Source organism: Natator depressus, chromosome 13, assembly GCF_965152275.1.
Source record: "Natator depressus isolate rNatDep1 chromosome 13, rNatDep2.hap1, whole genome shotgun sequence".
NCBI classification, from domain to species: Eukaryota; Metazoa; Chordata; order Testudines; family Cheloniidae; genus Natator; species Natator depressus.
Window position 1 is genome coordinate 1,140,304 of NC_134246.1, and position 67,852 is coordinate 1,208,155.

The 67,852-nt window shown below is 56.4% G+C and overlaps 2 protein-coding genes across 2 annotated transcripts; one reads left to right on the plus strand and one right to left on the minus strand.

Moving 5' to 3' along the window:
- The first annotated feature begins 23,756 nt into the window (after positions 1–23,756).
- LOC141997641 (uncharacterized) lies at positions 23,757–38,652 on the plus strand. Its single transcript, XM_074970068.1, has 5 exons — positions 23,757–23,979; positions 34,945–35,073; positions 35,401–35,577; positions 37,063–37,230; positions 37,462–38,652. The coding sequence occupies exons 1-5, from the start codon at positions 23,757–23,759 to the stop codon at positions 37,470–37,472; spliced, it is 708 nt and encodes a 235-aa protein (XP_074826169.1). The 3' UTR covers positions 37,473–38,652.
- A 2,096-nt stretch (positions 38,653–40,748) lies between these two features.
- Positions 40,749–55,451, minus strand: LOC141997642 (uncharacterized). Its single transcript, XM_074970069.1, has 16 exons — positions 55,298–55,451; positions 54,657–54,788; positions 52,566–52,703; positions 52,017–52,160; positions 50,765–50,908; positions 48,846–48,992; positions 48,220–48,351; positions 47,014–47,157; positions 46,533–46,679; positions 45,817–45,966; positions 45,379–45,525; positions 45,156–45,287; positions 43,328–43,456; positions 42,884–43,021; positions 41,671–41,811; positions 40,749–40,898 (listed from the first exon to the last, which is right to left on the minus strand). The coding sequence occupies exons 1-16, from the start codon at positions 55,449–55,451 to the stop codon at positions 40,888–40,890; spliced, it is 2,130 nt and encodes a 709-aa protein (XP_074826170.1). The 3' UTR covers positions 40,749–40,887.
- Between the last annotated feature and the right edge of the window lie 12,401 nt (positions 55,452–67,852).

Consider the following 67,852-nt stretch of genomic DNA (forward strand, 5'->3'; position numbering starts at 1 on the left):
GAAGAGAGGCTGAGGGAGCTGGGATTGTTTAGTCTGCAGAAGAGAAGAATGAGGGGGGATTTGATAGCTGCTTTCAACTACCTGAAAGGGGGTTCCAAAGAGGATGGCTCTAGACTGTTCTCAATGGTAGCAGATGACAGAACGAGGAGTAATGGTCTCAAGTTGCAATGGGGGAGGTTTAGATTGGATATTAGGAAAAACTTTTTCACTAAGAGGGTGGTGAAACACTGGAATGCGTTACCTAGGGAGGTGGTAGAATCTCCTTCCTTAGAGGTTTTTAAGGTCAGGCTTGACAAAGCCCTGGCTGGGATGATTTAACTGGGAATTGGTCCTGCTTCGAGCAGGGGGTTGGACTAGATGACCTTCCGGGGTCCCTTCCAACCCTGATATTCTATGATTCTATGATTCTATGAATCCACTGGCATAGCGGGATGTGGACAGAAGTCTCAATGGTTAGAGGGCCATGGAGTTTATTTCCTCTTGTCCTGAAGGGACTTTAAAAGCTAGAATTCAGTGAGTCAGGAACCATGGACAGTCCAGATTAAGGTGCTTGGGGAAGGGGCTGTGGGGAAGATGGGTTATGGTATTTTGGAAAGGATAGATTCCAAAAGGCATTGCCACCAGAGTGTCTCTCTTTGATGGAAATTTCTACATCCCTTCATGTAGGGGGCTGCAGCTGGCCCGCTGCCCACACAGCCCCAGCGATCCTGCTGTTTTCAGCACCCAAGCTCAGTCAGAGCGAGCGTGGGTACATCTACCCGAGTTGGAAATTACTCCTCCAGCTCCAGGGACCGGTGGCATTAACTGCATCTCAGCTCAGCACTGGCAGGGTCTCTCTGGTGAGCCACAGCCTGGTTGTTGTTTTATTCTAGTATATAAAGTCTCTCCATTTAGAAATGTAAGTGGCAAAATGAATGGCCATGAAACAACAGCTGCCCAGCCCACAAACACAACCACCCCCCACTCAATAACCCGACGCAGGTCGGCCTTCCTCCTGAAAAACGAGCTCGTCCCTCAGGCAGCCAGTATATCAGCCTGGCAACAGGCCTCCGTGACCTGTCTGAGTTCTGAGCAGCCTGGGAAGACACTGCTGGGACAGGTTATTCAGAGAAGCAGCGGGTGGCACTATGGATCCATCAAGGCCATCAAAACCTGGTGGTGTGGGGAGATTAAGTGCTGGACTTCCACCTGGCCTAACAAACCAGATGGGCATGGAGCCTTGGTTTGTATTAACAAACCCCGCCAAGAAGAGGGTACGTTGGAAGCAGGTCTGTGTTTCCTGGGCAATCAGGAGCACCCAGCAGCCCACGTTTGAGACGAGAAACAGAGTTCAGAGCAGAATCAGCCTTGGGGACCCATGTGAAGTACCATGGGTAGAGCCTCCCCTCTTCTCTCCCATCTATACCTGGGTTTCTCAACCTTAGACAACCCTGTTCCCCTCGCTGATGCTGTAGTGCAGAGTTTGGGCCCCTGCATATTCTTATATTGATAATAAAAGCCTCCAGTTAAAACAGTCCAGAGCCTGCCAGCCTGAGCCCTCGGATGCCTGGCCCTCAGTGCCTGTCATTCAGCATCTCGGGAACTCGCAGTGTCTGGCCAGACCGCTGGTCTGTAATTCTGTCTGCTGCTCCGAGGGAATCTCATCCCCTCACTCTGTCTTTGCTGGGGTCAGTCCCATCCCTGTGCCAGTGGCTCTGACAATGGAGACATGTTTCTATTGGTCCCTGCGTCAGGTCACGGATGAGACAAACCAACTAAAGTGTCAGGTATTTCTAAGCACCCACTGCCCTTGCCCCCTCCATGCCAGGTCTCCCCTCCATGCCCTGCTCCCTTCTCTGCCTGTACTCACTTTGTGTTGGTGCACCCTGTAGCGCTGTCCAGAGGGTGAAGAGCCCCAGGAGGAGAAAGAGGCCCCTTGACTTCATGGTACTGCCAAGAGCTGGGTCTGAGTGCCCAGAGCTGAGCCAGCCTGCAATTTAAAGTCGCACCCAGGTGGAGCTGGTTCAAGTGTGGGAGGAAGCAGCTCACAGGTGATCTATAAGGACAGCCCATATTTTAGCCTAATTCCACATTCTAAGGAGCCAGCTCCAGATATCTGTCCCTGCCCACACAGAATAAGGATATGAACAGGTCCTCGTCATGCTTAGAAATTGCATCGGAAGACAAAAGCAAAGAAACCTAAGGAGGAAAGCGGAGGGACTGAGATCCACCAATGCTCAGGGACATCAGCGACTGCAGAAAACTGGTGATGTCGGATATACCCAGGGCAGACAAGTAGAGAAAACCTCCCTACTCAATTAACTGGCCAACAGGAGGGTGGGTGAGAGAATGGGGGATGAAGCATGTCAGGAGGTCCTAATGATCAGCCTGCACAGGACACAAATGCACCAGGCACGAGGAGGAGATGAGATACCAAGCCCAGAAATGGCTGAAGTTTGAAAGCTGCAGCTTGGCCTGGCAATAGTTTTTATTCCCCCGAACCCCAAGGAACAAGGTATGCAGGAGGAATTGGTTGGAACTGGACATTATTTCTATACCTCTGAACCACTATGTGGCTCTTCATATGAAACCTAGAAAGACAAGAGTCCTCCCCACCTCAAAGTGCTTCCAGTCAGACTCAGCGAGAGGGAGCTATTCAGGGTGGCAGGCTGCTGAGGAAATCTGTGTGGGAAGGCTCCTTGCAAGAAGCAGGTTTTAAGTACAGGTTTACTCCACTCTTCCTGGCTCTGGCTCAATTCTGATGTCAGCACTGAGTGATCCACCACCTTCTATTGCATTTCCAGTATTCCACACCTTGCAGCTTCATGGCTTTCATCCCAGACGTCAGTTGTTTATCCTGCACTGTTGTTATTAATCGTTGTTAAACTGAAAACACCATTGAGTTAATTGCTCCATCTACGTGGCTGAGGCATGGTGTTAGATCTCAGAGCTAAGTATGACCAGGCCAGGTCAATGCTTAGATGAGAGACCTCCAAGAGAAACCCAGGTGCTGCAGGCAGTGGCCCTGGTGATACACTTCCTCCTGGGGCGGTTCAGAACCCACAATAACACCGTGTCTAATGGGACTTACTGAGCTGCAGGTGGATGCAATCTCCTGTGGTTTCCCAGCAATGCACAGTCTCTGCAATTACCTAAAGGAAGCTGGTGTGGTGCAGTGCCGCTGCCCAGGTGTACTTCACCTCTGGGCTTGTTACACTACCAAGTTTTGTTGACAAACCTTATGTCGACACCCAAAAGTCGACAAAACAAAAATCGCCAAAGGGTGTTCATGCTTGCTCCCTCTGTCGACAGATCAAGTCCACATTGGGGACACCATCATCGACAGGGTGAGCACTGCACCCTGGGTATGTATCCCACAGTGCAACGTTGTGGGAAGGAAGATCTGATCACTGCGTGAGTTCTCCCACAGCCCCCTCAGCGGCTGAGAGCAGCATCACGAGTAGCTCTGTGCGCGCTCCATGCTGAGGAATGGCAAAGCTGCCCCGCAGTCTGTCCCTCTCCGGCTGTGTCCCTACTGCTGGGCAGAACAGGAGCAGTCTAACGATTTGTTCCCCAAAGGGAGCAGCACACAGATACTTCCCAGAGCTTTGAAAGGGGAAGGGCGTGTGCCTGCAGGGCGGCAGAGATCTCAACACTGGGCAGAGCGATCAAGGCAGGCATTGTGGGATACTGGTGGAAGCCAGTTCTGTGGACAAACCATCAGCAGTGTCTACACTGGCTCTTTGTCGACAATAAAGGGAGGGGAAAAGACAAAAGTCTCTCGGAGGGGTGGAAGTTTTTTGTCGCCAAATCTGGGCATTTTTCACGACAAAAGTCCCATTGGAGTGCATACGCTCATGCTGTTTTGTCTTCAAAAGGCATTTTTTGGCCACGAAACTTGCCAGTGTAGACAAGCCCTTTATGTGGAACATCAGATGCTGGCGACTGCGGCAGGCAGGACACCCCGCCAGAGGAAGTCCAAGAGGACATGGCCATGCCTGTGCCATGCCTGCGGAGGGCGTATCATGTGAGTGGAACTGGAGTCAGAGGGCCCATGATCCCCAGAGGGTCTGTGATGGCAGGACACCAATGGAACGGGGAAGTTGGGCTGGAAGCGGCTCGCCCATGTGGACAGAACAGTGCGCGGGGTTTAACGAAGCTGCTCCTGGCCAACTCGACCTGCGCTCAGCCTCACACTTTGCGAGGGAACTGTGGCCACAGGGCTGAGCTGTGAATTCTCTGCAGGGCAGCGGCTGGCGGCGTGAGCCAGGGAACTCGGTCTAATCCCCCCGGAGCCCTGGAGGTTCCCCTTCATCTTGGTCTCTAGTGAAAACCCTGGGTCATGACACAATTTTGTTCTGCTCTGGGGAGTGATAGTTCCCCGGCTCCTCGGGCTGCTGGGCGGCTAGAGGCAGAGGGGAGCTGCAGCATGTGCAGCCCTCTACGCCCTGTTCCCCCGCAAGGTCTGGTCATGGTTTTGCAGTGGTGGATGCCTCTGGGGAACACACCCAGACAGGCTATGGAGCTGATCAGGCTGCAGGATGTAAAAACTGGGCCTATAAACTCACCCTATGAACACACACTCAGTTTGTGCAGGTGAGCTCACAGTGTCACAATAGCCTAACAACAAATGCTGATGGGAAACGGTGCAAAAGTGAGACAGGAGGATGGAATTAGTCCAGACAAAAAGGCCTCCTGCGAGAACTCAAGGGCTGTGTTAAGATTGTGCCTGGTAAACAAGAAAAGTGTGGAAGCGGAAATCAGTGAATGGCGTGTCAAAGACTAGGCCGAATTGGTGGGCACCGTAACGAAAGGATGGACCATTCCACACATCACTCCCCTTTTCGGTCCTCAAAGAGACTTTGGGTGGAGAAGCTGACTCCTGCGATGCTAGCTGACAGACCGACAAAAACGGGGAAGAAGCATGTGTCACCATTATGGTTACCACCTCCACCGTCTTCTGGGATCCTGTGTGATTCCATTGGACCTTCTTCATCCTAAACCTGAGCGTTGTCCTGACCAGACTGAGCCAAAGAGAGAAGGAGCCAGATGACACAGGCACCTCTGCTGGCTTCAGCTAAACCCCAAATACAATCTGGGGTGTGAAACTTTGTCACAGACATACCCCCCATGTCCTTTTCCTTCCCCACCTTATTACTTCTCTTTCCTAGCTCCCTTCTTTTTCTTTCTGTCTAATAACAGACTGGCTTAGCTGGGCAAGTCTGCATATTGCCGAAAGCCTGTGACCAGGCAGGCAGCTAAAACAATGCCCTAACCAGCCCAACACTGGTACAACTTTGCCAGTCTCTGAGTGGCTGATAAGACTGTGTGCTGGGCCTGGGTTTTTCCAGCAGCCGGGCTGCAAGTGAGATCCTACACCAGAGACAGAAGCTGCATTTTCCATCTTTGCTGTTCGTGGTTTCCACTTCTGTGGGGGTTTTTGTTTTGCCTTCTAGGAAAAGGGATTGGGGTTTAACAACTATAACAGCAGCAGTGCCAGCCCATCTCAACAAACTTCTCCTTTCCCCAAAGGACACTTATTGCGCATCATTGATACCAGCTAAGAGACTGTCAGACAAGGGGGTTTCCCTTCTAAAAACTCTCTCCTGCTACAGGGGAAGGGAACAAAGGATGTGGTGAAAATGGAAACCTTATTCAATACGTTGCATTTCAAAGGCTTTAACTGTTTTTCCTCCTTTTCTGTATCTTTAATTCAAGGTTAATAATGTGTTTTCCCTGGTACTAAGCAGGTTGGGGTCTCTGGATACCAAACCTTGTTTGAAACTGTTTAGTGTTGGACCGTGACTAGGTCACGTTAACACTGATAACGCTTTGGGCCCATATATTTTATCTAACTTAATCCAACCTGCAGCACCAGAATTGTGTAGCTGCAGTGCAAGAAGCAAAAGGAGGAGTCTCCTGAGAACAATGGAGACAATTGTAAAAGCGTTTGGGGAGGTTTCCAAAGGCAACAGGAGCCTTGAAGGAAAGCTGCAACTGGAAAGAGACCCCACCGGGGAACCTGTGTGCTTAGAATCATAGGGTTAGAAGGGACCACAAGGGTCAGCGAGTCTGACCCCGGCCAAGATGCAGGTTTGGTGTGTCTGACCGTCCAACACAGATGGCTCCAGTCTCCCTTGGGAAACCTCCCGTGAAGGAGCCTCCACGACCCCCCCGCGCATCGTTCCATTGTTCCCTGTTCTTGCAGCTGGGAAGTTTTTCCTGAGATTTAAACTCAGTCTGCCGTGTGTAGTTTGAGCCCATCGCCTCTTGGCCGGCCCTTTGTGGCCAGAGAGAACCGCTTTTCTCCAGCTTCTCTGTGGCAGCCTTTCAGGTATGTGAGGACCGCTATCGTGTCCCCCTTAATCTTCTTTTTTCCAAACTAAACATACCCAGTTCCTTCAGCCTTTGCTCCTATGGCTTGGATTCCATCCCTTTGATCATCTTTGTCGCTCACCTCTGGATCCTTTCCAGTTTCTCTACAGCCTTTCTATACACTGGTGACCAACATTGGACACAGGACTCCGGTTAAGGCCTGACCAGTGCCGAGTTGAGTGGTACCATCACCTCCTGTGAGTTGTATGCTTTCCTCTGTTCATGCAACTGAAAATTGCATTTGCTTTTTTTGCAACAGCCTCGCATTGCTGACTCATGTTGAGGTTGTGACCCACCACAACTCCCAGACCCTTCTCAGCCGTGCTGCTGCCAGGCCAATTATCCCCCATTCTGTGTTTGTGCACTTGGTTTTTCTTGCCTAAGTGGAGCACCTTACATTTCTCTTTGCTGAATTTCAGGTTGTGTCTACAGCCCAGTTCTCCAATTTATCAAGATCCCTCTGAATTTTAGCTTTATCCTCCAAAGTATTGGCAACCCCCCTAGCTTTGTGTCATCTGCAGATTTGATCAGGGTGTTCTTTATACCTGCATCCAGGTCATTAATAAAGATGTTAAACCACGCTGGAGCCAGAACAGATCCCTGTAGAACCCCGAGACCTCCCTCCAGTCTGACATCATTCCGCGAAAGAAGCCTCCCATGGCACTACGCTATCCAGTACACAAGGAGCTTGAAAGGCTGCAGCAGTACAGCCTGAGTAAGCAATGTATTGGAGGTAAAGAAGCCATCGGGACGTGACACATCTGCATACACCCAAGCCACTGAACCAGGCATTGACTAGATGCCACTATCCACTGCCCACAATTGACCTCTTGCCAGAACTCGCCCCAGCCAGAATCATTACGGTCTGTGATGTGAGGCATGGGGGTTTGGCATATAAGCCTGGTAAAGAGTCCAGCCTGCTGACAACACCATTTGGTCACTACCGATGGCTGCCCATGCAGATGGCATAAGCCCAGCACCAGAGCTGTTCCAGAGAAGACTCACCCAAGTGCCGGCAGGGCTGCCTGGGGTGAAAATCATTGCAGACAATGTCCTCATTGTAGGTGAAGGGAGCAAGGACACACGAGCTGAATGAGACCATGGTAGAAAACGACAAGCTTTTCTACAGCGAAGCAGGGCCAAGAACATAAAAGTCAACCCAGAAAAACGACACCGAGCGGTTGTCCCCGCCTCAGTACGTAGGGATCTCGTGCAAATAACACACGCCTCACGTCTGGACATTGACAGCTGGCTGGGATGGGCTGAGAGTGTGTTTACTGGCCAGGAATGAGTACACAGCTCTGCTCCTCCATCGAAGGCTGTGACATGGCTGGTCGTGTGAGACCCGCCAGCAGACGGAGATCGTGGTTTGCTGGACTCGGATGCAGGTGACAGGGAGACAGAGACAGGTCGCTCCCTTGTGGTCTCCTGTTGAGAATGAACGAGCTCAGACTGTGTAACCCGCTGAGTGTGTGAGTGTGTGGTAAAGGCAGGACTCCAGCTCGGCTCTGTGCTAGCAGCCTCTGGCCAAAGGGACACAGGGTTGGGGCTGGGCGTCAGGGCTTTGTTTTTAATGTGTGCGTTTGTAAAGGAGGGAAGCAGGATTATGATCAGTGAAGCTGGAGTCAGAGGGCCCATGTCCCCTGGAGGGGCTGTTGTCGATGGTTGTCGGCTGGCTAACCTAGTGAGGAGGGCTTTAAACTAGGTTCACCGGGGGAAGGAGACCAAAGCCCTGAGGTAAGTGGGAACTTGGGATACCGGGAGGAAGCACAAGCAGGAGAGTGGGAGAGGGGAGGGCTCCTGCCTCATACTGAGAAAGAGGGACAATCAGCGAGTTATCTTAAGTGGTATACACAAATGCAAGAAGCCTGGGAAACAAGCAGGGAGAACTGGAAGTCCTGGCACAGTCAAGGAATTAGGATGTGATTGGAATAACAGAGACTTGGTGGGGTAACTCACATGACTGGAGTACTGTCATGGATGGATATAAACTGTTCAGGAAGGACAGGCAGGGCAGAAAAGGTGGGGGAGTTGCACTGTATGTAAGGGAGCAGTAAGACTGTTCAGAGCTCCAGTATGAAACTGCAGAAAAACCTGAGAGTCTCTGGATTAAGTTTAGAAGTGTGAGCAACAAGGGTGATGTCGTGGTGCGAGTCTGCTGTAGACCACCGGACCAGGGGGATGAGGTGGACGAGGCTTTCTTCCGGCAACTCACGGAAGTTACTAGATCGCAGGCCCTGGTTCTCATGGGAGACTTCAATCACCCTGTCATAAATATAAAGGGAAGGGTAAACCCCTTTAAAATCCCTCTTGGCCAGAGGAAAAATCCTCTTACCTGTAAACGGTTAAGAATCTAAAGGTAACCTCGCTGGCACCTGACCAAAATGACCAATGAGGAGACAAGATACTTTCAAAAGCTGGGAGGAGGGAGAAAAACAAAGGGTCTGTGTCTGTCTGTATGCTGCTTTTGCCGGGGACAGAACAGGAATGGAGTCTTAGAACTTAGTAAGTAATCTAGCTAGGTATGTGTTAGATTATGATTTCTTTAAATGGCTGAGAAAAGAGCTGTGCTGAATAGAATGACTATTCCTGTCTGTGTGTCTTTTTTGTAACTTAAGGTTTTGCCTAGAGGGATTCTCTATGTTTTGAATCTAATTACCCTGTAAGGTATCTACCATCCTGATTTTACAGAGGTGATTCCCTTACTTCTATTAAAAGTCTTCTTGTAAGAAAACTGAATGCTTTTTCATTGTTCTAAGATCCAAGGGTTTGGGTCTGTGGTCACCTATGTAAATTGGTGAGGATTTTTACCAAACCTTCCCCAGGAAGTGGGGTGCAAGGGTTGGGAGGATTTTGGGGGGAAAGACGTGTCCAAACTACGTTTTCCCAGTAAATCCAGATAAAGTTTGGTGGTGGCAGTGGAAATCCAAGAGTAAAATAATTTTGTACCTTGGGGAAGTTTTAACCTAAGCTATAAAAGTAAGCTTAGGAGGTTTTCATGCAGGTCCCCACATCTGTACCCTAGAGTTCAGAGTGGGGAAGGAACCTTTCAAATGGATCAAGATCAGCCCCGCTGGGTCTCCTTGCGAGCTGCACTGCTGTCGGGGGCGCCCTCTGCCCTGCTCGCAGCATCGCTAACCTCACTGCAACCCTCTGCGAGCTCCGATCTCTCTGCACTGCCAGCCCAGGCCAGCCCAGCGCGGTGCCTTGTGGAGGGATACTCACGGCTGCACAGCACTGCACCGTGGCCCCAGGCCAAGGGCAGCATGACTGAGGTTGTTCTTCAGGCCTCGGTTGAGAGCCATGGCTACTCTCCCATGGTCTGGAGGGAGGGGAAGAAACCTGAGGGCATTGGCAGCAGAGCGGGACGGTTATCTACACCGCCTGCAGTTCCCCTACAACTCCACCAAGGTGAGCTTATCCAGAGCCCAGTGGCCATGGCAGGGGCATACCCAGGTGTGACGAAGTGGGACTGTTCTTAATGGTTCCTCCGAATATTGTGGGGGTGCCTCAATTTCCCTTATGCAGTTCTTAAGTATCTAGGTGGTGGGGTAAGGGTGTATGATCACTGCAGAGCCCTAGAGGGCAGGTGTGTGCAGGGGTCTGGACACAGAGAATGGCCGACACCCTGTTTCCTGGCAACTGATGGCCTGGACCCTTCCCCCCTGCAAGGTGAGAGCTAAAGGGTTGGAGAACAAAGGAATCAGGTGACCTCCTGGCCTGGGAAAGGAACAAAGCCCAGAGGAGGGGGGGCTGGAGGGAGTTTCAGTTTGGGGCTGGCTAGGACATGGAGTGAAGTGCAGACGTGGTTGTCTGGCTCACTGCCCTCCAAAATGGACCCAGCTGAGGGGTCCTGTTCTCTGCACCTGCAAGCTCTGTTTTAGACCATGTTCCTGTCGTCTAATAAACCTCTGTTTTACTGGCTGGCTGAGAGTCCCGTCTGACTGCGAAGTTGGGGTGCAGGACCCTCTGGCTTCCCCAGGAGCCCCGCCTGAGCGGTCTCGCTGTGGGAAGCACACGGAGGGGCAGAGGATGCTGAATGCTCCGAGGTCAGACCCAGGAAGGTGGAAGCCGTGTGAGCTGTTTGCCCTGCGGACAGGCTGCTCACCGGAAGGCGACTGCCCCAGAGTCCTGACTGGCTTCATGGGGAGCAGTTCCAGAGCATCGCCCGGGCACTCCGTGACAACTGGTGGCAGCGGTGGGATCTACTGCACCCCGTGGATGGCGCTTCCTGCAGTAAGTGACTGGGGAGCAGTAAAACAAAGGGGGATTGATGGGGACTAGGCGTGCTGAAGATTCAGAGAGAGACGGTTTCAGGGGGCGGTTAACCCCTAGGATGGTGTGACCAGAGAAAAGGACTTTTGCAGTAACAGGGTCCCCCGGGGGACTGCAGCGAGCGGTCCCAGGGGCGGAGGAGTCTGCAGCTCGACCCTGGCAAAGAGGTGGTGACCTCGAGAAGGGCTGGCACACTAGGGGTTCTCCCTGGAAACCGTGGGGAGCTGCGAGCACACAGGCCTGTGAGTCCACAACAACTTGGGAAGAGTGGAGTGATGGTCTGTCACCGTCTCCTTAAGAAGGACATTGTAACCCTGTGCAGAAAGAGAGGGTTGAGCATTGGAAAGTTCACCAAAGCACAGTTAATCGTGCAGCTGGAGGAGGATGACCGCTCTAAGGGACAGATTCCTGACCCCAAATGGGGCTATAGCAGGATCTGGGAGCAGCTGGAGTGGTAGCCAGGCATCGCCAAGACTCCTGTCCCTGACCAGACGAGGGTCTTCACGATCGGGTTCCCCATCCGGGGATCGGAGATGGACGGGATTGGAGCTGAGTCCGAGAGAGCAAGAGGACTGTGAGAGACAGCGAGAGCCCGAGAAAGAGCTGCAGAAGCAGCAGCAGCATGAACTGGCGGTGGGGGAGCGGAGAGGCCTAGGGGACCTCCCCGGGGTGAGTGGGGATAGACCCCGGGGGGCCAGTTCCGCAGGGAACCTCGAGACTAAATTGCTGCCCCTGGTTAAGGAGGGGGGGGATGTGGATGCCCACCTCACTGCCTTTGAGCAGGCTGGAGATTTGAACCAGGGGGACCCTGCGGAAAAGCCCCGGTGTCTAGCTCCCTTGCTGGGTCCCAAGGCCATAGACTCCGTCAGCCAGATGGGTGGGGAGGTGGACAGGCTCCCACTCCTGACCCCAACCTATATATCTGTGTGGAGTTTCCTGGGGCCAGGCCCCTCGGACCCCCAGTGGGAGCGGAAGGTGATGGTCAATGGGGAGACATTCCCGGGGTGGCGAGATCCTGGGACAGAGAGAACTGTTGTCAGGCCCTGGGTGGTGCAGCCTCAGAGGTTGAGGGGCTGTGTGAGCTGGGTGAGGGTCCCAGGGACGAAGCCCCTCGCCCTGCCTATGGCCCAGATCCCTGTGCAGACCCAGGAGGGGTGGGGCTGGCTGGTTTTTGGGGTGCTCCAGGACACCAGCTGCGAGACCCTGTTGTGGGGCAACTGTGTCTCTTTGGGACAGGATCCAGGCCCTGCTCCTGTAACGGCCAAGGGTTTGAATTTGAATCCAGGGAACCAATCAGTGGAGAGGGAAATGGTCAGTGAAAATGCAGATGACCTGGCTGGCAGCAGGGAGGAGCCGCTAGGCTCAGGCTACCTGCCTGCCTGTAAGCAGACCCCTGGGGCTGGGTGGGACAGAGAGATGCTCCCTGCGCCCTTGCACTCCGGAGAGGGGGCTCACGCTGGCTCTGATGCAGTGAGGAAAGCAGCGAGCTCGCTGCCTACCCCCACTGGCACAGCAAGGGCAGCGCTGAGCACAGGGGGAGCTGAGACCCCAGCTGAGTGGGGGGAGACACAGGCAGGGGAGGGGATCTGTGGGGAGTGGCAAGGTGCTTGGTAAGGAAAGTTTGGATGAGCCTAGGCAGCCTTGTGATCTGATGGCTTTGTCCAGTCAGCAGGGTGGGAAGGCGAGGAGAGTGGAAGATGAGTGTCCCTGGACCTTACCTGTTAGCTGGGTGGAGAATTGGGACAGTGAAGGAAACGTGCCTGTGCCTGTCAGAGGTATTGACTTGCCTGTGGAGGGAGCTACCCTGATCTCCAAGCAGGTGTCTGTGACCAGCCTTGTGTGCTGGGACAAGGGGAAAGAGATCCCAAGCTGTGTGTCTGGTAAAGGAGAAAGTGTGTCCGGCTCTTCTTGGTCTGTGGAGCAGACAGAAGGGGCCTTGCAGCCTGTGATGGTTGAGGGTACTGCAGTTGACTCAGAGTTGGTTCTGGATTCAGCTAAAGCCCAGGAAGGGAAGGGTCCTAAGTTTGTGTCTGCTCAGGAGAATGGCCCTGTAACTAGGTCGCATCCAGTTAGTGTCTATGTAAAATCCCAGAGACCAGACAATTCTGGTGCTTGTATTTTGCCTGTTGCTCGTGTGTGGTTGGGAAAGGGTGTCGCAACTCTGTCTAATCAGGGTGAGATCCTAGCCAGGGCACAAGGAGAGCGTGAAGGTGATGTGATTGTGTTACCTATGGAGGGTGTGGAAACCTGTAGCAAGAAGGAAAAGATTCCTGAACTTGTGTGTGGCAAAGGGAAGGAGAAGGCTTCTGACCATTTATCTAGGAAGTCTGTCAGTTTGCCTGAAAGGGGATTGTGTAGGAATCCACCGGACGGGCCATAGGTAATTCTGGATGTAAGGGAGACCCAGAAAGAGTCTGTTGTTGCTCAGGAATGTGTTCCTCTAGAGCAAGCCCTAGGTAAAGAGGGTAAGAGCAGAATTTCTGGGAGGGGTGAATTGTTGCATAGAAAAGCCCTAGGGAAAGGAATCCTCATGGAGTCTTTGCAAGCAGTTTACTGCAACTGAAGGGTGTGAAAGTGATTTAATCAAGAAAGTTTCAGTTCCTAACAGCCAGAAATTTTCTGTTGTGAATGGATCCACTGACTGTCCTGTTGAAAGACCCAGTGTGGATAGCTTTGAGAAGGTCTCAGATGGAGTGAAAGCTGTTAAGAAACTTAAACAGTCCTATAACCAAGTGGCTGTGTTTGGCCAGCTTGTTGGGGAGAAGACCCAATCCAAGTTTGACCCCCTGGGGTTTTGGGGTGGCCAAAGGGCGGGCCGCAGAAACCTTCCCACATGCGGCCTGCGAGTGCTATCGACCACCCCCGACCTAAGGGAGGGCGTGAAACTGGAAGGGCCTGGTGTAACTCCTACCAAGGAATGGCAGAGACGCTGGGGCATCCATGGGAACGTTGGTGGCTTCGAACTTCCCCAGGTCACCGCCTAAAGTGACCCCGCTCAGTTCGATCTCGAAGGGGGGAGAGATGTGACGAAGTGGGACTGTTCTTAATGGTTCCTCCGAATATTGTGGGGGTGCCTCAATTTCCCTTATGCAGTTCTTAAGTATCTAGGTGGTGGGGTAAGGGTGTATGATCACTGCAGAGCCCTAGAGGGCAGGTGTGTGCAGGGGTCTGGACACAGAGAATGGCCGACACCCTGTTTCCTGGCAACTGATGGCCTGGACCCTTCCCCCCTGCAAGGTGAGAGCTAAAGGGTTGGAGAACAAAGGAATCAGGTGACCTCCTGGCCTGGGAAAGGAACAAAGCCCAGAGGAGGGGGGGCTGGAGGGAGTTTCAGTTTGGGGCTGGCTAGGACATGGAGTGAAGGGCAGACGTGGTTGTCTGGCTCACTGCCCCCCAAAATGGACCCAGCTGAGGGGTCCTGTTCTCTGCACCTGCAAGCTCTGTTTTAGACCATGTTCCTGTCGTCTAATAAACCTCTGTTTTACTGGCTGGCTGAGAGTCCCGTCTGACTGCGAAGTTGGGGTGCAGGACCCTCTGGCTTCCCCAGGAGCCCCGCCTGAGCGGTCTCGCTGTGGGAAGCACACGGAGGGGCAGAGGATGCTGAATGCTCCGAGGTCAGACCCAGGAAGGTGGAAGCCGTGTGAGCTGTTTGCCCTGCGGACAGGCTGCTCACCGGAAGGCGACTGCCCCAGAGTCCTGACTGGCTTCATGGGGAGCAGTTCCAGAGCATCGCCCGGGCACTCCGTGACACCAGGCTGTCCAAAAGGGTGTGAACCCCAAGTCGTCCCTCCACGGCAGGGCAGCCGCACCGGGGCCTGGTCACAAGAGTCCCCTTGGACCATGGCAATGGAATAGGGACCCCAGGGCGTGGCAGGGAGAAAACCGGCCATGCAGGGAGCCGAGGCAGCTTGTGGAGAGGGCCGCACCCTGTGTGGTCAGATGGGAATGGTCTGACAGGTGGGGAGGCTGCTCCACTCTGTACCCGCCTCCCTCCCCCTCACCAGACACAAGCAGCAGCTTGGCCTGGCGCCCCAGGGGGAGGAAGATGCCCCAGACCCCCTGGTGCAGCCAGGAGCCGGGTCTGAGTGCCCGGAACTGAGCCGAGCCAGGTTTGAAACTCTGCCCTGTCTGGGGCTGGGGCTGCAGAGGGAAGAGCCCCCCTCCCCTGCAGCCTGGGGTTGCAATTGCTCCCAGCTCACAGACTGGAGCCACACACGCTGCCTCCTTCACAGCCCGCTTCAGTCCATGCCCCCGGGCTCAGCCGTGGCCGGTAACCCCCAGGCTGCCCCCACTGGGTGAAGGGCTAATTCCTGTTCTTTCTGGGAATGCCCTGCCCCTTCCCGGGATCTCTTGGCCCCTCCTTCTCATGGATGGGACTGGGTGGGGAGGCAGCACTGCCCTCCCTGAGCTTCCATCCACGCCCTGTGGCACGTCTCCTTTGCAGCTGAGGAGCACCAGGGCGTGTGATCTCCCTTCACCCTGCCTCAAAAATCAGGGACTTGGCAAGTGTCTCATAGAAAGCTGGGGGCCTCTCTTACTGCAGCATGGCTGGATTAGTCACATGTGACCTTGATTCTGAATGTCCTGGGGTTCTAATGCGGGGGTTGGGGAAAACTGCATCCCTGTGTGGTTCTTGCCTGGAAGAGATGGCCACCTGCTCTCAACCTTAACGCCACCCGCGGGTGGTTTTTGTCTGATGAGGAGGCTGAAATCATCAGTGTAGAAAAAAATCTGAACAAAGTTGGAAGCCGAGCTAAAGCCCTGTACTGCCCAGAGGCATAGCTCAGACACGGCAGGGGACAGACCCGAGAAACCAGCCCAGTGGAATTTTACCCCAAATTCCCCACCAAGCTGGGAACAGGCAGGAGACGTTTCAAGCCAGATGTGGATTTTCCCGAACAATTCTAAGTCCCTGAGAAGCTGGGCTGGACGTTTGGGAAGTGCCTCCTTAGTGCCAGGCTCCTAGACCCGTCTCCCCAGCAATAGCGCCACTAACCGGACACTGTCGCAGCCACAGGGCAAATCTGCAGAGGTTTCTCTCTCTGTTCACTTCCTGCTAGAGGTTCTCTTGGGAGCAGCCAGGCGTGGATCTGCCCAGGGCAAGCGCGCGCTGCACTCACACGTCAGCCGTGGGCTGGGGAGCAGCTCAAGCTCCCCAGAGCAGAGCAGTTGTTACACGTCACTCGTGATGGGGGCTTGTCTGAGCTCAGAGCAGTGGCCATGCTGAAATCCTGCCCGATGAAACTCGGTGCCCTAGTTACCGGCCTGGCTGTCTGACCTGGAGGACGAGTGTGCAATGTATGCAAATCCTGCCAGCGTGAGGTGTGGTTTCATTCTGAAATGGCTGAGTGGGTGGAATAATGCTGCCATATGCTGGGAACAGGTTGGCGTAGGGGGGAGCCTCATTCCTCACTCACCCTTCTGCTAGTGGGCAGGGGAGCACGGCCATGAAAACAAGGAAGCTGTAAGAAGAGGCGGCCAGTCAACAATGAGATGTTTAAACTTGGTTCCATCGGCTTCATCTACTGTCCCTCCTCAGGCGAGGCAGTTGTCCCTGTGATGCTGGCAGACCCGAGTGTGCAGTATATAAGCCCAATCCTGTGCTGCTGAGGAAAGCAGCACCAGTCCTTAAATAAATGAATCTGCCCCATTCCAGGACAGTGTGTGGATCCTCCCCCACACATGAGCACTAGGGCTGGGCCTCTGGGGAAGGTATCTGATTCTAGGCCCCAGGGGGTCAGGCAAGGCCCCTAGAGATGAGTGCACAGGGTCCGATGGGCTGAGGCAGCACTTGGGAGCCTGTGACACAGAGGTTCATGAGTGGTTCACAGTCCAGGGAACATGGGAAATGCAGAACTTCCCCTAGTCCAAGGAAAGGGGCAGACAGGAAGACATGTCTCCCAGGCGGGAATCCTACAGAAATAGTGTCGGGCTTTCCCCAGTCAGTTGAGTTTCCTAAATAATTTTACTCCTATGATAGAAGCCTACAGGATGGTTCAGAAGTATACAAAAGTCATCACAATTGTAAGGGTCTAAATGAAGGGAATGAATTCTCCCCAGACAGCTGGCTGGGAGGGGGAGAGACTTCTGGAGCAAACTGTATTTACAGGTTTCAGAGTAGCAGCCATGTTAGTCTGTATTCGCAAAAACAAAAGGAGAACTTTTGGCACCTTAGAGACTAACAAGTTTATCTGAGCATAAGCTTTCGTGAGCTACCGCTCACTTCACCTATTCTTCCTAGATATCCAGCAGCTAGAGCTGTGTTGCTCACAGTGATCCACTTTGGCTGGTGCAGAGTTACAAATCACTTTACTGAATGCAGGGGGAGTGAAATGATGTTACCAATGTTGTTGGCATTATTGTATGAATACAGGGAAGCAGGACTGGGCTTAACCTGTTCCAAATGAGGGGGTCACCCTCAGCTGAAAGGACCTTGTTAAGCCAGGGGTTCGAATGCCAGAGTCCTGGGAAAGTAAGAGGGGAGAGGACGGGCGTCCCAGCCAGGAGGTGGGGACCATCCTCAAAGTGTTCTCCCTGGACTGGTTTAACCTGTTTCCCCCCGCCCCGACCCCCATTCAAAGAAAGAACTAAATAGGCTCCATTAGAAGCCTTTGTTATTTTAAATGCTCAGTCAGAGCTGAGATCTGTTGTGGTAGGACTGGGTTTCTGCCCTGCTTGCTAAGAGCTAAAAATTACCGAGAGCTGAAATCACATGAGATGGGGCCGTGTTTCTGCCCAGCTGGAAAAGAGCTGAAAATTACCAAGAGACTGACATGCAGAGGTCAAAGCCGAAAGGCAGGTGACTGGCAGTCGGCTGGGGAACAAGAGGCCAGCAGGGTGGCTGGCAGAGAGGCGCAGTGAGCGGCCGGCAGGGCGGCTGGTGGATTGGCATGGTGAGCGAGTATCCGAGCAGCGGAGCGAATAAGGTGCCTCTTTACACCCCTGCCCCCCAGGGTGGGAACTCTGCAGATTCACCTCTGAACTCTGGGGCTGCACTGACCAAGGACAGCAACTGTGAGTGGGGTGCAGAGAAGGGTCGGGCACGTTAAAGGGACTTTTGGGTTGTTAAGAACCTGAGGGGAAAAGGACACTGCCCAACATACTTGGGTGTGGGTCTTTTGCTCATGGTTTATGTTTATGAGCCCTGTTTGCGGTCTTTCCCCAAATTAATGCCGAGTTACTTCCCTCCTTTTATTAAAAGTTTCTTTTCTACACTCAGACTCTGTGCTTGTGAGTGGGGAAGTATTGCCTCGCAGAGGTGCCCAGGGGATGGTGTGTAATTGTTCCAGATTACTGGGTGGGGGCTCCAGATGGTTCTGTGTTGCATCGATGGAAAGGAACCCCTAGATAGTGAACCCAGCCCTGGATGCTGCTGGCTGCACCTGGCAGACGGGTTACAGAATCACTGCTCCATTCTATATATTGTTTTAAAGCAAATTCTGTAGAATCTGTTGGCTTCATCCTGACTCAGGTCCTCAAGACCCAAACAGACAGAATCGGGGAGATGCCAGGGAAAGAACGGGCCCTGCAGCACCCAGTGACGAGGCCAGAGGGAGAGTTGAAGGTTGCTGGGAGCCCTTCCCCATGAAGACACCTGCAGTAGGGGATGTTTGTCGAGAGAAGCAGCCCAACTTCCACACCCCAAACGCTGGCAAGCCTGGAGAACTAAGAGAATTAACCCCAGGTTGCAGGTACCAATCTGCAGCATCTGCCCCCAGATCCCAGCTTGTTGATGTTTTGTCCATGGATGCAATTGAGTTTTGTATTGACTTGTGACTGCAGATTTAATGCCCCCGGGAGCCCAGCGAGAGAGCAGCTCTGGGATGGATTCCCCCAGCAGGGAGTGGGGATGGTGCACAGCACTGAGCTGGTTTCCCTTCAAGCACAGCACTGAGCTGGTTTCCTGTAAAACTAAAACAAATGTATTAACAAAGGACACAGGGGAAAGGATACTGTGGAGAAGGAATAAAGTTACAAAGAGACAGTAAAAATAAGCTGTCTAGTGGAGAAGCCTTAACTCAGCAAGCATCAGCCTTGGTTCAAGGTAGATTTCTTACCACCTTTTCCTTTCTAGCCATGGCTGACTCTCCATCAGGACCTTCCACCGCAGTGCAAGGGGCTGGTTTCTCTTGTCTTCCTAGGTGAAAGATCTTTGCCTAAGCAGGTTTCTCACCTATATAATCAGTTCCCAGAGACTTTAAACCCCCTTGGCTGAAGGACCCTGCTGCTTTGTATGTAAATTGCCTCCCATTTTGCTTACACCTTGCTTGGTTTCAGTGCAGACAGACTGCCTTCCCTGCTGGCTGGGAGAGAGCCTGTTTATCAACTCCCCAGACCCGCCTGGTTTAAACAACTTCTAATCATACCAGTGAGTAGCCATGATTCCTCATATGGTGCCAGTGCAGGCATTTCACAATGGTTTTAATTACCAGCCTGTCACGAGCTTTCATAACAGTCCTTCCTCGACACACTTTTCTACCACACTAACGTTGGGGGCGCTCAGTTGGTTTGACCGCTTGTCGTTTCAGGTTCAGGCACGCTGTCTTTGTAGCCCAGACAAAGTTTCTCTCTCCTACTGGTGTGTAGATGCTACACTGTCCTCTACCCCACCTGTTAGCTTGCTAGCATTGCTTACTTTCTAATTAGCCCTTCATTGTCTGTGCCTGCCTGGGGCCCAACTGTGTGCTGAAAAATATTCAAAATTTGCCACTCTGATCTGAAGGGGGGTGGGGCTGTCTGAGGGGGAGGCAGCGTCTGGCAGCCTGCCAGAGTGCTTCTGCTCGCTGGGGGCTGGTGAGTGCTGGGGGGGGGCAGGGTGAAGGAGAGTGGGTCCCTGGGCGGGTTTGTGGGGAGAGGGGGTGCTCTGGGCAGTGAGGGGCTGGGAGGCCCTGGGAACTAGGGATTTGTGGGGGGGCTGCAGCACTCCCAGGTTTCAGGCTCCGCTCCTGGCCACAGTCTGTAGAGGAGTCTCTGGGCAGGGGGTGCTGGGCATAGGGGACTGTGGGAGGTTTCGGGGGGGGGGCACTGTGGTTCTCAACCTGTGGCCCACAATGATAAATAGGTTGAGAACCACTGGTCTGGGCAGACTGGCTGTGTGCACTGCTTGCCAAAACCATTCGATTAGACCATAATTCATTGTGCCCAGCCCGCGCACCCCTCACACAAGAGTATTAACAAGCGGTGAGGTATTCGTTTTCCAGGGATGTCTCACACGCCACCTTTTAGCTACAGATCGTGACAACAGCGTGTTAGGTGTCGTGACTCTCGGTCGGACTGAAGCCACCAAGTGACCTCAGCCAAGACGGCCAGGGTGTCCCTACAGCCTTCGTGCCTGGCCGAAGGCCTGCCCCAGTAAAGACGGTCGCTGTCTCCCATGATAGCCAATCCACAACAACTGATTCCCCCAAACCACAAACCATTGGCTCTGCCCCCCCCCCGCCAGTGCCCCCATTGCTTTTGAGCCACGTGTGCTTCTGGGCCCTGGGCCTGGCCCCTCCCTGGTCTGGGCTCCCTGTCCCTGCTGTGCTCCTCCTCAGCCCCCCAGGCCACTTGGCCCCCTGCCCCAGGCCTGCGGGGGGCTGGCCAGCACCTGAGGCTCTTCACCGTGTCCCCCCTGCCCAGGCTGGGGGAGGAGGTAAGGAAGAGGTTGTGAAGGCCAGGACGGTCCTGCCTGGTATGTGCTGGGAGGGGGAGCTCAGCCTGCATGGGGCCCAGGCCCCCCAACCAGCAGCCTGGCATTTGCAGCCCCATGGAGGTGCCCCCCGCAGAGAGAGTACTGCCTGAATCTTCCTTGTCGGCCCCCAGGCAGAGGGGAGGGGACAAGAGCTCACGGTCTGGGGCACTGAGAGAGAGAGGCAGGGGTGGAGGATGCAGGGGGGCAGGAGGCCTAGGGTGGCCACCCTTATTCTGCCCCTGGCCCCTCCTCTTTGCCAGCGCTCCCATAGGGTGAGCAGGGGGTGTGGATTCAGAGGGGCCCCTGGCTTTTGTCTGAATCCTGGCAATGCAGCGGCTGGTGAAGGAATGGGGGATCCCTGAGCCTGCCCACAGCCCGGCTGGGTGCCTGAGTCCCCGTGGGGTGGGGCAGGGTAAGCGAGAAAGGGCGTCAATTTTTATGTCTTTGTGGAGGAGCCAGTTAGATTTTAAAGCTGAAATCTAACAGAAGAAGCCTGCTGGTAGGATTAGTGTGATAGGCAATATCTCTAGTAGGAGAACCCCTTTGACCGAGTCCAGGCAGTGTTAGCCCTCTACCGTCTGGCCAGCAGTTATCACAGACTAGGGGTGAGGCTCAGCAGTTACATAAAGGAACAATGCTAATTACCAAGATTTCTAATTACACTCACTTATGATCATCAACTCTCAGTTCTTTAGTACCAACCTGTGCTTGGCTACTTGGGATTCTTTTCAGCTAGCTTGGGAGAAGAAAGAGGTTTTATCCATATGAAAATTATGGGAGATTCATGCCTAGGTGATTGACAGGTCTCTTTTAGCCACTTTAGTTTATTCTTGAGGAGTAGAACTTCTGATCCTGGCTGATCTGTGGGTACTTAGTGTCTGACATGATACGAACTATTTTCTTATTGTCTTTACTCCCTAGGGGAATTCTATTTTGGGGTAAGCAGAGGTGGGAAGCTTTTCAAAGTCTCTCAGGGCCAGAGAAATCAGTAGCTGTTAATCATTCAAAATACACCTGTTCTCTGTAGCCCTGACACACATGTGATGGGGCAGGTGAAGCTGCAAGTGCCATGCCAGATGCCACACATTTGCCAGCCCATGTGCAACAGCTCTGATTGGCTGCCTTTCCTATTGGCCCACCTCCTGAAGGAGGACAGCCTGTCAGAAAAGGATTTACCCACAGTCCCACAGCAGGGTCTGAACACCTGAAGAGTCTAGGAAAAGCCTGCGGAGCTTGAGGGTGTGTTTGGATTCGATTAGTGGGGCTTGGGGGTAGGCAAATTAAACAGCTGGGAAGTAGGAATATTCATTTTCAGTGCTGCAGCAGGCCAATGCACTTGTCTACAGGGAGCTAAGGGTTAACGATGCCATAAGGAAGATGGTGATTTCTCTAGCAAACTTAAGGGCTGCATTTTTCATTCTCTACAAACTCCTGAGCGATGAGGGAAAAGCCCATGGGGCTGGGGCTGGTGCAGAGCTATGAGACAGAAGGGATGTGGACAAATTGGAGAGAGTCCAGCGGAGGACAATGAAAAGGATCAGGGGGCTGGGGCACATGACTTACGAGGAGAGGCTGAGGGAACTGGGGTTATTTAGTCTGCAGAAGAGAAGAGTGAGGGGGGATTTGATAGAAGCCTTCAACTACCTGAAGGGGGGTTCCAGAGAGGATGGAGCTCGGCTGTTCTCAGTGGTACCAGATGACAGAACAAGGAGTAATGGTCTCAAGTTGCAGTGGGGGAGATTTAGGTTGGATATTAGGAAACACTATTTCACTAGGAGGGTGGTGAAGCACTGGAATGTGTTCCCTAGGGAGGTGGTGGAATCTCCTTCTTTAGAGGTTTTTAAGGCCCAGCTTGACAAAGCCCTGGCTAGGATGATTTAGTTGGGGATTGGTCCTGCTTTGAGCAGGGGGTTGGACTGGATGACCTCCTGAGGTCCCTTCCAACCCTAATCTTCTATGATTCTATGACAGGTGAGCAATCTCACCTAGGCAATACCCTGGAAGCCTCAGTGACACCAGGCGGGACAGCCGGCGAGTACCCAATCCTACACCCAGGTCGCCCAAAGAGTCAAGTACTGAGCTGGGATTAGAACCACTGCTCCCTGGCTCAGGCCTCTGCTGCGCTGCCTGGAAGCGGCTCCCTGAGTGCTCTGCTCCGGGGACAATATTCCCCTGCCTGGCGACGCAGTTTCCCGCTGGTTTGCATGTGCTGATGCAGATTCAGTGCACACCATGCCCAGGTATATCTGGCTGGTGCTCTAGGTGCCTGTTTGACCATCGTTCCACATGGCCATACCCCGGAGCAACGAAAGCAGAAAACTTGAAGCAACACGGGAATAGCTGGCTTGTCAGAGCTGCCAAGAAATTCATGCAGGCCACCCAGAAACACACGGCCTCCCGCTGCAGGTGACTGGGCAGCAGCCGGCTAGAAATGGCCTAATCTGAAAAATGAGCATTTGACGGACGAACCAGCCCCCTCCCCCACCCCCCCCAGCTTTCCCCTGGGCTTTGGTAATTCCAGCAAGGGGCAGGGTACAGACCCCCCCAACGGCACAGGAAGGACAATGCCCCGCTGCCTAGCAGATGGCGTCCCGAAAGGTGCAGGCAGCTGATTTCCCAGAGGGGCATTTTCTCACCTGCACGTGCCCCCTTCCCCCCTTTTCTCTCTGGCCCGTCCACTGGGGCAGTAGATGAGCGTGCCCAGGGTGTTCACAACTGCAGCCAGCTGGGAGCGGAGGTGGCTCTCATGTCGGGCTCACAGGTGGGGTTAGGGCACGCTGTGCTGCGTGGTCCGAAGGGGGCACAGGACAGAGACTCACAAACCTGCTGAGGCCGCACGCCCCTTCCCTTTCCTGCCCTAGCCAGCAGCTCTGTGGCATGTCCTTTGCACCGGGTGCGGATAGCAGTGCCATTCCCAACCGCTCTCACCCATCAAAAAGAAAAGGAGTACTTGTGGCACCTTAGAGACTAACCCATTTATTTGAGCATTTATTTGAGCAAGTGAGCTGTAGCTCACGAACGCTTATGCTCAAATAAATGGGTTAGTTTCTAAGGTGCCACAAGTCCTCCTTTTCTTTTTGCGAATACAGACTAACACGGCTGCTTCTCTGAAACCTCCCACCCACCAGACACCCCTACTGGGGAGCGAGCTGGAAGCTCCTGGGGTGCAGACCGTTGGGTGTCTCCAGACACGAGGAGCAAACGGGCCCTTTCAGGCAAGACGTTGAGAACAGCAAGACAAGGAAGGGAAAAGGGATATGGGCCGGGAGCGACTGTAACGCCGACAGACCCCGGGCATCGAACCTGGGACCTCAAAGCCACATGGGTCTTAGCCAAGGCTGCAGCACTCATCAATCTCTAGAGACCGCTCAAGGGGGACAGCACGCCACACCCAGCAGGCGCGGGTCACACGAGCGCACAGCGTGTGTGCATCTGCACGGGGCTCTGGAACAAAATGGACGCCAGGCGGGTGCTTAGCAACGTGCCGTATACGGAGCAGGAGGCCGCCCAGCTGACGGCAGAGCCGGCGCAGGAGAAAGCTCCTGTTGCGAGGGCTCTGGGCTCCAGGAGGAATTGCTGGAGAACCGCCCTGCAGTGCCCAGCAAGAAGGTCCATGCCTTGCTCCCGGTGCTGGAGAATGGCACTGGGGCTCCATGCCCAGCCTGTGCGCGGTCCGGGTATGGGATCTCTGCTCTGCTCTTGGCGGTAATTAGGCTGGGCGCCTGCAGGAGCTCCCTGCCCAACGCCTGAGCGTGCCAACGCCGTGCAGATCCAAACAGACCCCCGATCTCCCTGGCCTGGGCAGGCCCCAGGGCAAGCTCCAGCAGGGACAGTGCTAGGCCCCGGAGCCCTGCTGGGGACCCTGAGCTCTGGGCCGAGGAGCCAGATTCCCTCGGCGAGTTTGCAAGGGAAGCTGTGACTTGCCTGCTCCCTGGAGCTGCTAGTGGCAGCCTGTTGGGGCCAGGTCAGGAGTTCTCCTATGACAGCCCCGCTCAGCTGCCGGGGAGCAGGAGTCCCTGGGGAGGGGAGACCCCACCCCACCTGTCACATCAGTGGGGCACTAACCCAGCCTGTCCCTGCATCCGGGGAGGGGCATCTCCAGCGATCAGCGAGGCAGAGACACAGCCCCGAACCCTCACTGACAGGGCCCACATCGTGAATGGCTTCCACTCCCCTGCTGGGGGGTTGGGCCTGTGCTCTGGGGTGTGGGGCCCAGGCTCTCTGGGGCGACAAACAGCCTCCCCCAGGCCGGGTGGGGACAGTTCAGCTGAGGGTTCAGGCTGGTTCGGGCTCCTCTGGAGAAGGGTCCTGCCTTCCCGCTGGCGCTGCAGCCCCTCCCTCCCCATCTTGTTGCTTTCCCAGGGGATTCGTGACACTCCCAGCTCCTGCCATTTCCACCTGTGGCGGGTCCCTGGTGCCACGGGAGGAGGTGGCATGGCTCGCCCTCACCCAGCTCCTGCTTGGCTGCCAGGAGCCCAGCCCACCATCTCCGCATGCGTCCCCCCGCAGGCAAGAGTGTAAATCCAGGCTCCTAGCAGCCCCATGGAGTCAGGCTGATCCCCGTAGAGCTGGAGGTTGGTCAGGAGAGGATGTGAAAGTGGGAATCGCCTCCCGGCCCCTGCACCGGCAGCAGCCTCCCGGCCCCTGCGCTGGCACCATTCTTTCCCTTTGCTCCCTCTGTGACGAAATGGGACTGTTCTTAACGTTTCCTCTGAATATTGTGGGGGTGCCTCAGTTTCCCCTGTGCAGTTCTTAAGTATCTAGGTGGTGGGATAAGGGTGCGTGATTGTTGCAGAGCCCTAGAGGGCAGGTGTGTGCAGGGATCTGGACACAGAGAATGGCCGACACCCTGTTTCCTGGCAACAGGTGGCCTGGGCCCTTCCCCCCTGCAAGGTGAGAGCTAACGGGTTGGAGAACAAAGGAATCAGGTGCCCTCCTGGCCCAGGAAAGGGACAAAGCCCAGAGGAGTGGGGGCTGGAGAGAGTTTCAGTTTGGGGCTGGCTGGGGACAAGGAGTGAACTGCAGATGGGGTTTTCTGGCTCACTGCCCCCCAAAATGGACCCGGCTGAGGGGTCCTGTTCTCTGCACCTACAAGCTCTGTTTTAGACCATGTTCCTGTCGTCTAATAAACCTTCTGTTTTACTGGCTGGCTGAGAGTCCCGTCTGACTGCGGAGTTGGGGTGCAGGATCCTCTGGCTTCCCCAGGACCCCGCCTGGGCGGACTCGCTGTGGGAAGTGCACGGAGGGGCAGAGGATGCTGAATGCTCCAAGGTCAGACCCAGGAAGGTGGAAGCTGTGTGAGTTGTGTGTCCTGCAGACAGTCTGCTCACAGAAAGGAGACTTCCCCAGAGTCCTGCCTGGCTTCATAGGGAGCAGTTCCAGAGCATCACCCGGGGACTCTGTGACAAGTGGTGGCAGAGGTGGGATGTACTGCACCCCGTGGATGGCGCTTCCTGCAGTAAGTGTCTGGGGAGCAGTAAAACGAAGAGGGATTGACGAGGACCAGGTGTGCTGAAGGCTCAGAGAGGAGAGGTTTCGGGGGACGGTTAACCCCTGGGAGTGTGTGACCAGTGAGAAGGACTGTGCAGTAATGGGTTCCCCCTGAGGACTGTGGTAAGCAGTCTCGGGGGCAGAGGAGCCTGCAGCTTGGCCCTGGGAGACAGAAGGATTTTGGCAGTAACAGGGTCCCCTGGGGATTGCAGTGAGCGGTCCCAGGGCGGAGGAGTCTGCAGCTCGACCCTGGCAAAGAGGTGGTGACCTCGAGAAGGACTGGTGCACTAGGGGTTCTCCCTGGAAACCGTGGGGAGCTGAGAGCACACAGGCCTGTGAGTCCACAACAACTTGGGAAGAGCGGAGTGATGGCCTATCACCGTCTCCTTAAGAAGGACATTGTAACCCTGTGCAGAAAGGGAGGGTGGGTTGAGCATTGGAAAGTTCACCAAAGCACAGTTAATCGTGCAGCTGGAGGAGGATGACCGCTCCAAGGAACAGATTCCTGACCCAAATGGGGCTATAGCAGGATCTGGGAGCAGCTGGAGTGGGAGCCAGGCATCCCCAAGACTCCTGTCCCCAACCAGACGAGGGTCTTCACGATCGGGTTCCCCATCCGGGGATCGGAGATGGACGGGATTGGAGCTGAGTCTGAGAGAGCAAGAGGACTGTGAGAGACAGCGGGAGCCCGAGAAAGAGCTGCAGAAGCAGCAGCAGCATGAACTGGCGGTGGGGGAGCGGAGAGGCCTAGGGGACCCCCCAGGGGTGAGTGGGGATAGACCCCGGGGTGCCAGTTCCACAGGGAACCTCGTTACTAAATTGCTGCCCCTGGTTAACGAGGGGGGGGGATGTGGATGCCCACCTCACTGCCTTTGAGCAGGCTGGAGATTTGAACCAGGGGGACCCTGCGGAAAAGCCCCGGTGTCTCGCTCCCTTGCTGGGTCCCAAGACCATAGACACCATCAGCCAGATGGGTGGGGAGGTGGACAGGCTCCCACTCCTGATCCCAACCTGTATGTCTGTGTGGAGTTTCCTGGCGTCAGGCCCCTCAGACCCCCAGTGGGAGCGGAAGGTGATGGTCAATGGGGAGACATTCCTGGGGTGACGAGATCCTGGGACAGAGAGAATTGTTGTCAGGCCCTGGCTGGTGCAGCCTCAGAGGCTGAGGGGCTGTGTGAGCTGGGTGAGGGTCCCAGGGGTGAAGCCCCTCACTCTGCTTGTGGCCCAGATCCCTGTGTAGACACCGGAGGGGTGGGGCTGGCTGGTTGTTGGGGTGCTCCAGGATATCAGCTGTGAGACCCTGTTGGGAGGTGACTGTGTCTCTTTGGGACAGGATCCAGGCCCTGCTCCTGTAATGGCCAAGGATTTGAATTTGAATCTAGGGAACCAATCGGTGGAGAGGGAAATGGTCAGTGAAAATGCAGATGACCTGGCTGGCAGGGGGGGAGGAGCTGCTAGGCTCAGGCTACCTGCCTGCCTGTAAGCAGACCCCTGGAGCTGGGTGGGACAGAGAGATGTTCCCTGACCCCCTGCACACCGGAGAGGGGGCTCCCGCTGGCTCTGATGCTGTAAGGAGAGCGGAGAGCTTGCTGCCTAGCCCCACTGGGACAGTAAGGGCAGCGCTGAGCATGGGGGGAGCTGAGACCCCAGCTAAGTGGGGGACCCACAGGCAGGGCAGGTCGGCTGCCAACCAGGTTTGCCTTGCTCAGAGGCGCTGCTGGGAAGTGATCCCACGGCAGGGAGGGAGCGACAAGGGACAGGGCTCAGCGGGGCTGTGACCCCAGGCCCAGCCAGCGAGAGGGAAGACTGGGGAGCTGAGTCTGCAGAGCAGAACAGCTGGGTAGTTAATCTCTCGAGAATGCAGGGGATGGCAGGTCTACTCTCATCTCTAGACACTTTGGATAGGACTTGTCGTCTCTCAGTGAATTTAACATCTAGTTCCTTGTGGAAGCAGAGGTTGGTAAGGGAAGGAAAACAGAGCTTTGAGAGCACAGCTTGTAAAAGGGAACCTGAGAAGGGTAACCGTGATTTGCTGGAAGTAGCTCAGGGTAGTGAGAAGAGCAGCAGTTTATCTGTTGGGAGTGGAAGGTGCTTGGTAAGGGAAGTCTGGATGCGCCTAGGCAGCCTTGTGAGTTGATGCCTGTGTCTAGTCAGCAGGGTGGGAAGGCGAGGAGAGTGGAAGATGAGTGTCCCTGGACCTTACCTGTTAGCTGGGTGGAGAATTGGGACAGTGAAGGAAACGTGCCTGTGCCTGTCAGAGGTATTGACTTGCCTGTGGAGGGAGCTACCCTGATCTCCAAGCAGGTGTCTGTGAACAGCCCTGTGTGCTGGGACAAGGGGAAAGAGATCCCAAGCTGTGTGTCTGGGAAAGGAGAAAGTGTGTCCGGCTCTTCTTTGTCTGTGCAGCAGACAGAAGGGGCCTTTCAGCCTGTGATGGTTGAGGATAGTGCAGTTGTCTCAGAGTTGGTCCTGGATTCACCTAAAGCCCAGGAAGGGAAGGGTCCTAAGTTTGGGTCTGCTTGGGAGAATGGCCCTGTAACTAGGTCACACCCAGATAGTGTCTATGTAAAATCCCAGAGACCAGACAATTCTGGTGCTTGTATTTTGCCTGTTGCTAGTGTGTTGTTGGGAAAGGGTGTCGCAACTCTGTCTAATCAGGGTGAGATCCTAGCCAGGGCACAAGGAGAGCAGGAAGGTGATGTGATTGTGTTATCTACTGAGGGTGTGGAAATCTGTGGCAAGAAGGAAAAGATTCCTGAACTTGTGTGTGGCAAAGGGAAGGAGAATGCTTCTGATGTTTTCTCTAGGAAGTCTGTGAGTTTGCCTGAAAGGGGATTGTGTAGGAATCTGCCGGATGGGCCAGAGGTGATTCTGGATGTAAGGGAGACCCAAAAAGTGTCTGTTGTTGCTCAGGAAAGTGTTCCTCTAGAGCAAGCCCTAGGTGAAGAGGGTAAGAGCAGAATTTCTGTGAGGGGTGAATTGTTGCATAGAAAAGCCCCTCGGGAAAGGAATCCTCATGGAGTCTTTGCAAGCAGTTTACTGGAACTGAAGGGTGTGAAAGTGATTTAATCAAGAAAAAGTTTCAGTTCCTAACAGCCGGAAATTTTCTGTTGTGACTGAAGCCACTGACTGTCCTGTTGAAGGATCCAGTGTGGATAGCTTTGACAAGGTCTCAGATGGAGTGAAAGCTGTTCAGAAAGTTAAACAGTCCGATAACCAAGTGGCTGTGTTTGGCCAGCTTGTTGGGGAGACAAGGTTGTTGAGAAAGGAATGTCTCCATGCTGATTCTGTAAGTTAACAGTCTGTATCCCAGGTGAAGAGGGTGCTGGGCTGCCTCAAGGAGGCAGGACTGATGGTAAAAGCTGGAAAGTATAAGGTGGAGATAATCAGAGAGTGGCCTGTTCTCCAGACCAAGAAACAGGTCCAGGGCTCTTTTGGGATGGCGGGGTACTACTGGAGGTTTGTACCCCACCTGAGCTCCCTAGCTGCCCCCATCACTGAGCTATGTAAGAAGGAGAAGCCGGACGAGCTGGTCTGGACCGAGCAGTGCCAGAGGGCTCTCTGTGCGTTGAAGGAGGCTGTAATCCAGGGAGTGGTAAATCTGGTAAACTCGGACAGTGCCAAGCCCTTTTCAGTGTCACCGACGCCTCAGACACAGGGCTGGGTGCGGGGCTGATGCCGAGCTGCTGGTGACAGAGACAGAGGGTGGCCCAGGTTAAGATGGGGGCTCTTTACCCAGAGAGCCCGAATCACAGCCCTCCAGACTGGAGCACTGGGAGAAGACACGATCCCAGTTTGAACCCCAGGGGTGTTGGGGTGGCCAAAGGGCACGGGCCGCATAAACCTTCCCACATGCGGCATGCGAGTGCCATCGACCACCCCCGACCTAAGGGAGGGCGAGAAACTGGAAGGGTCTGGTGTAACTCCCACCAAGGAATGGGAGAGATGCTGGGGCATTCATGGGAACGTTGGTGGGTTCGAACTTCCCAAGATCACCGGCTAAATTTACCCCGCTCAGTTCGGTCTCGAAGCGGGGAGAGATGTGACGAAGCGGGACTGTTCTTAATGTTTCCTCTGAATAGTGTGGGGGTGCCTCAGTTTCCCCTACGCAGTTCTTAATTATCTAGGTGGTGGGATAAGGGTGTATGATCGTTGCAGAGCCCTAGAGGGCAGGTGTGTGGAGGGGTCTGGACACAAGAGAATGGCCGACACCCTATTTCCTGGCAACTGATGGCCTGGCCCTTCCCCCCTGCAAGGTGAGAGCTAAAGGGTTGGAGAACAAAGGAATCTGGTGACCTCCTGGCCCGGGAAAGGGACAAAGCCCAGAGGAGGAGGGGCTGGAGAAAGTTTCAGTATTGGGGCTGGCTGGGGAGGAGGAGTGAAGTGCAGATGTGGTTGTCTGGCTCACTGACCCCCGAAACGGACCCAGCTGAGGGGTCCTGTTCTCTGCACCTACAAGCTCTGTTTTAGACCATGTTCCTGTCATCTAATAAACCTCTGTTTTACTGGCTGGCTGAGAGTCACATCTGACTGCGAAGTTGGGGGCAGGACCCTCTGGCTTCCCCAGGACCCCGCCTGGGCGGACTCGCTGTGGGAAGCGCATGGAGGGGCAGAGGAGGCTGAATGCTCCGAGGTCAGACCCAGGAAGGTGGAAACCGTGTGAGCTCCTTGCCCTGCAGACAGGCTGCTCTCAGAGAGGAGACCCCACCAGAGTCCTGCCTGGCTTCACAGGGAGCAGGTCCAGAGCATCGCCCGGGGTCCCTGTGACACCCTCTCTCCTCTGGGCTGTGCCTGCTCCAGGGGGCAGGGGCGCTTGCGTTCCTGCAGAGCTGCTGCCGGTGGCGGCTCCAGGCGAACCCAGGCTGTTGGGAGCCCTCTCCGCCTCGCAGGAGCAGGAATCCAGCTGAGCCAGGAGCTCTGTTTACTAGTTCAGGAGGGCGCCCCATGGCCAGGCTGAGTGGGCTCATGCCTTCCCGAGACAACCCCCACTGTTATCACTGCCCGGCTGGGCCCGGGTCACCACTGGGTACGACACAATAAAGTGAACAGCATCAGGGAGGGAGGGCGGCTTCCCCAGCCCTGTGGCCCAGCATGCCTGTGGCTTGGCACGCGGGAGAGGCCATGGAGGCTTTGCCACAGGTCTGGGGTGATGCATGACTTACAAGGCACCCACCACAAGTGAGCTCTGCAGATCTTTCCAACAGGTGGCACTTGTCCAGCCCAGTCCAGATCGAATCTTCGGCTCTCACCAGCGGGCAGCCATTTCCCCCTTTGAAATGTAGGAATTCTGGAGACGAGCCCCACTGGGATGGGCCTAGCTTAGTGACACGGCAGGTCTTTTTCTCTCCCTTGCTAGGTATTTACACCACGCCCCTCAGTGCCGTGTCTGAGCACTGCCTCACGGTAGTTTATAGGGGAGTTAGGACTACAGAAACTGCCAGGTGGACCTGTAACCCTCTGGAGTTACTTGTTCGGCTGTGTGTGTGTTCTCTCTGTGTGTCGTCCCAGCGCTGTGCAGGTTTCTGGCACAGCAGACCTCGATTTAACCGCCCAACGACCCCAAGATCCATTAAGGTACGAAGGCACCTGGCCAGGTTTATTGTTGATGAAGCACGGTCCTAGCTCCCCAGATCAGTGTCTCCTTACACTAGCCCATGGATACCCGTGACAATGGACACAGCTCAGTGAACGGGGGCGCTTTCCATTCCCGCCTAGGCTGGACAGAGACACTCCCTTTGAGACTCCATTTTATACACCAATACAAACAAGTTACGTGGTGCACCTCTGACAGCGGTAGTTACTGCCCGGACGTGGGTTGTTACCACCCATTACCTTGTACATGTTGGTTCGATCAAAACATATTTATCGATTATACTGTCCTCCTGACCTTCCCTTTAGGAGGGGTGTCAGGGTTCCTTCCCCACTCTGAACTCTAGGGTACAGATGTGGGGACCCGCATGAAAGACCCCCTACACTTATTCTTACCCGCTTAGGTTAAAAACTTTCCTAAGGTACAAACTTTGCCTTGGCCTTGAACCGTATGCTGCCACCACCAAGTGTTTTAAACAAAGAACAGGGAAAGAGCCCACTTGGAGACGTCTTCCCCCAAAATATCCCCCCAAGCCCTACACCCCCTTTCCTGGGGAAGGGTTGATAATAATCCTCACCAATTTGTACAGGTGAACACAGACTCAAACCCGTGGATCTTAAGAACAATGAAAAATCAATCAGGTTCCTAAAAGAAGAATTTTAATTAAAGAAAAGGTAAAAGAATCACCTCTGTAAAATCAGGATGGAAAATACCTTACAGGGTATTCAGATTCAAAACACAGAGAATCCCCCTCTGGGCAAAACCTTACAGTTACAGAAAACAGGAATAAACCTCCCTCTTAACACAGGGAAAATTCACATAAAACAAAAGATAAACTGATCCGCCTTGCCTGGCTTACTTATACTGGTTGCAATATTGGAGACTTGGATCAGGATGGGTTGGAGAAGATGGATTTCTGTCTGGCCTCTCTCAGTCCCAAGAGAGAACAACCCCGTAAACAACGAGCACAAACAAAAGCCTTTCCCCCCCCAAGATTTGAAAGTGTCTTGTTCCCTTATTGGTCCTTTGGGTCAGGTGCCAGCCAGGTTAGTTGAGCTTCTTAACCCTTCACAGGTAACAGGAGGTTGCCTCTGGCCAGGAGGGATTTTCTAGCCCTGTATACAGAAAGGTGGTTACCCTTCCCTTTATATTTATGACAAGGGGTCAGGGTGTTCTCACTGCCTTCTGGATGTGTTTGTACCACGCTTGGGCTCGGGGTGTTCTGGTACCACCCTTCTGGAATGTGTTGGCGCGAGTGCTCTGTGCCCAGCACCTTGTAGGAACGTGTGTTTCTGCAATATCAGCCCTGTGCTTGCCAGGTTCTGTGAGCCGGGCCTGCCTCTCGTTCACAGCTTGACTTTGCTTTATATCAGCAAAACTTTGACCACGTCTTTAGCCCAGGCCTCAGGCCTCACATCGGGCCTCTGCAACAAGGGCTTATGTCTCAGGCTCTCTTTCTACTCCACCTGCTAGCCCCATATGTCAGAGTGGCTGGACCCAGCTGATCAGAGGCAGGTGGTGGAAACCCTGCAGTGGGCTGTTATGCAGCAACAAGCCAGGCAATGTTCTTCCTAGCCCCTGGCAGCCAGTGGCTGGCTTACAGCGTGAAATGAGGGTTTGTACCTAACCCTAGTGAATGTAACCCTGGATATTTTCATTAACCACAGACATACTTCAACCCTTCTGTGAATCCTACTAAGCTCTTGGCCTCAGTGCTATCTTGTGGCAGTGAGTTCCACAGGTTAGGTACGCGGAGTGCAACTAACCATTTTCTTGTATCGGTTATAATTATTATTGCACCAATGTGTGACATCCCCTGGCCCATCTGCACCTGACTCAGTGCCTCCCACAGGCGTTGGGCACGGGTGACCCTTGGAGCCTGTGTTTGCGATCAGTTTCGGTGTGCAGTTGTGAGCGCAAATAGGAAGATTGCACCAGCAACCTATGGGCACAGACACCGGAGGCATGTACGCTCTTTCTCTCTCCCGGGGACTGTCCAGGGAAATGTTTGAATGCTTTGTTCATGCATCACCTGTGCTGCTGGTTGGGCAATTCTCAGGGCCCGCACCTTTAAACAAACACAGTTAAAACTATCCTCAGTCAGTACCAGGTTCTGCCTCGCCCATGTTAGTTGTGAGCTATTTATTTCTGGGGGTGTGTGGGAGGCTGAATGACTGGCTGGGACCCCTCCCCACAGTGTCAGTGACACAGCTGCTCTCTGGGAGGAACCATGCATAGCTGGGCAAGCCCTGGCGGGGAAGGAGATGGACACAGGGAACCCTCCCTCTGCTTGCTCCAGGTCCAGAGAGACTGGAGGCGAGGGAGAGGCTGGTGGCCATGCCACCTCCCTGAAGCAGAGGTCTACCCTGGGCTCAGGTGAAAAGAAAATACGGGGGGTGAGGATGGGACCGAGCCCCTGGGAATATTTGAGTCCCAGGCTCCAGAGGGGAGGAGGCTGCCGGCCTGGATCTTGTCCTTCACCTGTTTTGCTCTCCCTCCCTGCAGCCAGGAAGCTGAAATGCACAAAGCACATTAAAGCCTCCCACGCAGGCATGTGAGCGTGTGGGTGGGAATGAAGGGTGGCGCCAGGGCTGCTCCTTGTACGTGGGAGATCCCAGGAGCCCGGCTGAGCTGCGGCGCCGGGCTCTGTACATGGGGCTGGGATACTGCTGAGGAGAGCCGGCTTGTGGTTTCGGGTGGGTTGATGGAGCTGGTCCCCGTGTTCTGTCCGGGACTCTTGCCCGACGGAGTGCTGTAGAATAAACTCGTTGAGTGTTACTCCCTTTCAATTGAGCTAGGTGTCTGCTAGTAAAGCGGTGGACTGCCTGCCCCCAGCCCTCCCTCCCCAGGGGTCTGAACACCTGAAGATCAGCCCTGCACCAAATCAGCTTCTTTACATAGATTTTCTTGGAGCCGAAGTAGAATCCCAGGCTCCAGTCTCCTGCGGTCTCCCAGCGTGTCCCTTTGCTGCTTGGTCAATATCAACCCCTGCACTTTTCAGGGAGTGCTGGGGGCCCCGTCCCCTCCTGCCCTGGCAGCCTGTTCTCCTCTCTGCCCAGCCGGGGGGAGGAAGGGGGGGGCATCACCATTTTGTTAGTGAGGCAGAGTCTTGGGCCCAAACCATTGCTGATGGTTGCCAGTTTGGCTGCTGGCCCCCCTGACCTGGGGTTGGACCATCTGCTGGGCCCGTCCCCTGGGGCGTGGTGCACAGGGTCTCAGGAGATAGCCGGGGTGCTCTGCCGCTGGCCAGGGCATGTTCCTGCCCTCCCCAGTGGCCCTGGTGACATACGGCCCAGCCATGCGGCTCAGCACAGTGACGAGCCAGTTCGCAGGAAGAGCCTTGTCTTACCTATGCCACCAGCTGGCTCCTCCCCTTGCCTGCTCTCCCCAGGTGACCGCGCCAGGCTTGGCTGGGCAGGGCGGGTACCTGGGACCACTTACAGTGGAATGGAATAAGCTGGAGTCAGATTCCGACAGGTCCGGACAGGCCACCTGGGAGCCGGCCCCTCCCTCTGCGGCACCAGCCCCGCTTGCCAGACAGCTTAAATCTGCCCTGCCTCAGCCCTGAGGATCGAGACCCAGCATCTCAGCACCATGAAGTTGGCTGGCATTGTGCTCCTTGCGGCCCTGCTCTCGCTGTGGGCCGAGCTGCCCGCTGCGTCCCGGGGAGACAGGTCGACTGCAGCACCTGGTGAGTGCTGAGAGCGGGCACCTGCCGGGCCAGCACACAGGTGCGGCACCTTGGGGCGTCCAGCCCTGGGACGAACTCCCCCGCCCCCAAGGATGGGAGCGGCGATGGGGGCTGGATTCTCGTGGGACCTGCCCGCCCATGGGCTGTGCAGGACGAGGGGCAGACAGTGGATGTGCCTGGGGAGGGGGGGCAGTGCCTAGCCAAACCCGACCTGAGACCCATCTGGGGATCCCCCCCATGTGCCCAGCCCCCCCACTCCCGTGCAGGGTGGAGTTGTGGATCTCTGCAGCCCCCGGTCAGTGCGCGCTGACCCGTCTCTCTTTGCAGTTAAGGCTGGTTACTGCTACAAGGTGGCCCCGGTGGGGGGGGTGTTTGATGGGAAGAACTGCAGTGCCTGCCTGGAGAACAACACCTGCTCCACCTGCTGCACCGACGGCGACTGCCCCCGGAGCGACAAGTGCTGCCCGGACGAGTGCGGCTACACCTGCCAGATGGCAGTGACAGGTACGGGGGTCCTGGCCCCTGCGCCTCACTAGCTGGGAATGAGCCTGCCCCTCAGGAACAGCCAGGGCCTGGGCCGGTCCCCCAGAGCAGAGTGCCCAGCCCGACGGGCAGAGACGGCGCTGGGCACTAGGCCCACGAGGGCAGTAGGGGGGCTGCTGCTGGGCGGGGTGAGACACAGCTTCCTCCTCCTCCAAGCACAGGGCTGAGACTGTGCCACCCCGACCCGGGGGAGCCCTGATTCCACCATCCGCGTCCCCTGGCAGAGCCAGCGGGGCTGCTCTAGCCGGCTACATGCCGCCGCTCAGAGGTGCACTGCTGCGGGCACAGCACAGTGCGGGATCCTCTGGAGTGGCTCAGAGCATGGCCGGATGGCAGGTGCAGGGCAGGGATGGGGTCTCTGGCCTCTGTTTGCCAGGAGCTGGGAATGGGCGACAGGGGATGGATCACTTGGTGATTCCCTGCTCTGTTCCTTCCCTCTGGGGCACCTGGCCCTGGCCGCGGTCGGCAGACAGGACACGGGGCTAGATGGGCCTTTGCGCTGACCCAGTCTGGCCGTTCTGATGGACTTATGTACCTGAGCCCTGCCTGCACCCCAGTCTGCACCGTTGCTCCCCTCAGTGGGTCGCCTGTGTAGACGTGCTGGAGGCACTGGCTGCTTGCTGTGCAGAGGGTGCCTGGAGCTGGGCTTGCCCCATGATTTGGAGCCGGCGAGCAGCCCAGCCTGAGCGGTTTGGGGTGGGGGGTGAATCTCAAAGATGTTTCCCTGCAGCCGTAGGTCCGTGGCCGCTGGGCCATTCTGAGGCGTGACGCTCTCTGGCTCTAGGGGCCTCATGCGGCCTCCCCATAGCCAAGGCTGCGTCTGATCCACCCTCGCTCCCAGGGGTGGGGGTGGAGGGTCCCATGGTTCCCTATGGCCTGTGGGGTGACGCTTATGCCTGGGAAGTGGCTTCTCTGAGAAGCCCTGGTCCCTCCCCGGCTGGGACGAGCCTGTCCGACGGGTCCTGCTACCAATTCATTAACTCGCTCCAGCCTCCAGCTCCCGCTGCCCTCTGCCTGGGGTCCCTGGTGAACGGGCCGGGGCATTAGCAACGTGCCCATTGCCACTCCGCCTGTAACGCTCACCCCAGCAGTGGGCACGGCCCCTGGCTTCCCAGCACATCACACCTTTGCGCTAACGGGCAGAGACGTGCATTGCAGCCAGCCCGCGCCTGGGCTCGGAGTTCCCTGGTGGGGCTGGCCCTGACCTTTGGCAGGAGGCCTGGGGTAGCCGAACTGGGCAGTGGGGCAGTGGGGGGCAGGATGGGTCTGATGCCAGGTGACGGGACGAGGGGCGTATGCAAGAGAACGGCTCTGCTGCCCTCCACCCCCGCCCCACTTTGCAGGCCCCTCTGAGAGCAGCGCCCCGGTGCCTGGGGCCTTAGGGGGCAGAGGCAGTTAGAGCCTCCCCCTTTGCCTCTCACAGCCCCCCAACCCTTTGCTCTGCAGATCTCTGCCACCTGCCCTCGGTGTGCGGCTATTGCAAGGCCAGGTTCCCTCGCTTCTTCTACAACTGGTCCAGCCAGGCCTGCGAGGAGTTTGTGTACGGCGGCTGCGGCGGCAACAGGAACAACTTTGAGACAAAGGAGGAATGTCTGCAGGCTTGCAGGCCGCCCGGTAAATGGAGCGGGCGGCCCAGCGCCACGGGGCGGAGCCCAGGGCTGGCTTGGGACCTGGGCCTCTCAGGGCAGGACTCTGCGCCCAGGATGGCGGCAGGCCCCCAAGTCTGGGAGAGAGGGGGGACCGCCCCCAAGCAGTGATGGGGGAAAGGCCATCTGTGGAGGGAGCTGGGAAGGAGAGGTGCCGTGGGCACGCCCTGGGCCTGACCGCATTGCCTTTCTGTCGCAGGCACTGCCTAGCCCTGGCCGGCATGGGGGAGCCGAAGAGGAAGCTGCTGTTCCTGGCTGGTGCCTGTCTTCCCGGGCACAATTCCTGTCCCTTTCTGAGGGAAACGACTCCCTGCCTGGGAAGCCCGGACCTTTGCTCCCCCGGACCCTCTGCAGCAGGGTTTGGCTGGAGGCGGTTGCATTGTCTCCCAGGTGCAGAGCCAGCTCCCGCGGCCCCCGAGCTGGCCCAGCCCCGCTGCCGTTCTGTAGCCATGGACGTGTGTGTTGCGTGTTAACGCTCAGCACGGAGCGCGGCGCTGGGAGGCAGGGGCTGCTATCAGCCAAACGCCCCTTTCCCTGGGACCTCGTGAGGGTCCGAGGGGTTAAATACAAGGACTGACCCTTTTCAAACAGAAGTAGGTCTTGTCACTCCTGCCCTTGGGAGAGGAGGGAGCTGTGCACACAACTCTGGCTGGAGTGCAGACTCTGCCCCTGCTTCCCTATTGGAGGGGGTGGGGGGGCATTTGGGACTCCAGGGCACATTGGGTAGTGGGAGTGCACAGCCCTGGCATATGGGCAGCAGGGTCCCCTGCCAAGGCCCCAGTGTGTGACAGGCCAAGCATGATCCCCTTCCTCCCAGCCTGCTGCTCTGTGCCCTTCGCTACCCTAACTCTCGTGCCAGCATGTGTTCTCCTTGAAGCCCCAGCTCCTGGAGTCAGGGGAGCACGAGAATCTCAGCTTCATTTAAAACAACAGCTGTGCAGAAAAGCCTGAAAACATAGCCCCATGAGCAACAGCCCCAGCCGACAAAGAACGAGACCCAGCACTTCCTACTTTGGACAGTCTCATGAGTTTTTAGTTCTTTTAACTGGCGATGCTACTACTCTTCCGTCTCAACCTTCGTGTCAGAACCACCCATTTCGATCTGCTGGGCCTGCCCTGTTCAGACACCCACCCAGCTACAGGAAGAGGCAACGTGGGTAGGATAAGGCACTGGGCTGGCAGCCAGGAGACTTGGGTTCTAACCTCTGCACTGCAACTCTGGGTAGGTCTCTGCTTCTATTTCCCTGCCACCCCTGTCTTGCCTGGGTGGCGCGTGAGCTCCCTGTGTCAGGGGCTGTCTCTTATGCGTTTGCACAGCACCCAGCACAAGGGCCCTGATCCCGGGGGAGCCTTCGCCTACCACTAGAATAAAAATAAACTGTCATCACCCCGTCCCCTCCGGATGGGGTCTGGTGCTTCTTCACTGAAATAGCGCTAGCAAGTATTTCTCGAGGTGCAGGGGCATTATCACCCCAGAACACTCAGGTCCAGCAGAAAAACTCTCCCTGAAACAGGGTACATAGGGAATCTTATAGCACCAAACAGACACTGCCAAATTCACAGCTCGCGTAGACTAGACTAGACTAGACTGTCCCTGCCCCACCAAACTGGTATTTGGGCTCAGGAGATGAATTTAAAGGCTCTGGCTCCACCCCCCGGAGAGTCCACTCAGACAGGTTGGTGGAACCGGCTTGCCAGGCAATGGAAATGGGAAAACCAAATCAACCCCCTCAGGTTGCAGGTCTGTTCTGCTTCGACCCACAAAGAATCCAGTCCGTTCTGGGCCTGGCCTCTCTCATTAGCAGGGCAGACAGCTATGCACACAAAGACAGAGCTCACCTTCTGGACCCAAATGGACTCTTCTGCCCTGTGATTGGTGAGGCCAGGGAAACAAACCCTATAAATACTGGTGGGTCCTCCCCTTCCCCTTACTGCTGGGGCTTGTTGCTGTCTGGGAGGAGCTGCTTTCCAGGCCTGGCTCCCTTGACTGATGCTAGGATGTGCTTGGGGCTTCCAAGACTGGGTTTGGCAGCTCTGGGGGATTTGCTTGCAGGGACTGAGGCCTCAGCCAAGGGCTCAGTAGAACTAGGTGGTTCAAACATATGGGCCAAAGTGAGGTCTCTGCTGAGAGCTTTAGAAGGGGCTTGGGAACACATGGAAATTACTCATGCCTGCAGTTTGGGTTCTGCACAGGACATCCACATCAGCTGTGCCATTCTGTGCCTGGCCTGAAATGTGTCCCCAGCTCTGTCCCTTTGCTGATCTCCCTGCCTGTCGCCCCTTTCAGGGCTTGCTCCAAGGCTGGAGCTGAGCTCACCTGCTAGGCTAGGGGCAGCTGATTGTCAAACTGCAGGGGTTAGGTTATGTGATGCTCAGTGGCTGGGGTTTCACAACTGTGAGCTGGGATCCTATCCCAAATGGCAAGTGAAACCACAACAGCCTCCTAAAGCACTGGGAGGCGGAACTAATCACAGCCTAGAGAACTGGGGAGATGGCCGGCCAATGGGCTGGGGGGGTATAGGGGGAGTGCAGACCCCTAGTACTGGCACTAAGTGTGGGAGAACAGGGGCAGCTTTTCAGAAGATTTCTGGTGTGGGGCATGGAGAGCATCGCCTGCCCCACAGAGCAGCATGAGAAGAACGAGGCAATTATTGCCTTCCTAACAATTGTCTCCCTAGTCGGGTGGGGCAGCAAAGAGATAATGGATCATACAGCCCTATTTAAGTCTGGAGGGGATAACTGCCCCCCTTGCCCATAACAACTGATGTCCCTGGAGGACACCCCCTTTGTCCCGGGAGCCTTCGACTGGTGCTGTGTTGTTTTAGGGTGGCTGAGTGCAGCTGCCTGGCCTGACACTTCCAGGGGAGCTCAGGACCCAGGGGGCCCTGTGGGCAGCCCCCAGCACAGGGCCTTTGCCTTCGGCTCGGTTGGTTTTATAACAGTGATGGCTCAGCTCTGACACCTCCTGGCGCCGAGGGGACAAGGACCAGGAGCGGGAAGCTGAGCTGGAGCAGAGCTACAGTGCCCGCCTGGGTTCTGGGGGGAGAGCGCTCCGCTCACACCCGGCTACGGTGGCTCTCTAGAGCCCCAAGAGAGCGGGACAGGATGCGCTTGGGGGGTGGGACTTGGGGGGCAAAGCCAGCGGGTGGCTTGAGTTCAATCTGAATAATGGCTCCTGGGGCAGGACTCATCCCGGGTCCGCTCCCCTGTGCCCCGTTTTCCCTCGGCTCAGCAGGGCTGGGCTGGCCCCACAGCAGAACACTGGGTCTCGGGAGCTCTGCTGAGGTGGAGGCAGGCAGGAAGCTGCGTCTCTGCCCCAGGGGCTGGCGTCGGGCCTGCAGGTGGCTCCGCTCTGTGGTTCCAGCAAGGTGGATTTGAGGAAATCTGGCACTTTCTCAGCTGTGCCCCGAAAGGGAAGCGACGGGCAGGCTGGTGGCTAGAACGCCCAGCTGGGCAGGGAACACAGGACTCGGGCCTGGCGCTGGCACTCAGTTTATTGCTGCAGGGTCTGTAGGGGTCTGGAAGTTGCGTTGGCAGGGGCGGCCAGTGAAAGGGGTCTAATGATGGGCTGTCCCGTGATAAAGGGGCGGCTTCCTTTCAGCTCCTGTGGCGCTGGGCCCGCTCGTTATACAGCATCTGAAACGCAAACAAGCTGAGCGGTCACGGGCAGGCTAGGGGACACCTTTCTCGAAGCTTTGGGCACAGACTGGACTCAGACTTACCCCTTTCCCTGCCCCATGTTCTGCTGAAAACCCCATTTCCCATATGCTCCGGGGACCCTGTGCCGGCCCCATTCCAGCTCTGTGCGGGGAACCCGGAGTTGGGGGAGTTTCAGGCTCAGCACCAGCCCGTGCCCAGTTTCCCTGTCCCGTAGGAAAGCTGGGAAGCAGCCAGGTACCCGGGTCCTTCCCTGGTGAAGCAGGGCACGGTGCCCTGGATACGCGTGAGGCCGGTGCAGTGGTCTGTGCTGGCCGTCAGGGCGTGGCACACCCCTCCCGACGGGCTTGGTGCAGCCAGGTACCCGGGTCCTTCCCTGGTGCCCCTGGATATGCGTGAGGCCGGTGCAACGGTCTGTGCTGGCCGTCAGGGTGTGGCACAACCCTCCCGACGGGCCTGGTGCAGCCAGGTACCCGGGTCCTTCCCTGGTGCCCCTGGATATGCGTGAGGCCGGTGCAGAGGTCTGTGCTGGCCGTCAGGGCGTGGCACACCCCTCCTGACGGGCCTGGTGCAGCCAGGTACCCGGGTCCTTTCCTGGTGCCCCTGGATACGCATGAGGCCTGTGCAGTGATCTGTGCTGGCCGTCAGGGCATGGCACACCCCTCCCGATGGGCTCGGTGCAGCCGGAGCCGGGAGCACTCGCTCGGCCCTGCACCCCCCCGTGCGCAGGGATTAGCTGCATAACTGGTACCTTCCTCTGGGTGTACGCAGCGCATCGCACACGTCCTAAAGCAGCACTTCTTCCTCCCAGGGCACGCGCGGTCACTGTCACACTCTGGGGGGGCTGCGTGTCGACACTTTGCTGGGTCCGGTGGGCAGGTGCCAGGCTTTTCTGCAGCAGGAGGAGATCAGGCGGCCTTGTATGGGGGGGCGTTAGGGGGCCGGTGGACTCAGGCGCGTGGTAGCACCCATGGATCCCAGCACCCAGGGGTGGCTGGGGACACTGACTGCCCAGATCCATGTTCTGATTGGCTGGCTGGACCTTGCTGAGGATGTCGCACCCCGGTGCTGGCTCCCAGCGGAGCTAGGACGGGCCCTCAGCATCCTGGGTGCATTGTGGTAGAGGAGATGACAGGGAGCAAGGGGCTGCCAGGCTGGGGTGGGGAGAAGCAGCCGGAGGAGGGAGTCCAGTGACCCCTGCAAACTGCCCCTCCTGCCCCCAGGTGCCAAGCGCCCTCTCTGCAGCAGACCAGGACCCTCCAGCTACTCTCTAGGGCACAGTAACTCCAGCCGCAGGGGACGCAGGAGGAAGGGAAGGGGTTGGTTGGCCACAGGCTGATGCCGGACGGGGGCTGGTGGGAGAAGGTCCCAGCCGGCAGGAGACTTTCACCCTAAGAGGGAGGGGGTTAAGCTGTGAGAACTCTGCCAGTCGGGGAAGGCCATTGGTCACGCTGTGCATGGGAGCACTCAGCTGTGGCTCACCGCTGGGCTCCCTCGGCTGCTTCCTGACGGGGGTTAAGACAACACATAGGAGACACCCCCTCAAAGGGCCCTCTGCTGCCACTGGAGAAGCCACCCATCTGTGTGGCTCCTGGACCCCTCCAGACGGGGTGAGCTGGCTCCCCCCTCATGAGTGGAGCTCCCACTCTGAGCTGCATGGGTGTCTGTGTCCATAAAACCCCCGACAGGTCCCCCACAGCTCCCCCAAATCCTGCTGACTTCCCACCACAGATCTCCCAAGGATCTGCCTCCCAGCTCTTGCTCTCCTGACAGAAAAGCTCTCGGTGCATGCGGCAGGGGAGGCAAGGAGGAATCATTTCACAATGTCTGATGGTGGCACGGAGAGGCCAGGGCCCTGTGGGGCTGGACGCTGGCCACACACAGGCCCTGCCCCGAGAGCTCAGAGTCTGCGTGTGGGGCAGGGCTCAGCTCTGGAGACGCTATCACTGAGGGACTAAATTTACCTGCAGAGATTGGGGACATGCACACGTGACCACACCCATTACTGCAGCACTTCTGCCCCCTGGGACACTCCTCATCCTCCCCACATTGCTCCACACAAAGGCCTGCCCCTTGGGGCTCTGGACAAAGGCCGGGTCTCCCTGGAACACAGAACAGCCCCATGACACGGGCTCAGCCTAGGAGTGAAGAGACTCCGGCCCTCGGCATCTTGAGCTGGGAGCTCCCCATGGGAAGAGGGCCCAGGAAAGAGAGAAGCAGTTTGAGTAGAAACTCAGAGCCCCTGGGGCCTGGGGGGCAGCGGGATCATCCAGGGCTGGTTAATGGGGCTGTGGTCCTGCCCCTTCCCTGAGCGACCCCGACCCCGACCCCGACCCCTCCTCCCCTCCGGGCCCTGCATGGAGGGGAATGTCTGCATCTGGGGCAGGGCTGACCTGTCCTGAGCTCACCTCCGGTGATTGCTGTCATGCAGACGTGGCCACACCCATTGCTGCAGCACTTCTGTCCCCGGGGACACTCCTCATCAGCAAAGCACAACTCCACGCACGACCCAAAGCCCTGGGGCCTTGGGCAGACGCCTGCAACACAGAGTGGCCATGTGCCCATGAGACACCGGGCCCGCTGGAGCCTAACGACTCCAGATGGGAACGGGGGACCTACGGCAATGGGCCCCTTCCAGTTCAAGGTCCCAGGCCTTATCGTCAAAGAGCTCAGGGCCTGGGCCCTGCATATCTAACCAAGCCTAGACTGCTGGGATGGAGCTGCCCCATGAGGGTAAAGCTCGTAGGGGCAGGAGACAGAGCTGCCTTGGGGCTGGCCCCAGACTGTAACAAGCTCCCCCAGAAGTGAGGGGCCACCCCAAACCTCCCCCCGTCCCCTGCTGCCCAGGCCAGGCGCACTGCTCTGACCAACTTCCTCCAGTATAAACACACAGCAGCACAGGCACAGAAACCCCTGTGACGAAAAGAACAGGAGGACTTGTGGCACCTTAGAGACTAACCAATTTATTTGAGCATAAGCTTTCGTGAGCTACAGCTCACTTCATCGGATGCGGGACTGTTCTTAATGTTTTCTCTGAATAGTGTGCGGGTGCCTCAGTTTCCCCATGCAGTTCTTAAGTGTCTAGGTGGTGAGGTAAGGGTGTATGATCCTTGCAGAGCCCGAGAGGGCAGGTGTGTGCAGGGGTCTGGACACAGAGAATGGCCGACACCCTGTTTCCTGGCAATGGATGGCCTGGGCCCTTCCCCCCTGCAAGGTGAGAGCTAAAGGGTTGGAGAACAAAGGAATCCGGTGACCTCCTGGCCCGGGAAAGGGACAAAGCCCAGAGGAGGAGGGGCTGGAGGGGGAGTCAGTTTGGGGCTGGCTGCAGACGAGGAGTGAAGGGCAGACATGGTTGTCTGGCTCACTGCCCCCCAAAATGGACCCAGCTGAGGGGTCCTGTTCTCCGTACGTACAAGCTCTGTTTTAGACCGTGTTCCTGTTGTCTAATAAACCTTCTGTGTTCCCAGCTGGCTGAGAGTCCCGTCTGACTGCGGAGTTGGGGGGCAGGACCCTCTGGCTTCCCCAGGACCCCGCCTGGGCGGACTGGCTGTGGGAAGTGCACGGAGGGGCAGAGGAGGCTGAATGCTCCGAGGTCAGACCCAGGAAGGTGGAAGCTGTATGAGCTGTGTGTCCTGCAGACAAGCTGCTCCCAGAGAGGAGACTTCCCCAGAGTCCTGACTGGCTTCGTAGGGTGCAGTTCCAGAGCATCGCCCGGGGACCCCGTGACAACCCCAAATGATCAAAATAAATGAGCAACAACTTGGCTAGCACAGACTGTCCCCTGCCTGGGGAGCGAGCCAGCCATGGGAGAGATGTCAGGCATGTCGCCTCCCGCACTCCAGGCACCAGGGCAGGACGGAACCTGGCTGGGACAGAGCTCGACCCAAGCGGGTAAAAGGGTCCTGGCCAGGAGAGAAACACCCCTGCCAGCTTCGGCAGAGACACTGACGTCTGGGACCTGGGAGAGGCGGGATCGGTCAGACCTGGCCAGTGCTGGCATGCAGGGCAGGGCTCCCCGGAGAGGGCCTGACGCTGAGGGCTAGACCTTCATATCAGCCCTGCACGGCCTGTGAGCAGTGACTGCAGCTGGAACCCTCCCTTGCCCATGCACAGTGATACCAAGGCTCCTTTCCCTGGCATGTGGGCCCGACCAAGCAGTGCCCCTTTGCACGCCAGTCCATGGCCTGTGCAGGCCCACACTCCATGCTGCCCCCCAGGCTCTAGGTCTAGCCTCACCTCGAGGGACTTTCTGGCAGACACGGCCACAGCCATTGCTTCTGCACCTTTGTCCTCTGGGACACTCCTCGTCAGCTCTGCATTCGTCCACGCACGAGTCAGTGGGGCCATCCCCAGACTTGTCCCCTCTCTCTGTAACACAGCAGGGGGCCCAGATGCCCGATCACCAGGGGTGCGCAGAGCCCAGGGAGCCCCAGGGCAGGGGAAGGGAGCATGCACGTACCTGTGCGCACGGCCACACACTCCCGGCGGCACCCCGTGTCGCAGCACTTCTCGTGTCTCTCGCACACATGGTCGTCCAGGCACTGGTGTGAACGGGGCTGCCTCGGGTCGCTGCAGGCCTCTGCCCTGGGACAGGCACCGGGATGCTCTGGGGACGGGACAAGAGAGGGACAATGAACCCCTCCGTGGCAGGCGGGGGACCCTCCATATCAACCTGTAATGAGAACTGCCCACGGGGAGGGTCCCAGCTAGACTCTCGGGCCCCTCCAGCCCAAGCCCTCTGCAGACACATGCTCACTCCTGGCCCCTGCACCCCCATCCACCCTCTCTCTGCCGCACTGCCCTGGCATAGGGTCCTTTCTCTCCCTGGACTGCCAGTCTGGCCTGGGGATGAATGGGGCTGGTCCCGGGGGGGTGTCTCTGCAGCCTAGCTGGGTACCTTTGTAGTGGGGGACACAGCGCATGGCACAGCCGCTGAAGCAGCATTTCTCCTGCCTGGGGCAATCCCGGTCATGAGCGCAGGCGTCCTGCTCGCTGCACGGCACCAGTGTTTGCCAGGGCTTCTGCTTGGGGCACGCGCCGGGTTTCTCTGACAAGAGAGGGTGGGAAGGGCAGGTTTGGAGGCTGCTGGATAGAGGGTGTCACAGTGGGGACCCACCACACCCACCCCAGGGGGAGGGCACAGCCAGCCCATCCTGCTGCACCCACCGGCCCCTCGGAACTGCACTGGGGGATTCTTAGGGCTGGCTCTCCGGCCTGGCCCTGGAGTCCAGAGGCCTGACACAGCGGGCTGCAGCTCCCCACCACCCAGCCTCGCTCAGCAGCTGCAGATCCTGACCCAGAGGTGCACAAAGCCTGTGGAACGGCTGCTTAGCGGCAGGCTCCACACCTTGCGCCCGGCACCCCCATGCTTGAGGCGGGGCTCCTGGCCCCTCGGTGCGCTGCAACCCCGGTGCTCTCTGCTCACACCTGGAGCGCAGGTAGCACCTGGCGCAGGGGTGGGGAGGTCTCCAGCTGCCCCTTGCCCACAGCCGCTGGCGTGAACCCTTTCCTGCGGGGGATTCACCAGCGGGGCAAGGTAGCTCCAGTGGATGCTAACGGGGGTGACAGCCCCATGCTGGAGTGAGGGGAGCCCAGCTCCTGCCGCTCTGTTACCTCTCTCTGGGGCTTGGCATGTCCGGCCACACCCACTCTCACAGCACTTCTGGTTCCCCGCACACTCCTTGTCCCCTGCGCATGAGGACCTGCACAAGGGGGACTCGGACACGATCCCGTCTGTCAGGGGGCAGATGCCGGGCTTCTCTGGAAAGCAGAAGGCAGAGGAGTGAGGGGGCTCACTGGGGTCTCGTGATGGGACGAGCACCCTCCCCACCACTGGTCGTTCTGTCGTGATGTCACAGTCACGGGGCTCCTTGTTTTCGCAGGCTGAGCCCTGGGCCCTGTCTGTCTCCACAGACATGGTGGCTCCGTGGCCCTATGCCTGGGAGCTTGTCTGAGCGCCTTGGGCACATGCCAGGCTGGCCTATCCCAGCCACCCCGACAAACCCGTAGGGACTGGTTCTGCCCGGTCTCTCCCCAGCGTCTCACTTGCCCAGGTGAGGGGCTGCCTGCAGGGCAATCTGAACCTGCCTCCTACCTTCCGAAGGGGCCAAGCACTCGTGGTCACAGCCCTGCAGGCAGCACTTCTGGGCCCTGGGGCACTCGCCGTCCCCTCGGCATCTGGCTTTGCACTCATAGCTGATGTAGAGCCCGTTGCGCACGGGGCAGAATCCAGGCTTCCCTGGGCAGAAAGAGGTCAAGGGCAGTCACAGAGCTGGCCAGAGGGAGGCCAGGGGGGCGAGGGAGGGGTCTGAGCCCACCGGGGAAGGGAGCGTCCCTGGCCCAAGCTGCCTGTGATCAGGTGGAAGGGCTGGGTGCTAGGAGCTGGGTGCTGCTGACGTGGGGAGCGTGGGATGCTGGCGCACTGGCAGCGCCAGGGGGTCATTGGGACCCTGTGTGCCCTTCTCTCTGCACCGGGGGCCAGTTGCCTGTGGGGAGGGGGATTCCCTGGGCCCGGTGGTGCTGGCGAGTCACCTCAGAGGCAGAGAGCCCAGGCGGGTGGGACCCCGGGCCAAGGCACAAGGCTGCCGCGCAGGGCCTGAAGACGGCCCGGGAGTGTGCCTGAGCCTGCCACGCTGCCCCCACCTACTGTGGCTCCAAACGCGGGGCGTGTATGTGACGAAGCGGGACTGTTCTTAATGTTTCCTCTGAATATTGTGGGGGTGCCTCAGTTTCCCCTAGGCAGTTCTTAAGTATCTAGGTGGTGGGAGAAGGGTGTATGATCGTTGCAGAGCCCTAGAGGGCAGGTGTGTGCAGGGGTCTGGCTCTGCAACGATCATACACCCTTATCCCACCACCTAGATACTTAAGAACTGCCTAGGGGAAACTGAGGCACCCCCACACTATTCAGAGGAAACATTAAGAACAGTCCCGTTTCGTCACAGTGGGACTGTCTCTCCCCGGGTGAGGGCGCTGCAGGCGTGGCCCCAGCCACTCCTGCGGTATTTCTGGTTCTCCGCCGGCCCCACGGCTCCTTGTTCAGTGGCCGGGCAGGCTGCCGGCTGGAACACGGGGTGGCCCAAGGCAGTCGGACCCTGATGAGCCCCTACTGCCTGCATGTGGGGAGGGAGAGGCGACCTCAGGGAAATGGACCCACTGGGACAGGCAGAGACCAGAGGCCCCTTTGTAGGCCCAGCCTCTAGCCCCTGTTCCTGTCCACCGCTCGTGCGGTCCTGTCAGTGCGTTCCCAATGCTGCCATAGGGCTGTCACTGCCATTCCTCCAGCACGGGCACGGACACTCACCGCTGCCCTGTGCTGGGCATGTCTGGCGGCACCGATGGCTGCAGCATCTCTCTGCTCTCGGGCAGTCCTGGTCACTGCGACATCTCTGCCCACCGTGCCCCTCGGGGGCGGCTGGGCCAGCGCCGGGTTCCTCTGCAACACAGAGCGGTCACAGGGCAGTGACGCCCCATCCAGACAAGCCCTAACGCTCCAGCTGGTATCGGGGGGATGGCAGGGAATGGGGCTGACAAAAGACCCTGCTCTCTCCTCAATCCAGCCTCAGCCCTTGAGTTCCAGCCTTTCCCCACCCACTGCACTGAGACCTTTTCGTTCCCAGGATGGTAACTTAGGAGGAAAAGGCCCGGTTGCCTCTGTCCTCAGCCCCTGTCATGGGCACCCCACTCTCCCCATATGCCGTCAGAGCTCTCTGCTCACTGCCTGTCCCTCTAGTCCCTCCCTGCTCCTCCTCCCGGTGCCCTTCGCCAGCCAGTAACTCTGGGTACCCCCCACATAAAGGTCACGGGCTCCAGAGAATCCCAGCCCCTGCACCAGGAAACTGGCCTTCGAGCCATCGGCCCCTGGGAGGGAGTGACGGGGTGGGCAGCGGGTGCCCCTGGAGCAGCCCACGTGGGCACGTGCCGTCTCACCTGCCGTGGGGGAAGGCGGTGCACAGACGTAGCTGGAGCCCATCCTGCAGCACTTGTCTCTCTTGTGGCAGTCGCTGTCCTGCTGGCACAGCGTCAGGGGCGGCCCCTCGTCTCTGATTTTAAATGCTGGGCAAAGCCCCGGTTTCTCTGGAACACAGGCCAGGCGCGTGGCAGTGAGGCCCTGCCCAGTCACAGAGCTGCCCCAGCCAAGTCCCAGCGACTCCATGAGGGAATGGGGGGGCAGGTAGGGGCGTTCTTGGGGAAATGGGCCAGGCCCGGCCTGAAGGGCGGCCCAGAACCAGTCCCCTGGCCTGCTGCCTTGGCACCTTCCATGGCCTCTCCTTGCCCTTTGCTCTCTGAGGTCGCCCCCTCTCTGCCCTGTGACCCACATCTGGCTTGGGCCCTGGCACGTCCAGTCCTCTCCCCCAGACCCCTCCCTGCCCCAAGCCCTGCCCTCAGCTGCCCGTCCCCCCTCTGCCTCAGCTCACGTGCCCTGCGTGCAGCCAGCGCTCCTGCCCCTTCTGTCCTCGCTCTTTGCTCCATCTTGGCCCTCGGTCCCAAGCTCTCTGGGCCCATGTCCTCTGCCCCCTGGCCCCCAGTGCTCTGTGCCCCACGTCCCCATTCCCAGACCCCTGGGACTGAGCTCCCTGCGGGAATGATGGCCTGAGTCTGAGCTGCTGGCTGGGGAGCAGGGACCATTCAGGACGTATGTGACGTTATTGACTTGAACTGGGACCATATAGAACATTGTTGCAACCAAGGTCCTGTAGTGGCACCAAATCTTGTATAAAGGGGGTCAAATAAGGTGTCTAAGACAAAGTTATTGTTTGCTGATTAGGATTATGCTGTCTGTATGCATGTATTATTTTTGTATTTAAAGATATAAGTATTGGCTCTGTACTGTCTGTATTCCAAACTTGTGCTGTGCTTCTGGGTGACACCCCAGACAAATTGGTGTCAGCTCTGCCTAGCCTGCTTGGTGGCCCATTAAGGACCATCCTCTATACAACTGACCCATTGAGAGAAGGCAGACACGCCTTGGGACTCAGGCAGGTGTGCAGGGACCTGCCTATGGACAGAACTCTGAGGTGTTTCCAGGCCATGGGATGGGCAGCTTGACCTTGGGACAAAGGAAGACAGACCACATGGCAAGAGACTGTACAAAGCTGCTGCAGCTCCTCCATCTGGTCTTCAGTCCTGCTTCCTACCTCTGGAGGGACTTGGCTACACTGAAGCTTTGACCCAAGGACTGAAAGACCCATCCCAGCTGGGGATGTTCTCCAGAGACTTGATTTGAACCTGCCGTTTATTCCATCACTGCTGCAAGCCTGATCTGAGAACTTTGCCATTACTGGATGTCATTGATTCCATTTAACCAATTCTAGCTCTCCTCTCTATCTTTTCCCTTTTATGAATAACCCTTTAGATTTTAGATTCTAAGGGATTGGCAACAGTGTGATTTATGGGTAAGATCTGATTTGTATTTTGACCTGGCTCTGGGGCTTGGTCCTTTGGGATCGAGGGAACCTTTTTTCTTTTACTGGGGTGTTGGTTTTCATAACCATCTGTCCCCATAACGAGGGGCACTGGTGGGGATGCTGGGAAACTGGAGTGTCTAAGGGAATTGCTTGTGTGACGTGTGGTTAGCCAGTGGGGTGAGACCGAAGTCCTCTCTGTCTGGCTGGTTGGGTTTGCCTCAGTGTGCAAAGGACCCCCGGCCTTGGGCTGTGGCTGCCCTGCTCGAAGCAATTTGTCCTGAATTGGCCCCTCTCCGTGGGATCCCGCCAGAACCAGCAGCATTACAACGTGTTTCTGCGGTGGGTCCTGGCTCGTGCCTACATGTCCCAAATGCCTCTCACCTGCTCAGCAGTGAGCCTCGCCTGTGTAGGGCCGGGCTCCGAGAAGGGCAGCAAACTCACCGTGCTGGGGGGCAAGGCAGGTGGGGCCACAGTGGAGGTGGCAGCATTTGGCGGCTCCTCCGCAGTCACTGTCCTGGGCGCAGGGGGATAGACAGGTCTCCTGGCTGGCCCCTGGGGCTCTGGCTGGGCACACTCCAGGTTTCACTGAGACAGAGCAGGCCAAAGGGTGAGACACACAGTGTGGTGAGAAGGGAGGGGCTGGAGAAATCAGCACCCGCCTCCCTCGTTGATCACTTGTGCGCCCTCTGCCCTGGCCTGTCCCTCCACTGGGAGCAGGGCTGCCCAGGAGAGCGGAGTCCTAGCCAGGGGAACCAGCCAGGGCAGTTCAGGAGCAAAGCGCTGGGGTAGTGCGTCTGCAAATGGCTGCACACATGCGAATCAGCTCCTGCCAGCGCTCCCCAGCAGGGCATCACAGAGGTGGGAGGCTAGGGTGACCAGATAGAAAGATCGGGACGGGGGTGGGGGGTAATAAGCACCTATATAAGAAAAAGCCCCAAATATTGGGACTGTCCCTATAAAATCGGGACATCTGGTCACCCTAGGGGATGTTTGCTGGGGATGGGGTTAACGGTGCCTTGCACAGAGCGAGCCCAGGGCTTGGGCACATGTTGCCAAGATGTTAAAAGGAGGCTTCCCTGGGCCATGCCACCTCTGTGTGCACAGGGTAACTAGCAACCCAAGCCCCAGCGGTTAGCAAGTCCCTCAGTGCCCAGTGGTCTCGGTCTATGGCTAGGGACGCACCGGCTCACTCTGGACAGGTGGACACACTGGGAAGGGGCAGAGATGAGCCAGAGAGAACGAGTCTGCGGCTGGAGGCTGCCCTGCAGGGAGCAACTGCAGAAGCTCCATCTGTTTAGTTTCTCAAGAAGGTTGAGGTGACTTGGTCACGGTCTGCAGCTGTCTGCACGGAGAGGGATTTCTGAGAGCAGTGGCTGGGAGCTGGGGCCCCACATGTTCAGGTTAGAAGCAAGGAGCAGGGCGGGGTGGTGGGTTCTGTCACTTGGGCGTTAGCTCAAGTCTGAACATCTCTCTCTCTGAGGTCTGCTCTAGGAGCTCTGGGCTGGGTGCAGGACTCCCCAGGCGAGGGTCTCTGGCTGTGCTATGCAGGAGGGCAGATGGGTCCCTACGGGTCTGGGGCACAGCGGGGCCAGCTGAATGCCCCCTGGACACAGCGGGTTCGAAATCCACCCGAATGTGCCTTTCTAAGGACTGATCCGCAACGGGCCCTGCACGAGGATCGGCTGCCTCTCACCGACAAGCTTCACGGCCACGCAGGCCAGGCCACAGCCGTTGCTGCAGCACTTCTGGGCGCCCGGGCAGTCGCTGTCGGAACGGCATCTCTCATCACAGGCACCGACGGCTCCTCCTGGTAACGCCGGGCAGACTCCAGGCCTCACTGCAAGACCCAACAGCCACACGGAGTGAGACCCAGCCCGCGCACTGAAGTGCAGCAGGGGGAGTGGGGGAGGGAAACAGGCCATGCTGGGAGAAGGAAGTTAGACCCCACAGCCTCTGTCCCCTTGTGCCCTTAGCCTCTGCACCGGTGCTCTTTGCGGAGAGAAGGCCCCATGTCCATGTTAAGGATCTGCCAGTCTCAGAGTCTCTGAGGCCAGCCGGGAGTCGGGATCATTCAGGGCAGGTTTATGGGACTGGGCTTCTGGCTCCTGACTGAGCGAGCCCCAGCCCCAGCTCAGGCAGGCAGCTCTCAGCCCTTGGGGAGCCCTGTACTCAGCTCATCCCGGGATCAGCACATGCGGCAGGGCTGAGCACAGAGATGCTGATGTGTAAGGTCTGAACATACCTTCAGTGATGACTCCCATGCAGACGTGACCACACCCGGTGCTGCAGCATTTCTGCCCCCTGGGGCACTGCGCATCCCTGGTGCACTTCTCCATACAGAGGCCAGGTCTCTGCAGCGTCGGGCAGATGCCGGGTCTCTCTGGAACACACAATGGGCGTGCGGCAGAGGCCCTGCCCAGTCACTGAGCTGCTTTCGTCTCCAAGTTGGTCAAGTTCCCCCCACAACTGCCATAAACAAACGACCCATTTCCCCGAGTTGGAGGGGCCAGAGTGGCAAGAAGCGAAGGCCTCCCTGCGGCCCGTCTCGGCAGGGAGCTGGCAAACATGTAGGGCCCAGTGAGGTCCCTCATGGGGAAGGGGGAGTGGAACAGAGAGGAAGCTGACAGGGCTCTAGAGACATGAATGGGGCTCTGCTGGGACCTCGCCAGGGGGTGGCAGGGGATTGCAGGGACCAAGGGAGGAGCGAGAGATTCAGGGCAGGAGGTGGATGGAGCAGGCGTCAGAAGCACACAGCTGGATCCCCTGTAGGTTTCAACCCCTGCCCCCCCCGGGGTGCTCCAGGGGGCTCTGCTCTGTCCCTGGGGGTGGAGTAGATGCTCAGGGTGCTGCTGTCAGAGCCACCCCAGCCAACACCTGATAACTCCATGTGGGAAAGAGGGGGTGTCCTGAGGGAAGGGGACAGAGCAGGACTGAAGGACCTCAGCTGCCCGGTAATGCCAAGTAACGATGGGCAAAGCCTGGATCGCGCTGCCCCTGTGTGCTGCCCCATTCTTCCTGCGTGGGACAAAACATAAGAACGGCCATACTGGGTCAGACATTTGTAAGTTCAACTTTCGTGATAAAGAGATTGCACTGCAGTCCTTGTATTAGGTGAATTGAAAAATACTATTTCTTTTGTTTTTTATAGTGCAAATATTTGTAATAAAAATATGAAGTGAGCACTGTACCCTTTGAAAATATTTGAAAATGTAGAAAACATCCAAAAATATTTAAATAAATGGTATCCACAGTATGCATCCGATGAAGTGAGCTGTAGCTCACGAAAGCTTATGCTCAAATAAATTGGTTAGTCGTAAAGGTGCCACAAGTCCTCCTGTTCTTTTTGCGAATACAGACTAACACGGCTGTTACTCTGAAACCTGTCATTATTGTTTATGTGACGCAGCAGGGAGCGGGGAGTGTTGACCTGGGAATGTGGCAGGGGAGTTTCAATGGGAGACCTGAGAGCCTGTAACCTGAGCCGGGATGGGGAGGGAGAGGTAACACCTCTGCCCGGGAATGTGAACAGAGGCTGCAGGAGGGAGCCTGCTGGGGGAGGGTTAGTTTCAGTTTGGGGCTGGGTGGAGGAACGCAGGGAACCCCAGGGCTGGGGTCTAAGCTCCCTGCTCCCCCAGAAGGACTTGACTGAGGGGTCCTGGTTGTACCCACAGCTCTGTTTGTTCCTGTTGTCCAATAAACCTTCTGTTTTACTGGCTGGCTGAGAGTCTCAGTGAATCCCAGGAAGAGGGGTGCAGGGCCCTGACTCCCCCACACTCTGTGACAGTTTAACAGCGTGACTAATCATGATAGATTTTTTTAATCTATCATGACAGCCCTAGTTTTCAGAGAACTATCCATGATGAGTCCAAGATCTCTTTCTTGGTGTTAACAGCTGTTTTAGATCCATCATTTTGTATGTACAGGTGGGATGATGTTTTCCAATGTGCATTACTTTGCATTTATCAACACTGAATTTCATCTGCCACTTTCTTGCCCAGTCATGCAGTTTTGTGAGGTCCCTTTGTAGCTCTTCACAGTCAGCTTTGGGCTTAACTATCTTAAGGAATTTTGTATTGTCTGTAAGTTTTGCCACCTCACTGTTTATCCCTTTTTCCAGGTCACTTATGAATACATTGAGACACCCTGCAGCTCCCTGGAGTGACCCTCTTCACCTACCAGGACAGGAGCTGTCGTTCCCCAGAGTCCAGCTCTGCCCCCCAGAAGGCAACTGGCTGAAGGCTGGGGCTGAGGGCGGCATTATTACCAAACCGATGGGGGCGAGGGATGGACACAGCTTGGATTCCTGCTGCCAATGGCACAGGGTGGGGTTTACCTTCGCCCTGCGCGGGGCACTCTGCACGACACCGATGGCTGCAGCATCTCTCTGCTCCTGGGCAGTCCCAGTCACTGCGGCATCTCTGCCCACCGTGCCCCTCGGGGGCGGCTGGGCCAGCGCCGGGTTCCTCTGCAACACAGAGTGGTCACAGGGCAGTGACGGCCCATCCAGACAAGCCCTAACGCTCCAGCTGGTATTGGGGGGGCGAGGGGAATGGGGCTGACTGGGGCTGGAGCCAGACCCAAAAGTGTCAGAATGTCCAATCTCCTTCTCCAGCCCCTGCTCCCGCTGGCCTCAGCCCCTCCCACATGTGTCCCCACCTCCCGAAGAGAGATCACACTGGGCAGGACAGGCCCCACCACAGACATGCACCAAATTGCTCTAGAGCCCCACGGCTCCCCCACACCTGAACACAAGCCCGGCTCCCTGCCCAGGCTGCCCTCTTCCTGCCCCCCTCTCCTGTTAGTGTTGGAGAGGCAATATGGAGTGGGCTGGAACCCTGGCCCCCTGGCTTGGAAGGACAAGCAGCCTTGGACCTAGGGTGGCAGATATCAGGTAATAAATGGGGCTGGGTCAGCAGAGATTCCCGTCGGGCTGTGTAACCCGGGACCCTTGAGCCCGTTCCCAGCTCCTCTTACCTTTGCTCTGCGCTGGGCACTCTGTACGACACCGATGGCTGCAGCACCTCTCTGCTCCCGGGCAGTCCCGGTCACTGCGACATCTCTGCCCAGTGTGCACCTCGGAGGCGGCTGGGCCAGATGTGTGGGTCCCTGTTACACAGAACAGCCCCATGGCAGTGAGACCCCGGCTGGGCACAGAGCCGCACCAGATGTAGCCTCACACCTCCATGGGAAAGGGGGTGTCCTGAGGGAACCAGGCCAGACCAGGAATGAAGGACCCCGGTGCCTGTCCTGTCCCGCTAGCTCTGTGTGCTGTTCATCACACTTAGCCCCCTCCCTGTCCAGCGTTATCCTTTCCCTTCCCTCAGCTCCGCACCCTGTTGTGACGAAGTGGGACTGTTCTTAATGTTTCCTCTGAATATTGTGGGGGTGCCTCAGTTTCCCCAAGGCAGTTCTTAAGTATCTAGGTGGTGGGGTAAGGGTGTATGATCGTTGCAGAGCCCTAGAGGGCAGGTGTGTGCAGGGGTCTGGACACAGAGAATGGCCGACACCCTGTTTCCTGGCCACTGATGGCCTGGCCCTTCCCCCCTGCAAGGTGAGAGCTAAAGGGTTGGAGAACAAAGGAATCTGGCGACCTCCTGGCCAGGGAAAGGGACAAAGCCCAGAGGAGGAGGGGCTGGAGGGGGAGTCAGTTTGGGGCTGGCTGGGGACGAGGAGTGAAGTGCTGATGCGGTTGTCTGGCTCACTGCCCCCAAAAATGGACCCGGCTGAGGGGTCCTGTTCTCTGTACCTACAAGCTCTGTGTTAGACCATGTCCCTGTCGTCTAATAAACCTCTGTTTTACTGGCTGGCTGAGAGTCCCGTCTGACTGTGAAGTTGGGGGGCAGGACCCTCTGGCTTCCCCAGGAGCCCGCCTGGGTGGACTCGCTGGGGGAAGTGCATGGAGGGCCAGAGGAGGCTGAATGCTCCGAGGTCAGACCCAGGAAGGTGGAAGCTGGGTGAGCTGTGTGTCCTGCAGACAGGCTGCTCACAGAAAGGAGACTTCCCCAGAATCCTGCCTGGCTTCGTAGGGAGCAGTCCCAGAGTATTGCCCCGGGACTCCATGACACCTGTAATGCCAGGTAATGATGGGCAAAGCCTGGATCTCCCTGTCCCTGGGTGCTGACCCATTCTAAAATCCCTGCAGCTCCCTGGAGTGACCATTTTCACCAACCAGGAGGGGAGCTGCTCTTCCCCAGAGTCCAGCTCTGCCCCCCAGAAGGCGACTGGCTGACAGCTGGGGCTGTGGGTGGCATTATTACCAAACCGATGGGGGTGAGGGATAGGATCTAGAAATCTAAATAATAAGATGGGTGAACTAGAGTGCGACGTATTAAATGAGGCTATTGATATAATAGGCATCACAGAAACTTGGTGGAATGAGGATAATCAATGGGACACAGTAATACCAGGGTACAAAATATATCGGAAGGACAGAACAGCTCGTGTTGGTGTGGGAGTGGCTCTATATGTGAAAGAAAGTGTAAAAAATCTTAAATGAACCAAACTGTACCACAGAATCTCCGTGGATAGTAATTCCATGCTCGAATAATAAGAATATAGCAGTAGGGATATATTACCGACCACCTGACCAGGATGGTGATAGTGACTGTGAAATGCTCAGGGAGCTTAGAGAGGCTATTAAAATAAAAAACTCGGTAATAATGGGGGATTTCAATTATGTATCCGCATGTTGACTGGGTACATGTCACCTCAGGACAGGATGCAGAGATAAAGTCTCTTGACACCTTAAATGACTGCTTCTTGAAGCAGCTAGCCCTGGAACCCACAAGGGGAGAGGCAATTCTTGATTTAGTCCTAAGTGGAGCACAGGATCAGGTCGAAGAGGTGAATATAGCTGGACCGCTTGGTAATAGTGACCATAATATAATTCAATTTAACATCCCTGGGCGGGGAAAACACCACAGTGGCCCCACACTGTAGCATTTAATTTCAGAAAGGGGAACTACACAAAAATGAGGAAGTTAGTTAAACAGAAGTTAAAAGGTACGGCGCCAAAAGTCAAATTCCTGCAAGCTCCATGGAAACTTTTTAAAGACACCATAATAGAGGCTCAACTTAAATGTGTATCCCAAATTAAAAAACATAGTACGAGAACCAAAAAAGTGCCACCATGGCTAAATAACAAAGTAAGAGAAGCAGTGAGAGGCAAAAAGGTATCGTTAAAAAAGTGGAAGTTAAATCCTAGTGAGGAATATATATATATATATATATAAACAGGAGCATAAACTCTGGTAAGAGAAGTGTAAAAATACAATTAGGAAAGCCAAAAAAGAATTTGAAGAACAGGTAACCAAAGACTCTAACAGTAATAGCAAACAATGTTTTAAGTACATCAGAAGCAGGAAGCTGCTAAACAACCAGTGGGGCCACTGGACGATCGAGGTGCTAAAGGAGCACTCAAGGATGCTAAGGCCATTGTGGAGAAGCTAAATTAATTCTTTGCATCGGTCTTCACGGCTGAGGATGTGAGGGAGATTCCCAAACCTGAGCCATTCTTTTTGAGTGACAGATCTGAGGAACTGTCCCAGATGGAGGTGTCATTAGAGCAGGTGTTGGAACAAACTGATAAATGAAACAGTAATAAGTCACCAGGACCAGATGGTATTCCCCCAAGAGTTCTGAAGGAACTCAAATGTGAAATTGCAGAACTACTCACTGTGGTATGTAACCTATCCCTTAAACCAGCCTCTGCACCATATGACTGGAGGATAGCTAAGGGCTCCAGAGGTGACCCTGGAAATTACAGGCCGGTAAGCCTGACTTCAGTACCAGGCAAACTGGTTGAAACTACAGTAAAGAACAGAATTGTCAGACACATAGATGAACATAATTTGTTGGGGAAGAGTCAACATGGTTTTTGTGAAGGGAAATCATACCTCACCAATCTATTAACATTATTTGAGTGTGTGACTAAGTGGGACTGTTCTTAACGTTTCCTCTGAATACTGTAGGGGTGCCTCAGTTTCCCCTATGCATTTCTTAAGTCTCTAGGTGGTGGGATAAGGGAGTGTAATTGTTGCAGAGCAAAGGGCCAGGGTACATAAATTGCCGACACTCTGTTTCCTGGAAACTGATGGCCTGGCCCTTCCTCCCTGCAAAGTGAGAGCCAAAGGGTTGGAGAACAAAGGAATCCGGTGACCTCCTGGCCCTGAAAGGGACAAAGCCCAGAGGAGGAGGGGCTGGAGGGAGTTTCAGTTTGGGGCTGGCTGGGACATGGAGTGAAGTGCAGACGTGGTTGTCTGGCTCACTGCCCCCCAAAATGGACCCAGCTGAGGGGTCCTGTTCTCTGTACCTACAAGCTCTGTTTTAGACCATGTTCCTGTCATCTAATAAACCTCTGTTTTACTGGCTGGCTGAGAGTCACATCTGACTGTGAAGTTGTGGGGCAGGACCCTCTGGCTTCCCCAGGACCCCGCATGGGCAGACTCACTGTGGGAAGCGCACGGAGGGGCAGAGGATGCTGAATGCTCCGAGGTCCGACCCAGGAAGGTGGAAGCCGTGTGAGCTTCTTGCCCTGAAGACAGCCTGCTCCCAGAGAGGAGACCTCACCAGAGTCCTGACTGGCTCCATAGGGAGCAGTTCCAGAGCATCGCCCAGGGACTCCGTGGCAGTGGGTGTCAACAAGCATGTGGACAAGGGTAACCCAGTGGATATAGTGTAATTAGATTTTCAGAAGGCCTTTGACAAGGTCCCTCATCAAAGGCTCTTAAGAAAAGTGAGCTGTCATGGATTGGTAACTGGTTAAAAGATAGGAAACAAAGCATAGGAATAAATGGTCAGCTGTCAGAATGGAGAGAGGTAAATAGTGGTGTCCCCAGGGGTCTGTACTGGAACAAGTCCTATTCAATATATTCATAAATTATCTGGAAAAAGGGATAAACAGTGAGGAGGCAAAGTTTGTAGATGATACAAAACTACTCAAGATAATTAAATCCCAGTCAGACTGCGAAGAGCTACAAAAGGATCTCTCAAAACTGCGTGACTGGGCAACAAAATGCCAGATGAAATTCAGTGTTGATAAATGTAAAGTAATGCACATTGGAAAAATAATCCCAACTATACCTATAAAATGAAGGGGTCTAAATTAGCTGTTGCCACTCAGGAAAGAGATCTTGGAGTCATTGTGGATAGTTCGCTGAAAACATCCACTCAATGTGCAGCAGCAATCAAAAAAGAGAAGAGAATGTTGGGAATCATTAAGAAAGGCATAGATAATGTGTGACGAAGTGGGACTGTTCTTAATGGTTCCTCCGAATATTGTGGGGGTGCCTCAATTTCCCTTATGCAGTTCTTAAGTATCTAGGTGGTGGGGTAAGGGTGTATGATCACTGCAGAGCCCTAGAGGGCAGGTGTGTGCAGGGGTCTGGACACAGAGAATGGCCGACACCCTGTTTCCTGGCAACTGATGGCCTGGACCCTTCCCCCCTGCAAGGTGAGAGCTAAAGGGTTGGAGAACAAAGGAATCAGGTGACCTCCTGGCCTGGGAAAGGAACAAAGCCCAGAGGAGGGGGGGCTGGAGGGAGTTTCAGTTTGGGGCTGGCTAGGACATGGAGTGAAGGGCAGACGTGGTTGTCTGGCTCACTGCCCTCCAAAATGGACCCAGCTGAGGGGTCCTGTTCTCTGCACCTGCAAGCTCTGTTTTAGACCATGTTCCTGTCGTCTAATAAACCTCTGTTTTACTGGCTGGCTGAGAGTCCCGTCTGACTGCGAAGTTGGGGTGCAGGACCCTCTGGCTTCCCCAGGAGCCCCGCCTGAGCGGTCTCGCTGTGGGAAGCACACGGAGGGGCAGAGGATGCTGAATGCTCCGAAGTCAGACCCAGGAAGGTGGAAGCCGTGTGAGCTGTTTGCCCTGCGGACAGGCTGCTCACCGGAAGGCGACTGCCCCAGAGTCCTGACTGGCTTCATGGGGAGCAGTTCCAGAGCATCGCCCGGGCACTCCGTGACAACTGGTGGCAGCGGTGGGATCTACTGCACCCCGTGGATGGCGCTTCCTGCAGTAAGTGACTGGGGAGCAGTAAAACAAAGGGGGATTGATGGGGACTAGGCGTGCTGAAGATTCAGAGAGAGACGGTTTCAGGGGGCGGTTAACCCCTAGGATTGTGTGACCAGAGAAAAGGACTTTTGCAGTAACAGGGTCCCCCGGGGGACTGCAGCGAGCGGTCCCAGGGGCGGAGGAGTCTGCAGCTCGACCCTGGCAAAGAGGTGGTGACCTCGAGAAGGGCTGGCACACTAGGGGTTTTCCCTGGAAACCGTGGGGAGCTGCGAGCACACAGGCCTGTGAGTCCACAACAACTTGGGAAGAGTGGAGTGATGGTCTGTCACCGTCTTCTTAAGAAGGACATTGTAACCCTGTGCAGAAAGAGAGGGTTGAGCATTGGAAAGTTCACCAAAGCACAGTTAATCGTGCAGCTGGAGGAGGATGACCGCTCTAAGGGACAGATTCCTGACCCCAAATGGGGCTATAGCAGGATCTGGGAGCAGCTGGAGTAGTAGCCAGGCATCCCCAAGACTCCTGTCCCTGACCAGACGAGGGTCTTCACGATCGGGTTCCCCATCCGGGGATCGGAGATGGACGGGATTGGAGCTGAGTCCGAGAGAGCAAGAGGACTGTGAGAGACAGCGAGAGCCCGAGAAAGAGCTGCAGAAGCAGCAGCAGCATGAACTGGCGGTGGGGGAGCGGAGAGGCCTAGGGAACCTCCCCGGGGTGAGTGGGGATAGACCCTGGGGGGCCAGTTCCGCAGGGAACCTCGAGACTAAATTGCTGCCCCTGGTTAAGGAGGGGGGGGATGTGGATGCCCACCTCACTGCCTTTGAGCAGGCTGGAGATTTGAACCAGGGGGACCCTGCGGAAAAGCCCCGGTGTCTAGCTCCCTTGCTGGGTCCCAAGGCCATAGACTCTGTCGGCCAGATGGGTGGGGAGGTGGACAGGCTCCCACTCCTGACCCCAACCTATATGTCTGTGTGGAGTTTCCTGGGGCCAGGCCCCTCGGACCCCCAGTGGGAGCGGAAGGTGATGGTCAATGGGGAGACATTCCTGGGGTGGCGAGATCCTGGGACAGAGAGAACTGTTGTCAGGCCCTGGGTGGTGCAGCCTCAGAGGTTGAGGGGCTGTGTGAGCTGGGTGAGGGTCCCAGGGACGAAGCCCCTCGCCCTGCCTATGGCCCAGATCCCTGTGCAGACCCAGGAGGGGTGGGGCTGGCTGGTTGTTGGGGTTCTCCAGGATATCGGCTGCGAGACCCTGTTGTGGGGTGACTGTGTCTCTTTGGGACAGGATCCAGGCCCTGCTCCTGTAACGGCCAAGGGTTTGAATTTGAATCCAGGGAACCAATCGGTGGAGAGGGAAATGGTCAGTGAAAATGCAGATGACCTGGCTGGCAGCAGGGAGGAGCCGCTAGGCTCAGGCTACCTGCCTGCCTGTAAGCAGACCCCTGGGGCTGGGTGGGACAGAGAGATGCTCCCTGCGCCCTTGCACTCCGGAGAGGGGGCTCACGCTGGCTCTGATGCAGTGAGGAAAGCAGCGAGCTCGCTGCCTACCCCCACTGGCACAGCAAGGGCAGCGCTGAGCACAGGGGGAGCTGAGACCCCAGCTGAGTGGGGGGAGACACAGGCAGGGGAGGGGATCTGTGGGGAGTGGCAAGGTGCTTGGTAAGGAAAGTTTGGATGAGCCTAGGCAGCCTTGTGATCTGATGGCTTTGTCTAGTCAGCAGGGTGGGAAGGCGAGGAGAGTGGAAGATGAGTGTCCCTGGACCTTACCTGTTAGCTGGGTGGAGAATTGGGACAGTGAAGGAAACGTGCCTGTGCCTGTCAGAGGTATTGACTTGCCTGTGGAGGGAGCTACCCTGATCTCCAAGCAGGTGTCTGTGATCAGCCTTGTGTGCTGGGACAAGGGGAATGAGATCCCAAGCTGTGTGTCTGGTAAAGGAGAAAGTGTGTCCGGCTCTTCTTGGTCTGTGGAGCAGACAGAAGGGGCCTTGCAGCCTGTGATGGTTGAGCGTTGTGCAGTTGTCTCAGAGCTGGTTCTGGATTCAGCTAAAGCCCAGGAAGGGAATGGTCCTAAGTTTGTGTCTGCTCAGGAGAATGGCCCTGTAACTAGGTCGCATCCAGTTAGTGTCTATGTAAAATCCCAGAGACCAGACAATTCTGGTGCTTGTATTTTGCCTGTTGCTCGTGTGTGGTTGGGAAAGGGTGTCGCAACTCTGTCTAATCAGGGTGAGATCCTAGCCAGGGCACAAGGAGAGCGTGAAGGTGATGTGATTGTGTTACCTATGGAGGGTGTGGAAACCTGTAGCAAGAAGGAAAAGATTCCTGAACTTGTGTGTGGCAAAGGGAAGGAGAAGGCTTCTGACCATTTATCTAGGAAGTCTGTCAGTTTGCCTGAAAGGGGATTGTGTAGGAATCCACCGGATGGGCCATAGGTAATTCTGGATGTAAGGGAGACCCAGAAAGAGTCTGTTGTTGCTCAGGAATGTGTTCCTCTAGAGCAAGCCCTAGGTAAAGAGGGTAAGAGCAGAATTTCTGGGAGGGGTGAATTGTTGCATAGAAAAGCCCTAGGGAAAGGAATCCTCATGGAGTCTTTGCAAGCAGTTTACTGCAACTGAAGGGTGTGAAAGTGATTTAATCAAGAAAGTTTCAGTTCCTAACAGCCAGAAATTTTCTGTTGTGAATGGATCCACTGACTGTCCTGTTGAAAGACCCAGTGTGGATAGCTTTGAGAAGGTCTCAGATGGAGTGAAAGCTGTTAAGAAACTTAAACAGTCCTATAACCAAGTGGCTGTGTTTGGCCAGCTTGTTGGGGAGAAGACCCAATCCAAGTTTGACCCCCTGGGGTTTTGGGGTGGCCAAAGGGCGGGCCGCAGAAACCTTCCCACATGCGGCCTGCGAGTGCTATCGACCACCCCCGACCTAAGGGAGGGCGTGAAACTGGAAGGGCCTGGTGTAACTCCTACCAAGGAATGGCAGAGACGCTGGGGCATCCATGGGAACGTTGGTGGCTTCGAACTTCCCCAGGTCACCGCCTAAAGTGACCCCGCTCAGTTCGATCTCGAAGGGGGGAGAGATGTGACGAAGTGGGACTGTTCTTAATGGTTCCTCCGAATATTGTGGGGGTGCCTCAATTTCCCTTATGCAGTTCTTAAGTATCTAGGTGGTGGGGTAAGGGTGTATGATCACTGCAGAGCCCTAGAGGGCAGGTGTGTGCAGGGGTCTGGACACAGAGAATGGCCGACACCCTGTTTCCTGGCAACTGATGGCCTGGACCCTTCCCCCCTGCAAGGTGAGAGCTAAAGGGTTGGAGAACAAAGGAATCAGGTGACCTCCTGGCCTGGGAAAGGAACAAAGCCCAGAGGAGGGGGGGCTGGAGGGAGTTTCAGTTTGGGGCTGGCTAGGACATGGAGTGAAGGGCAGACGTGGTTGTCTGGCTCACTGCCCTCCAAAATGGACCCAGCTGAGGGGTCCTGTTCTCTGCACCTGCAAGCTCTGTTTTAGACCATGTTCCTGTCGTCTAATAAACCTCTGTTTTACTGGCTGGCTGAGAGTCCCGTCTGACTGCGAAGTTGGGGTGCAGGACCCACTGGCTTCCCCAGGAGCCCCGCCTGAGCGGTCTCGCTGTGGGAAGCACACGGAGGGGCAGAGGATACTGAATGCTCCGAGGTCAGACCCAGGAAGGTGGAAGCCGTGTGAGCTGTTTGCCCTGCGGACAGGCTGCTCACCGGAAGGCGACTGCCCCAGAGTCCTGACTGGCTTCATGGGGAGCAGTTCCAGAGCATCGCCCGGGCACTCCGTGACATAATGTAAGACAAAAAATATCATGCTGCCTCTCTATAAATCCATGGTACGCCCACATCTTAAATACTGCGTGCAGATGTGGTCGCCCCATCTCAAAAAAGATATATTGGAATTGGAAAAGGTCCAGAAAAGGGCAAAAGAAATGAGATGGGGTATGAAACGGCTTCCCTGTGTGGAGAGATTAATAAGACTGGGACTTCTGATCTTGGAAAAGAGACGACTAAGGGGGGATATGATAGGGGTCTATAAAATCATGACTGGTGTGGAGAAAGTAACTATGGAAGTGTTATTTACTCCTTCTCATAATACAAGAACTAGGGGTCATAGAATCATAGAATATCAGGGTTGGAAGGGACCTCAGGAGGTCATTGAGTCCAACCCCCTGCTCAAAGCAGGACCAATCCCCAACTAAATCATCCCAGCCAGGGCTTTGTCAAGCCTGACCTTAAAAACCTCTAAGGAAGGAGATTCCACCACCTCCCTAGGGAACCCATTCCAGTGCTTCACCACCCTCCTAGTGAAAAAGTTTTTCCTAATATCCAACCTAAATCTCCCCCACTGCAACTTGAGACCATTACTCCTTGTTCTGTCATCTGGTACCACTGAGAACAGTCTAGATCCAAATGAAATTAACAGGCAACAGATTTAAAAGAAACAAAAGGAAGTTTTTTTCACACACAAAAAAACCCACAGAGTCATCTTGTGGAACTCCTTGCCAGAGGATGTTGTTGAAGGCCAAGAGCATAACTAGGTTCAAAAAAGAACTAGATAAGTTCATGGAGGATAGGTCCATCAATGGTTATTAGCGAGGATGGGCAGGGATGGTGTCCCTAGCATCAGTTTGCCAGAAGCTGGGAATGAGCCGCAGGGGATGGATCATTTGGTGATTCCCTGTTCTGTTCCTTCCCTCTGGGGCATCTGGCACTGGCCACAGTCCGAAGACAGGACACTGGGCTAGATGGACCTTTGCTCTGACCCTGTATGGCCGTTATTCTGTTCTTATGATCAGCTGAGTCCCGTGCCAATGGCACAGGGTGGGGTTTACCTTCACCCTGCGCGGGGCACTCTGCACGACACCGATGGCTGCAGCATCTCTCTGCTCCTGGGCAGTCCCAGTCACTGCGGCATCTCTGCCCACCGTGCCCCTCGGGGGCGGCTGGGCCAGCGCCGGGTTCCTCTGCAACACAGAGCAGACACAGAGCAGTGACGGCCCATCCAGACAAGCCCTAACGCTCCAGCCGGTATCAGGGGTGGAGGCCCTGCCGGGAACGGGGCCAAGGGGGCTGCAGGCGGATTCTGACATCTCCCAGCGCTCAGCGCAGGGTGGGGTCAGTATCAGTGGGCCTGGCAGATGAAGCCAGCAGGAGCCGTGGCAAGTGGGGATGGGTGTGCTGGGAGACAGCTGATGTCTGGTGCTCTCCTCCGGGCTCCCTGCAGCTGCTTTCCACCACCCACTGTCACGGGGAGAGCCCCTGGGCATCCCCATGGTTACCATCTGTGACGAAGTGGGACTGTTCTTAATGGTTCCTCCGAATATTGTGGGGGTGCCTCAATTTCCCTTATGCAGTTCTTAAGTATCTAGGTGGTGGGGTAAGGGTGTATGATCACTGCAGAGCCCTAGAGGGCAGGTGTGTGCAGGGGTCTGGACACAGAGAATGGCCGACACCCTGTTTCCTGGCAACTGATGGCCTGGACCCTTCCCCCCTGCAAGGTGAGAGCTAAAGGGTTGGAGAACAAAGGAATCAGGTGACCTCCTGGCCTGGGAAAGGAACAAAGCCCAGAGGAGGGGGGGCTGGAGGGAGTTTCAGTTTGGGGCTGGCTAGGACATGGAGTGAAGGGCAGACGTGGTTGTCTGGCTCACTGCCCTCCAAAATGGACCCAGCTGAGGGGTCCTGTTCTCTGCACCTGCAAGCTCTGTTTTAGACCATGTTCCTGTCGTCTAATAAACCTCTGTTTTACTGGCTGGCTGAGAGTCCCGTCTGACTGCGAAGTTGGGGTGCAGGACCCTCTGGCTTCCCCAGGAGCCCCGCCTGAGCGGTCTCGCTGTGGGAAGCACACGGAGGGGCAGAGGATGCTGAATGCTCCGAGGTCAGACCCAGGAAGGTGAAAGCCGTGTGAGCTGTTTGCCCTGCGGACAGGCTGCTCACCGGAAGGCGACTGCCCCAGAGTCCTGACTGGCTTCATGGGGAGCAGTTCCAGAGCATCGCCCGGGCACTCCGTGACAACTGGTGGCAGCGGTGGGATCTACTGCACCCCGTGGATGGCGCTTCCTGCAGTAAGTGACTGGGGAGCAGTAAAACAAAGGGGGATTGATGGGGACTAGGCGTGCTGAAGATTCAGAGAGAGACGGTTTCAGGGGGCGGTTAACCCCTAGGATTGTGTGACCAGAGAAAAGGACTTTTGCAGTAACAGGGTCCCCCGGGGGACTGCAGCGAGCGGTCCCGGGGCGGAGGAGTCTGCAGCTCGACCCTGGCAAAGAGGTGGTGACCTCGAGAAGGGCTGGCACACTAGGGGTTTTCCCTGGAAACCGTGGGGAGCTGCGAGCACACAGGCCCGTGAGTCCACAACAACTTGGGAAGAGTGGAGTGATGGTCTGTCACCGTCTTCTTAAGAAGGACATTGTAACCCTGTGCAAAAAGAGAGGGTTGAGCATTGGAAAGTTCACCAAAGCACAGTTAATCGTGCAGCTGGAGGAGGATGACCGCTCTAAGGGACAGATTCCTGACCCCAAATGGGGCTATAGCAGGATCTGGGAGCAGCTGGAGTAGTAGCCAGGCATCCCCAAGACTCCTGTCCCCGACCAGACGAGGGTCTTCACGATCGGGTTCCCCATCCGGGGATCGGAGACGGACGGGATTGGAGCTGAGTCCGAGAGAGCAAGAGGACTGTGAGAGACAGCGAGAGCCCGAGAAAGAGCTGCAGAAGCAGCAGCAGCATGAACTGGCGGTGGGGGAGCGGAGAGGCCTAGGGAACCTCCCCGGGGTGAGTGGGGATAGACCCCGGGGGGCCAGTTCCGCAGGGAACCTCGAGACTAAATTGCTGCCCTGGTTAGGGGGGGGGGGATGTGGATGCCCACCTCACTGCCTTTGAGCAGGCTGGAGATTTGAACCAGGGGGACCCTGCGGAAAAGCCCCGGTGTCTAGCTCCCTTGCTGGGTCCCAAGGCCATAGACTCTGTCGGCCAGATGGGTGGGGAGGTGGACAGGCTCCCACTCCTGACCCCAACCTATATGTCTGTGTGGAGTTTCCTGGGGCCAGGCCCCTCGGACCCCCAGTGGGAGCGGAAGGTGATGGTCAATGGGGAGACATTCCTGGGGTGGCGAGATCCTGGGACAGAGAGAACTGTTGTCAGGCCCTGGGTGGTGCAGCCTCAGAGGTTGAGGGGCTGTGTGAGCTGGGTGAGGGTCCCAGGGACGAAGCCCCTCGCCCTGCCTATGGCCCAGATCCCTGTGCAGACCCAGGAGGGGTGGGGCTGGCTGGTTGTTGGGGTTCTCCAGGATATCGGCTGCGAGACCCTGTTGTGGGGTGACTGTGTCTCTTTGGGACAGGATCCAGGCCCTGCTCCTGTAACGGCCAAGGGTTTGAATTTGAATCCAGGGAACCAATCGGTGGAGAGGGAAATGGTCAGTGAAAATGCAGATGACCTGGCTGGCAGCAGGGAGGAGCCGCTAGGCTCAGGCTACCTGCCTGCCTGTAAGCAGACCCCTGGGGCTGGGTGGGACAGAGA

Coding starts and splice junctions, on each gene's coding strand:
- LOC141997641 (XM_074970068.1), top strand. CDS start 23,757: ATGGACGCCAGGCGGGTGCTTAGCAACGTGCCGTATACGGAGCAGGAG. Junction 23,980..34,944: donor CCAGCCTGTGCGCGGTCCGG/GTATGGGATCTC, acceptor GCCCTGCCTCAG/CCCTGAGGATCGAGACCCAG. Junction 35,074..35,400: donor CAGGTCGACTGCAGCACCTG/GTGAGTGCTGAG, acceptor CTCTCTTTGCAG/TTAAGGCTGGTTACTGCTAC.
- LOC141997642 (XM_074970069.1), bottom strand. CDS start 55,451: ATGGGGCTGTTCTGTGTAACAGGGACCCACACATCTGGCCCAGCCGCC. Junction 47,158..48,219: donor ATGCCCAGCACAGGGCAGCG/GTGAGTGTCCGT, acceptor CTTTCTGCCCAG/GGAAGCCTGGATTCTGCCCC. Junction 46,680..47,013: donor GTGCTTGGCCCCTTCGGAAG/GTAGGAGGCAGG, acceptor TCTGCTTTCCAG/AGAAGCCCGGCATCTGCCCC.